The sequence below is a fragment of the Anopheles coluzzii genome, chromosome 2 (genome assembly GCF_943734685.1).
Source record: "Anopheles coluzzii chromosome 2, AcolN3, whole genome shotgun sequence".
NCBI classification, from domain to species: Eukaryota; Metazoa; Arthropoda; class Insecta; order Diptera; family Culicidae; genus Anopheles; species Anopheles coluzzii.
The window spans coordinates 71,599,436-71,666,511 of NC_064670.1; the positions used below are offsets into that span (position 1 = coordinate 71,599,436).

Consider the following 67,076-nt stretch of genomic DNA (forward strand, 5'->3'; position numbering starts at 1 on the left):
TGTATACGAGCCAAGCTCCGGTGGGCTGGTCATGTTATATGCATGGGACTGGACGGCTCAGCCCTTTAAGTCCTTTTGGGCCGTCCGCAAGGAAAGCGGGGGCATTATAGGCCCAATTTTAGTTGACAAGATGGCGTGGAAGGTTCCACCATTAAAACTGGGATAACGGATTGGCAGACGAAGGTGCGAAATTGTGAGCGGTTTCGGACTCTTCTGTAGCAGGCCAAGGTAATTTGTGAACCACTGCTTAACAACATACCCTTCGCGTGTTCAACACCTAAATGGACCGTGCCCCCCATGCGAAGGACTGAATATCCGGCTGCTTGATACCTAAAATAAGTCCCGAAAGCCTGTATAGGCGGCATGACCGTGTAGGTTGTTACGCCCAGAAGGGGAAGAACGATTAGATTGTAATGCTACACATGTTACGGCTACTGTATAATTAAGTATAATATTTATTATGGAAATTTCACGAATTGATTCCGTCATTGAGACATATTTTGGCATACACACGACTAGATAAGCATTCTATTTCCCACAAATACTGCAAAGGTTACTACTACTGTGCCTTGGCCCGTCGATTACGATACATGCTTATGTACACCGTGCTCAGCAGATTAAACACATTCATGCCAAACAATCCTCCTATTGAACCAACCACATTGGGGATGGGATAAACTTGCCATGGTCGATCCCAATCCAACGGGGCGACCACTGATGCTCCCCAGGCCCCCAGAATCACTCCGATGCAGTTGTTTTTGAGTAGATTCAGATAGCTATTTGTTAGCGGGCTTTTCAGCTCGAGTGTTTCTGATAGCAGCAGCTGGTAGGTGTGTGATTGACCGATGAGGAGGATGATCGGGAATATGGTAACCGTGGTCAGTGTTAATGCCAGCGATGATGTTTCTTCGTACTGATCCAACGGTGCTCCAAGCACGACGCATATGAATGCATAAAACAGTGTCGCCAAGGTAAACAGCACTGCAGCACCAAACCATTCTCTCCAACGTGTTCGGCCGGCCCTCGCGTTCGCTGCACCAGCGCTCCTTCCCGACGATGATGATGATGATGATGATGACGGTGGGCCACTTTTCAGTCCAGTTTCGAGTTGAAACATTTGTTTTACATAGAAATGTTTAAGTACTTCCGAAAGCGGTAAAATAAGCAGAACAGCTGACGAACAGCACTTTCCTAGATCGTAAAGCCGGTTACTGTACAGCAGATACACAAAAAACGAAGAGTTTAGCGCAATCGAAAGAACGCTAATGTTGATAAACAACTTGGTCGCGATGGCGCTTTGTGCCTGTACGTCCATTCTTCAACCGTCTGCGGCCTGCAAATATGACGAGCATAATCAAAATTATGCCAAGGCGTTTACTATATTTCACAATTTCATACTCACTTTAGCCAACCAGCTTAAAAGTTTAGATTTTGATGAGCATCAGAGCTCGGGATATTATTCGAAACATTTGTTGATTTTCCATTCGCATCCCGCAAAACAGCCCATTCCAGTCGAGCTGTCAAATAGAGTTCCCGCAGAACAAAGCGTGCCTATCGGTGCAGACAAGTCTACCTGCACCAGGGGTCGGCAAACTTTACCAGTAACGGGGCGCATTGAAGAAAATCACACGTACCCTGTGGGTTAGTTTTTAGGCCGAAAACATCAATAACATTCAAAACTGTGTTATTATTGGCTACGTTAATGCTTTTATCAGCCACCTATGATTAACGACGCTAAATATTTTGGCACCTATAGCTTTTTGCCGGCAGATTAATTTAATATACTTTCCTCATTGATTCGTTGTTAGGTATTCATCATCTCTCAAAAATATTCTTACCTGAAATAGCTATACTAATCCCTATCAGCTAGTCGCCGGCGATTATAAGGCGATTAGCAATACTATTAACAATAATTAAATGCTTTTGTGTTACATTTCAGCGAAATATTTCGTTCGTAACTTTTCATGAAATTTCACAAAACATTCTTCAAATTTGATTTTGAAACTGACAAAAGCATATTTTACAATCGTCTAAAGAAACTACTTATAGTGATTCCCAGTGATGTGTGTGAGAATCGATAGCATTGTTTATGGAACATATGTTGCCAAATCGTAAAAACGAGGTGTCTAACTTGTGTTTGTAATAAAAAGGATCCAGAAATCCAGAAATGTTGCCGTAACATGTTCCTGGCCTTTCTAAGAACTGAGCTATTTGATTTAATTTTCGATAAATCACTAAGCCTTACTTATAACTTACACAATACAAGAAAGCTTCACCTGATCCAGCCGTAGAGCTCACTGTGCTCCCTAGGGGTTAGTGCCAAAATAGGAGTCGCTGTTGAACAGCTTCTTGGATGAGCTCGGATCAACATAACATGTCCCAGCAATCCAAATTTCGTTTACCATCAAATCGTTCCGCCAAGCTCGTTTACGCGCTAGGATAGATGCCCGAAATAGAGGATCGCTGTATTCACTTTGGCGGTTGTGATCCTTCTCTATGGCTGTTGTGCTGAACGTGTGATGTGAATACAACCCGCATAGCATAGCATGTCGCGTTTTTTTAACAGTATTAATGTTGTGGGACCTACTTCAGATTAACTTATTCCATCTACGTTTATGTTCGTGTAGTTTTTACTTGTGGTAGAATCCCGCTTTGAAGGGGCCGGCTACACGCGGTCCATTTAATTAGAAAATAAATAAATACTTACCCGCCGCTACAACCGCTTTGCGGTTTTGGCCTGCTGCCTGTCCGACGCCAGGTGTCCGAAACCCAGAATAAGTAGTTTCTCGAACAGATAGGGATCATCATACACAACAACGACTGAATGAACATTCGGATTAAACGTGTATGACAACCGCATAGAAACTTCTGTGAGCTGTATGTTTGTACCAGTAGTGCATTAGTTCCTTGGAAGCGTTAAGATATCATGCCACCCTCAGCCATATTCTGCACGTCAATGTTTAACAACCAAGTAACAACTAAGGGAACTTCGCAATATTAGAAAAAGTGATATCTTTCACAAAGTAGTCGGTGGACTTATGGGTCGGACGGCGTTACAGGGTTTTGTTTTTCCTATTCAACTTAAGTCCACGGGACAATTTTGCGACTGATTCAAGCATCGACAGTCATGGCATTGACTCACGACGAATCGCAAGTGTTTCTCGTGGTCTTGAATTGAATCGCAAAACCTTGTAATACAGTGCAAAAACAAAAACACAAAAACGCCATTGCATAGATTTCATGGATTCAGTCTGTATTGTAGCGCCAATTTCATGTTTGATTCGTCATTATTCTATCATTAGTCATTCAGATTATACGACATTCCTCATTCCAACATAGTAAAAAGATGGATAGTGTGTAGCATTCGATTCGATTCGCTCCAATTACAGTAATTCCAGAGATCATGTAGAATGTTGCGCAATCGCGAAAATCGCTTGAACCAAATCAATGTTTTGTTTTTTCTTGAATGTGTGCATTCGCCATTGTCATGTATGCATGAATTAGGCATGAATTGCATTTTCCCAATTCACTCCATGCATTAAAGTGTAATAGGTTATAATGCGAGACCGTTCTTTATCATGAATTTCACTTCTTTCCGGAAAAGTTATGCAAGTTATTCTATCAAAGGGGAATCAAAGGTACACACCACTGTGCCCAACACGTACACGGCGCACGCACATACCATAGATACAGAGCAAAAAAGAGAGCAACACTCTTCTCCTGATGGCATTCAGACGTATTATTCATCAACTACTATATTCCATCTTAAAACATGTGCGTTTTATGGACCATTTGTCAGATCTCAGCACGAAGAAGGCAGCAGAGTATTGTGTACACCCCACTGCTCTGCCGAAGGTTCATTCTACGTTTGTTCATCGCAACAAGACTCATCCAAAGACTATCCGTCCAAAACGATACCAAAAACCAATACGACACATTACATGATCGGATCGATCGTTAGCCTCATGATCGGATCCCTGTGCTATGGTGGGGTTACACAGGGATGGGATGGGAAGGAAAGCATCGATTGTACTGAAAACACTCTCATTCCGACCCTTTGCCATTCTCGCTCGATGCCTGATCAACTCTCAATAAACAAACTAAACATATTCATATTGCTCCTTTGCGTTTGAATTAATTAATTTAATTTTGTATTTGTTTGCTTCTTCGCTTGTCTTTATGTATGAAAAATGTGTTTATTTTTTATGTACGATACTATCTCGAGTTTATGTATCATGCATATATGCGTATGGTATGGTATGCGCGAGTTATAAAACGTAAAATGGAAACATTCCTTCCTTATAGAGATCAAGGGACACCACCAGTTGATCAGCGCTGACACTAAATATATGCCCTCTATGCCCCCCCCCCCCCCCCCCCCCCCCCCGCACCATCGCACTTCCTTCGCTTCTCTACATCCCTGCTCTTACATACTGTTGTTTTTAATCGCATCGATCTTCTGCGTTTGCCTTATCCTCTTTGTTGTCCTTTCCATCGTTACGTTTGTGTGTGTGTTTTCTTTTGTTTTGGATGTATGTGGGTGGGTGTGTATTTGTGTGTATGTATGTGTAATTTGTTTATGTTGTTACAGTTTTGTTAATTATTGGAAAGAATCTATCGAAAACACACTACCACATGTTGTTTTTTACATTATAGCGCTCTCTCTCTCTCTCTCTCTCTCTCTCTCTCTCTCTCTCTCTCTCTCTCTCTCTCTCTCTCTCTCTCTCTCTGCTAGCTCTCTTGCTATGTCCCCCTTCCTTAAGACTTTAGTTCGGCCCAGTCCAATAAGTAGACGCAGAATAGCCTTGCTGCTTGCTTGCAGTCTTTCCCTGGTTATTATTTTGCGGTCTTTGACCGCTACTGTTGGAATCCTTCAATTGGAAAGCGATAAAAAATGGTATTGATTTAGGGAGAGTTCTTCACACAACACAGTCCATAATATGACGTCATTTTACCTGGTGCATGTTTTGATGCATATTGATATTGTGATGCGTAGCCATCGTTGGTATATATGCCAGATGCTGCCCGTAGGGTTGTGCGGAAGTAGTTCCAGCCGTCTGTGTTCCGGCAATGTTGTACGGCGGCGGCGTTCCCGAATGGAACGATTGTTTGTCATACTAAGGAAGAACGTAATCGTCGTGGAAAGGGACAGGAATAAATTTCGAAATTAATAATGAATTTTTGATTTGCAAATCATTCATCTATACTGTAACCCACTTACATTGACTTTGTTGATAGCAACATGGTTTTTACCATACATGGATGGTGCCATGTCGGATCCGCTGCCAGAGCCAGATTGCTGATTGGCAACGGTTTGACCCTTCGATTGCTGCTGTCCCACGATGGACGCTTGATAAGCATTCTTGTTGTAGTCCTGTCCTGATTGCCCAAGCGTATCATACCCGGTCGCTGAACCATATCCTCCTGTGTTATAAGCAGGCTTCTGGAACTGACCGCCGGATGTTGCCGCATTTGTGGGCATCTGTTGCTGTTGGTGAGGAGGATGATGTGTATGGGTGATGGATGGTAATTTCGATTTGTTTGAAAGTTGATAATTTTGAATTGGTGAATAATTTTGATCGAATCGTTTTGTTATATTCAGGATTTAAAAGGAGCGGAGGCGAAGGGTCACGGGTCACGGATCATGTAGGAAAAAGGGGAGGGGGGGGGGTAAAAAGATTAACGGAACACAATTGAATCATAGGAAGGGTTATATTTCAGGGACAGAGCAGTACGGTCCCAATTCCGGATTGATGATGGATGGCGGGCATCACATTCGTTGATTTAAGGAGTTGCGGTTCCGTTGGCGATTGTGTAGTAGAGATGATTTGTGGTAAGAAGTTGTGGTGGATGATGGAGAACATGCAAAAAAGATACAAAACGGTCAACATTTCTACATTCATATATGCTAGTATACGTTACTATAACTAAATACTACTAACAGGATAGACAGGTGTGCCATATTGGAAGCCGCTGGCCGGCATCATATTGCCGCCGTAAAAATAAGCGTATGGCAGGTTCAACATAGGACCACCAGACCCTGTTTGTTGGGACAAGGAACTGGGAACATTACTAACAGGTGACGAGTTGTTGTCGGTTCGCGTGAACCGACCATCGGACATGGTCGAGTACGCGACGGAACCAAGGTTCGCATCGCGTACACCGGCCGCGCCGAGACTCGTAGGCGTCTGGTAGTTGATGTCGTAAAAACCAGGCACATGCGGCATACGCTGTTGCATTAGCTGCAGATCTTCGTACGAATACACTGCAGCTTGCTGATAGAATGGCAATCCTGGTGCCTGTATGTACGGATTAACCATCGGCAGATTAGTGACTACACTCGTTCCGCTAGTGGTGCTGCTGCTTTTCGCTGCAAAATATAGAATAATACACAGAAGAAGAAGAACAAAAACATTATGTAGTATAAGATTGCGAGTTTCAACGGTTTTGCTAGCTAGGTAGGTGTACTTACTTGTCGTGGATACCACGGAACTGATTGGCAGCGATGACGAACTGGTTACATTATTGTTGGAATTGTTCGTGCTACTGTTCGAAACCGTACTAGAAGCCACACTGCAAAATGAAAGAAAATCGAACATATTGATAAACATTCGTTTTACTTTTACGCAGGAAAAATCGCAGGAGAATTGCTATAAAACCCCCCGTAAACTCAAAGGGCGTCACTCCTTTAAACAAACTTTAACATAATATAATAGTGTACAACAGCGTAAAATTTGTAAAGTGAGAATTCAAACAGTGATCAACAGCCACCCTCTTCCTGCTGCTGTTCGTGCACATTGTACAACATTGCTATGTGTCACGAATTATAGTAGCAATTCATTTATTTACCCTTTGCATTTACACCTATAACGTGAGGAAGACATTGAATAAATGTCAACGAAAAAAAGTCAACAATACGATGTTTTTTTTTACTTTACAATACAATAAAAACGAATAATTATATACTTAATAACGCAAAAAAATAAAGCTAAAACATACAGTAAAACAGCATAATTGACGATGTCGAATGTACAGAGTAGTGAAAGTAATGAAGTACATTTGTTATAAGAAAACGTTGTGATAAGCAGAAAATCAAACACGAGAAAACAAAACAATAGCACGCATGGGTGTGAAAAATGGGTGTTTAAAATATAAATCAATTTTAACGAGAACAATACAAAACAAAACCTACCTTTCAAATGGCGTTGAAACCACCGGCGTGTCCTTCAGTTTTGACGAACTAAAATTACTACCATACTGGCCGGATGTAGTGTTTGTGCTTCCAGAATACCTAATGGGGGGAGGGGTTCGAGTGGGTTGTAGTGAAGGAGGCGGTTATGTTTTTGTAGGAATTCATATTTTTCGAAAAGATGTATGCATGCATTATTTGTATGAATGTTTTATAGGGTAAAATAGTAGAACGACATTATTTGGATTCTCCCGAAAAAAAAAAGTTTTCTTATTGTTCTGAACTTTAAACTAATAAGCAATGAAGGTATGTTTAAGCAAGGATTCTTAGATTAATTTGATGATCAACCAAATCAACTTAAAACTTAATTCAACAGTACGACAGCAGTATGAAGTTAAATAATATGACGGAAAGAATTACTTGTTCAGCGTTCCTTTAGCATCGATTCCCAAAAATAGAGATAAGGCCATAAACGAACATTCAAAATAAAATTTAAACTTTAGTCGATTAATTCTAACCAACTAGAACACAAAACCGGCCACGGTTACAGTCTTCAACTCGTACGATCTAAGAACATACCCGTCATGGGTTCATGCCCGAATAGACCGTGCCCCCATACGTAGGACTGACTATCCTGTAATCAATAAGTGACTGAAAGGCCAAGCCCCACTACTAGTGGTACTGGGCAGCCCTTGACCGACAACGGTTGTTGTGCCAAAGAAAAGCAAAAAAAAAGAAGAAGAAGAAACATATAATGATATGCAGTAATGACTATTTAACGGTATAGTATAGTGCATTATTTAAATTGTTCAACAATTTATCAATCAGCTAATAATAAATTCACCAGAAAACGGGTAAAATGCGGGTACTTTAGTTCAGCGAGCTTTCAAGATGAAGCTGACCTTAACTATTATTGAAACAATTACAACAATTATTAAAAATTCTGTACGGTGTAACGAAAGCTTTCGTATACACACACACAAAAACCCAAACACATTAAAGAATCAAATGTATTTTTGAAAGTTAGCGAAATGGTGCTTACGAAACACTATAAGCTATATACATGCACACGCACACATACCATTACCGTTGAGGAAGAACCTTTTTGCAGAAAGGAAATTATAATACGTGATTTTGATAACGTAGGATTTAAGAGTATATCACGAAGCGACAAAACAAACAAAACCGCGCGTAGCTTTCAGTCATTTCTAACAGCTCAATAATATGTGACGCTTCACTTACCCTGTATTACTATTCAGTCCCGTATTTCCGTACACGTTCTGTGAACTGTTCTGATAGTTCTGCTGTGACGGGAATGCAGACGACGTCTGGCTGACCGGATATTGGCTGGACAGATAGCCACCAGCGTTATTGTTCGAGCTGCAGGCGCATCAGTCAACGCACGCACGTAGTAGTACACGAATGACATTCAGTAAAGATAATGTTGTTTTGTTAGATCCAGCAAAGGATTTTTCGTTTCAATAAATAATATATTAAAAATCGCAAAAATCAAATTCAAAATCAACGGGATAGGTTTTAGACACCGGGGGACACAATGCCAAACAGAAGACACGCAAATTGCACTTACCTGCTATTTACGGCATTATTGTTCACCGGCAGATTCGATTGATTTGATACGCCTCCGACCGAGTTGCCCGTGTTGTTGTTCGGTACAACGTTGTTTGTCACGCTACTGCTTGGCGGCTGGTAGGCATTCACATTTCCTTGGTTGTAGGAGCTATAGTTATTCGTCGATGGAGGATAGGCGTTCGTCACCTGTAATTAAAAGCAAGCAAACAAACGTCAATACTTTGTAGTGATGTCCTCTGTGATGGATGTTTTGCTCCGGTAACTGATAGAATCTTCTTATTTGGCTAGCAACGAGCTAATAAAAGATTAATAAACATAATTTGTCGTAATAAACGAAGATAAATGAAGCTCCATTCGAAACAGACTGCATTGGATGGTACAATACGATGAATGTTCTTACCTGGTTGTTAGAATAACTCATGTTGTTGTACCCTTGGGGAGCACCGGTAGGAGGATACGACGCAGTTTTGTTCGCCTGCGTTGATGAGTACGGAGCATTCTGATAGCCACCGGTCAGAGCAGTATTTGTACTTGCCGACTGACCGTAAGGATCCGATTTCGTCAGCTGATCCAACGCTAGCAAAATAAAGCCAATTAAACAATTTTAATATTTCAACATTTCAGTTCAGATCATTCACACTAAACGCATGCCATACATTTACGCATAGCGGAATTTGGGGCAAGTGTGCCACCTTAAGTATTTCAAGTTATAACTCACTAAAACGTGTTTATCAAAAGCCGATTTAAATCGCATAACCATTTTACATCTATTTCCTCACTTATAAATGAGTTTCGCTTGAAAAAAGTGCAAACAAAACTGTTTTTGAAGCGTTTTAAAAAGGGTCTAAATGACCTTGTTTTTTGGGCTATGGGGCAAGACGGCCACCTGGTTAAAATAAACGTATTTCTTAGATAATTGGAAATTGTTACGTTTGTAGCACTAGTTTATGTATTCCTACATGTCTTGAGTCACCAATGAACCCTTTTTGACCACCAACTGTACCACAATATGGTTTGTTACTGTTCTGTTTTTCTGGCGTGGAATCCGCTCACAATAGCGCACCATTCCGCAGCACGCTACAACAATGTTTACATTTTTGACAGCTCGCGCCTATGAAAGATGGCCTTGGATGGATTTACCCCAAAAGTTGTAACTTTTTTTAAATCAGTGACAAAAAGAAAGTTTTTTTCAACTAACTCCGCCAAAAAATTCACGTTTTCTCAGCTTTACGGTGGTGTAAATATTTTCTCGGTTGATTGCTCCCAGGATTGTTCAGAGCTTATTTTGAAACTCAACATAAATTAGTTCAAAACAATGGGAAATATCGATTGATCTATATGAAATTCGGCTCCGTATACCTAGACATTGGAATGCATCCAACTGTATATACAATTGATCATTAAACTAAAGTTTTTAAGGAAAAATACTTGGTGGCACTCTTGCCCCGTATGGCACACTTGCCCCAAATTCCGCTACATATATACTATTCTACACTTACCAGCCGCTGCATTGCTCATGGAATTCACACCAGCACTAACAGACGTGGATACCGAACCCGATGCATTGGTGCGCGAGTAGCTGTTGGCAAGCCCATCGTTTTGAGAGGAAAGTGCCTCCGTCGTCCCTTGGCCCGGCATAATCTGGGATGATGCTAAACCAGGTGCGCCAGGCAGATTGGACGGTTTTGGCTGCAAATTGTTAGGAACAACGCTACCCGCCACAACGCCACCACCAACCTTCGATTGATAATCGTTCACATCCGGTTGCACGGTTTGCTGCGGTGCTTGCGAAACGACCTGTTGCTGCTGTTGCTGCAACTGACTCTGAGCTGCCGGCGGCTGAACTCCAACCGTAGCTGGCGGAACCTGCGCTCCCTGTTGCTGCTGTTGCACCGTCTGCGTTTGAGACGCCTGTGGCTGACCGACCGCCTGTGTCGCTTGGGATACCACCGACGTTTGCACGGTAGATGGGGTTGAATCCATCACGCTACTGCCAGCGGTTCCTGTAGTCGAATTGAACTTATCCGATACTACAGCATCAAACGAATCGTCCGCACCGAAGTCCAGTCCACCAAACTGCACGTCCAGGTAGCCAATGTTGTTCATATTATCACCCGGCATTTCGACGGCACTGGATGGGATCTTCGATGGTGGCGGAACGCGGGCTCGTTGCCGCCGTACTGGTGGCTGTTGCGTCGCCGCAGCCGCATAGCTCGTCGGAGCACCAGCAGCAGCAGCAGCAGCAGTAGCGTCACTAGTTGCCCCAACGAAAGCAGTTGGATATTGCACGGAATTCGGTTGAGGCGGCTGCTGCTGCTGCTGAACTGCCGGAACAACTGTCGTGGGCGGTTGGGATGCCACCACGCCTGCAGGTGGCTGCTGCTGGAAGCCGACGGCACTTGGCGTTGGCTGGAGATTGGAATTCTGAGACGATAGAGTACTAAAATACTGACTTTGTTCTGCCGAAAGGGACGAGGACGTGTTCATAGGCGGCATATCAAGCGCCTGCCGCAAATGCTGTGCTGCAGTCGTAGCATTCGGACTGCCGGCATGCAGGTCCGAATACTGTGGTACGACGCTCGCGACACCAGTTGCACCACCGGCCGCAACCGCAGCAGTAGCCGTACTCGAAACGACAGTTGTACTGTACTGCTGCACCAGCTCGGTATCTTTTGGCGGTGGTGGATTCAGTACCTGCTGCTCCAACCCCGGGGGCGCTGCGAGTTCCGTGACGTCTATAAGTAGGTACAAAAAAAGAACAGGCAATATGTTACTAGTAAGAACGTGTAACTAGATATAATTAGGAATAGTCTGGCGTTTTCAAACATTCGCCACTCACTGGATGCCGCCGGTGGCACGCCTGTCTGCGTTGACTGTTGCGATTGCTGCTGCTGAGCACCAGCGCCAGCAGATGGGGCCGTCGTCGAAGCGACAGCGCCGGCATATCCTTTGGTATCCGCCAACGTTCCCGTGTACTCCTCGTTGTCCCAATCGCCCCAAGTATCGGTGAAGGCCGTACAATCTTCGGGCTTGAGGTCGTTCGCGTTTGCCGGCGTCGTGACTGGATCCCACGAATCGATCTCTTGATGATCGTTGTTCATCATTCGCGAACCTCGGTTCTGATCGCGCGAACCTGGCCCACGAGTGCCTAGACGCGGGCCACCACCACGACCTCCTCGCGAACCATAGTTTCCACGGCCTGGACCTCCCGGACCATCGCGTCCGCCTCGCATGCGACCGCCATCGCCTCCCGCTCGGTTACGATAGCCACCGCCCTCTCCACCCTTATCGTAGCCGTTACGGTCGCGATCTCGGTCACGATCGCCGCCACCATCGCGATAGCCACCGGCACGGCCACCACGGCCCGGTCCTCCAGAACGTTGGTTGCCCGAACCGCCACGGTTGCCACCACGGCGCTGCTGCTCCTTCAGATCCACATTAATGCCGCCCAGCTGAACACTGGCTCCACCAACGGTGGTCGGGCCCGTTGTCTCCCAATCACCGCCGTCTTCCCCGTCCTTCTGAGCCGCCGCCTGAGATTTGCTTTTCTTCTTCTTGGACGTCGTCGCAAAAGCCCCGACCGGGAGCGTCTCGAGTAGAAAGATCACCGCTCGATCGAGATCGCTGTCGCACTCCTGCAATGCGCAGCACACCTCTTCCTCGGAGCGTTGCGTGGTTTCCATCAAGCTTTGGATTTTCTCCTGAATCTTGGGATCATCCATGCCGCTCTTGATGTCTGTTATTTGGGCAATGCGAATCTGTTCGGCCGTCGGTTGCTTGGCCTTAACCACGGTGTGAGTGGCAGAGGCACCGCCAGCACCAGCCCCAGAAGCAGCTCCCGTAGATCCGCCGGACTTCTCGTTGTTGCCGCCTGCAGCACCACCGCCGCTACCACCACCGGCCTCCCTCTGCTGCTTCTCCTTCACGTCAACAACCTTCGGAGCAGCATTATCTGTGCCCTTGTGGCCTCCGCTGCCCTTCTGTTTTTGATGGTCGCCTCCTCTACCACCACCAACAGAGCCGGTAGTTGCAGCCGAACCATCATTTCCGCTGGCGTTGTTGGGACCGGAACCTCCTTTCGGATACTGCTGTGACTGATTCTGTCCGTCCTCCTTAGCCAAATTCTCCTTGTTTTCATGGTGTTTGGCCTTGGACTTGTTACGGCCTCCGCCACCACCACCACCTCCGGAACGGGTTTGTGTACTCATCTCGCTATATATACAGTATGTATTTACAAAGTAGCTGAAAAATGGAAACAGAAAATGGTAAGTATTATATTACATTACATTGGGTGAATTTTTTTCTTCCTTTGTCAACAACATGTTTGTTGATCCGAAAATTTGCTGAGGTGTTGGTTAACGGGATTTAATCTTTGGTGAAAAGCGCTCGAACGAACACAACGATAAGTCTTGTTCGCGTTTCCTGGTTATAAGTACCAGTAAAAAAACACACACACCTGATGAATTCCCCCTATGGCCCTGTACGATGCGATTGTTTCGATTTTATGATCAAGTTGTTCGTCAACGTACAACGCCTTTGTCTACGATCTCGTATGCGTCAAATCAAACCTCAAACTTATAAGCCTGGTTTAAGATTGCAACAAAGTGCAGCAATTTGTGCACACTCTCGCAAAACATCCAATGCACACAACACAACCGCGCTCTCGCCATCATGTCTTCCGCTAATACTAAACCAATTTGCTCCATACTTTCCTTTCCGTTACTCTCCATTCTCTCTCTCTCTCTCTCGCTCTCTCCCTCTCATTTCGACTTGTGTAAAAACACAACATAGCCGTTTCTCTGCGATTATTATGGAATTGCATTTCCAATTCCCACACTCAACCTCTGAGAGCTTCAAGTTTCAACACAATTTCTTATTTTCGCCGCCCAACTAGCAGGAATTGTAAAATCAGTATGAAAGATAAGCAAGAGTGAGATAACGAAAAGTGAAGTTTTTAATTAATTTGTTCTGATTTGTTACTCCATGAAAACGCATTACAATATCCGTATACAGAACCTTCAGCAACATGAGAAAGGGAACATGCTATAAGGTAACGGAACGCATACTGTACTGTGAAGTTGAACGCAGAAATTGCGCACACACACACACACGCGCGCATTTACTGTAGACTATACGAAGCACCAAAAGCGGATTTTGCGAGAAAGAGAGTAAATCGCCGGCCTAAGTAAAGTAATACAGTATATTAAACGCGGAGAGCCCAAAAGGCGGAGATGTGAACTGCGAATAGCTCACAGCAACTTTTAGAGTTGCTTCCGGCGTATATTATTGTTTCATGCGAATGAGCAAAGTTTTTTAACTCCCCCATCAGTGCCCTAACTCCACATACAATATTTACTTTGTGCAATAGGGCAGGGTAACGTCAAAATGTTCACTCTTCGTCTTCAATATTATACACTCTTCTGTATTGCCTTTTTCCAGCTGTGTCTGGATGTTTTATCAACGATATTGGATGGGTAGAAGTAGATTCATTGGCGTTAGAGTTAAGCCGTTTCCTTGGTGACACAAAACTGCTTGAATTAAAGAGAGAATAAAAAAAATAAAATTGAGTATTTTACATTCGCCTCGTGGCCACTTTTAATTCTTAAACACGTTGCATGAATATCGATTGGGACAGGAACGAAATTACTTCAATGGAGTCGCCGGATAACGGATACAAGTCGGAACCAACGAGGCCAAAGAAATCGAACGCATCAACACGTCTCTCCATTGTTGCGCTTCATCACTGACAATCATCATCATCTCGACACGCACACTCGTTCACTCGCGTATTCATAGCGTAATTCACACTCTCCCATGTCCATCCTTGCCGAACAATCGGAACGGTAATAATTGCACGACGAAACAATGTTCCTGCCTTTTAATATGCTTTGAATATTGCACGGGGAAGCAAAATGTCCATGTTTACGCCAATTCACACACTAACGGATCTAGTGCTCCATCATTTTTGAAGCAGCTTGTGTCGAGTCTAGCAGTATGGCATGGAAGGGATCTCTTAATTTTCCTGCATTTTTCCGGCCACACTAAATACCGTATAACTTTAGACAAAGATTTTAAACACATTTGCACACTCCTACACGAACACCGGAACATCTGAAGCACCAGAGCACGTTCATTTTGGACAGGAAGTGAATGGAGCAATACATAACCGGACTCACTTCCGCATTCGGCAATTATATTGTTAAAAAAGACTATCTTTTGTCAAAAATACGTCTTGAAGATACATATACATGAACTACCATCCTTTTTTCCCAGCACTGAACCTCGTTCGAAGCGACCGGAACACGGCTGGTTGCTCCAAGAAGGGAGTGTGAAAAGGGAAGAGGAAGGAGGTGGCGAAATGGTGGAAGGTAAAGCAGTGGACCGGGAAGAAAAGGCACGACGTGATTCACTCATTTTATCACGGCTTCGCCATTTGCCAACCACCAAAATCCATTGATATCGCTTTTCTCCGTCCTTTAAACAGTCTAATTTACTATACATTACGCCAGCACAAAGCACGAACAAAATGAACAACCATGTGCCAAATTTTGCTTACTGCTGCCTGCTTGCTGCTGCTTTTGCTGCTCACCACTTATGCGTATGCTCTGCTGCTTCGGCCGCCTGCTTCTGCGAACTAAAACTATCCTTGTCGTTGTACAGCTCAACGTCGCTCAAAACCAGACGCCATTTGTAGAAATCCGAGTACGTGAAATACTTCACCCAATCTGTCGGTGTGTGCGTGAGTTTTGCTCCCGCTTGGCTGTGTGCGAGTGAGTTATATGAGTGTGAGTATTGGGCGAAACTATCTTTCTACGCCGCTCTCGCTTCACTCTTCTATACCGCATGCCACAAATCTTTAATTTGCCGGATTTGCCGGACAAAGCTTTACAACACCCATATTTTACTAAAAAATATCCAGCAGTTTTCATTACTTGCCAGGTTGTTCGTTACAGTCGGCCTCTGAAAAAAGGCATATTGGTTTACCGTTAAAAATCATTCAACCATTTGAAAGAACCGCTTTTCTCTGAAATCCGCAGTAATATCTTGTCCCTTCGATATACTTCCGATCCAGCGCGTTGGCTGCGTACGCGCACACACACACACGCAAACACACACGCAACACACACGACACACACTCACACATCCAACACCCGGCAGACGACGCGCAGCCTTTATGCGTTCACTCACACTAACGCTTGGTGGGTCGAACAGATATGGTTCTACGCACACTAATAACGGCTAGCGCGCGCACATCACGACGCAAGCAGAGCGATAGAGACAGTGCAATTGAGAACGAAAGAGCTAGCTAAATCGGCTAGAGCGAAAATTATTCTCTCGCAAAAAGCAGAAACAAGAAGCAAAGAAGACCTCCGAATGGAAGCAGTCAGACGATCTAAATCTAGACGACGGCGCTCTGAATGGCGTTGCGAAAGCCGGGAAAGATAAGTGTTCGAACATTTTTCACATCTAGTTTCGTTAACCAATCCTACAGGCTATACTTCCGTTCTAAAACCAATTTTTCTCACCGTTCACGCGCACTTGCTCTTTTGCTTAGGTAGGGATCAAACCTGAAAATGCTGAATGGTTGGAAAACTTGTGGCCGTCAAAGTGACAGTTCTACGAAAAATGAAACTCAAAACCAAGAGGTTGTACCATGTCGGTGTCTGTGAAGCCATGTTGGAAGCCTCTACCGGTATCAATATGATGGTGCTTGTACATTGCACGAGAACGCAGGATGCGTTGGCGTTGCATTTGCCGACTGAAATCTTTGGCCGTACTTAACGCAACATAAAATATTTTATATTTAATATCGCTTCATTAGCAACAGAAAACAAGGTACAAGCGCTTACAAACGAAAAAAGCCTCCTCACAAAGATTTCTTTATCATTAACTTATCCATAATGAGCTTCTGAATGTTTGAATACGATCGGTTTCCGTCGATATGAATCACGGCGCAACTCTGTTGCTTCTGCAGCGCAACAAGTGTTCGGGGATGAGAAATATTGAAAAAATGTAACTAAAAATATGCAAAGAAATCTGAATTTAGTATAAAATTCGAGACGCATGCGCGTCCGCGAAATGGAAAGTTGCTTACCTCTGTTTCGAACATCATTCTTTGCCAACAATCAGCCTTCACCTGGCCACATTTTCTGCGGGACAATTTTCTACGCCGACATACTGATTCATCGGCGTCAATCACCAACACTCTGCCAATCATAATCCATGATCAAAATAAATATGAAATCATTTTTACTCTTTCCGTTTAAGCTAAAACCTTTTTGTACATACATTTTTGGAACTGCCATCGTCTGGAACATGTTAGTGACGTCGTCAGCAGTGTTTGGGAAATCAAGTAAAATCCATCCACTTTGAATGCAGTCTGGTTGCAAGAGTCGATGTTGCACAATGGACGTTATTAATTCGGACGTGTGTACGTTTTCCAGTGATCCGCAATCGAGAGCCTTTCCGAAGCAGTCATAATTACGCTCATGTTGTGCTACCAAATCAGCAGCAGAAACTATAACAACGATAGATTAAAAATGGCGAATTTTGCAGTACAATCAAACCCTACCTAAACAAATGTTCAACTTTTCTGCCAACCATTTTCCAACCCGATGTTTACCACAACCAGGACGCCCAAGCAACACAATACGTTGGCCGTATGTGATAGCAGAATGATGTGGATCAATTTGGAGTAATTTAATGCGCTCTGTCACAAATGAATATGTCTTTTGAAGCGATTTTTCATTTTTGACGTACAGCGTTTGGTGGAAGTGGAAGTGCTTTTTTGCCAAGGTTAGTGTTTTTCGATCACCCAACATTATTATATGTTTATCTTGAAGCTTTAAATATCGTAGTTTATCATTAAGCGCTTCAAGAAACGTGGTTGTTAACGAATCTTGTAATTCGATAACGGGATAGTATTGATTGCTGCGTTGGAATGTTTGAAGCAAACGTTCGGTTTCTGCGAAAAAAACATGTGTTTGTTAAATAAAGATGTGTATGGAAGCATGTTATTCAAATCACGCGTTACTTTCGTTATCGTCAAGGCTAAGAAACGTATTAATTTGATTGTACTTTTTCGAAATTTCTACAATATGTTCTGCAATGTATTGTTCAGTATTGAGCGGGCGATCTTTTTGTAACATTATCATCAAATCCTGTAATATGGGGAGCTTTAAAAATGTATCTGTTTTTCCTTTGTTTTATTTCAAGATAATTGACTTAAAAAATACTTACAAAAATTATTTCAAATATATGATGCTTTTCAAAATACAGCATTAAATCCGTGGGGTAATATACCGTTCGATACGAATAGCGAGTTTCATTGAGAAATTTATCTAATAAAATGTCCATTTTGTAACCACCTCCAAGAACAAGAAAGGTAAAACTAAAATACTATTTGATGTGCTACCGAAAATCAAAGCTATCTTGGTTGATTTCAACGATGAGAAAGCGTTTGGCACTGTTCTTTTTCTGTTCAGCGCATTAACATGAGCACGAGGTTAGATTGCTGCAAAGAAGAATGCACAGTGAATTAAAGGTATTTAGTGTAAATAGGATAATAAAGCCGTAAAAACCAAAAAATTTTGATGAGATGTTTTCATATGCTTTCCATTTTCATTACCTTCGTCAACACCCCATTTGTGTAAACCGAAATACCGATATGGCACAGCTTTTTTAGTTAATCGTATTTTTATATGTATTGTACATCGGATTTATGAATATGACTACCAACACTTAAAAAACAAGAACGCTAACGAGACGTTCGGGGTAGTGTGTAAGATGATTCAGGTTTTTATTCACTCTTTATTTAATTTGGCCCTGCTCGCTGTACCGCTATTCCATTCTACGAAATTGCAAAATGGTTAACTAATCCGCTTTTGTAGTTCATCGTTAAACATATCCAACATAATTTTAGTTTTTGTTTCGCCAACAGTCCACCAATGATTGCTTCGTGGCTACTCTTTGTCGGAGGTCGGCATTCTTTATTTCTATAATGTCTTTTTCTTGCGTTTTTATGCCTCTAGTGCTCCTTTTGCCGTCCCCATTCAGTTTCTTCGAAACACGTTCTTCAATGGCTCGCGAATCCATCTTGATTTTCTGAGATAGCACTTCACTCGAAATTGCAGAGCAAACCAGATCTATAGAATTACCCTTGTCCGACTAGCACTTTCCTATGAAGCATCGATTTCTTACGGAAAAACACCGTTTGCTTTGATCAGGTTAAATGTAAATTTGCATAAAATGTCATCCACGCGATTCACTGTAGTCGTTGATTCCGTACGCACGGTTGACATCGTTCAGCGCATGACAACCCGCTGAGTTGTTTTCATTAGCGGCACGCGATTGATTGCAAAACAGCACAGGCATATTTTGGAAAAGCGGAAATTTTACAGCAATTTAAAATGTCGCTTGCTGCTGCGAGTGGTACGGGAAGATTTTGGGCACGGTCAGCGAAAACAATTCGCTTTGTGCGACAAGGATGTACAAATCGACCCTTTTTCCACATTGTAGTAATGGAGGTATGTTTTGGTATCGTTCGGCTGTGTACACGAAACGGCAATTGATAACAATTTTTACTTACAGCGCCGCAAAGATCAATACCAACCAGTCATTGAACAAGTGGGAACGTATGATCCAATTCCAAACGAGCACAATGAACAGCTGGTATCGTTTAACTATGAACGCATCCGTCATTGGATTGGTAGCGGAGCCCATATATCGAAGCCGGTGGCGGAGTTATTAGGTAACCAACCTCATATACACTCCGTAGCCATTTTGGACATAATAATACGTTCTCTTTTGCATAGGTATTGCCGGCTTGCTTCCAGTCCATCCGCGGACCTACATGACCGCCTGGCGAAATAGACAAATGGCTGAGAAGCTTGCACAGATCAATGCGGTAAAAAATTCGGATAATGTCGATAGTACAACAAGCAACAGTTAAAGAAACAGCAATTGGTCTTTTCATAGATTTTACTGTACAATAAAGCGTGGAATGGATATTCCCTTCCAATTAGTCGAAAAAAAGACTAACGTTTAATTCGACGTAAATTTGCAAAGAAAACAAATGATACATAAGTATTAAACAATAGCACATCCGGCTACTGAACAATTACTCACAGTCCAATTAAAACAGTCCCACGATTTTTAGAAAATGCACAAACCCATAATGAAATGGCAAAAAGTTACTAAAAGAAAATAATTTTGGCCCGTTCTGCAAGCCGTTTTGCTTTTCACAAAATATGTCATTATCATTGTTTTGTCCCGACGCGAAGTTTAAATCGACCCAACGGAGAAAAAAAGCCCGAATCTCTGTGGGTAAATCTCTATATGGGTTAACGAATACCACCTCAAAAGTCCTAACAAAGATCATATATTTACTTCGATCGATCGATCGATTTTGGTATACTACACTGCACTTTAAATTTTCGGATTAGTGAATTATGTTTGATCATATTATGAGATAACAAGAATTAAATTCAGATTCGTAACACGTACGATATTTCTGAGATGGACGACGGTCAAAAAAACGAATTCAAGAACAGTTAATTACTTTATACGGCGCTACAACCGCTTTGCGGTCTTGGCCAGTGGCGGATTAAGGGTATCGGGAGCCCTAGGCGGAAAGACGAGTTGAGGCCACCTGTAAATGGGAAATGTTGTTGTATCGGGGGGGGGGGGGGGGGGGGGGGGGGTAGCGGCACTAAACTTGCTGTTGCGAGATTGAATAGTCGGGGGCCCCTTCGATCATCAGTCACAGACTCTAAAATTTTTGCCGCCGGGGGGGGGGGGGGGGTCAAATTATTCGCCAGCCTTGGGGCCCCAACGGCCATCCTTCCGGGGCCCTTGTCGCTAGTACTATGTCCATACGGCATACTATAGAATGGCGATCTACGGGGCCCCTAAATCGGCGGGGCCCCAGGCTACCGCCTAGTCCGCCTACCGTTAGATCCGCCACTGGTCTTAGCCTAATGCTGGAGTATCGTCTACCAATCCGTTATCCCGGCATGCACAGCAGACGACCTCTTGCTTCCTCAACAGACCCAAGCCCAAGTACGTCTTCTTGATTCTTGTGAGTCTTGGTGCCATATATGCAACATTGTAGCCCAGTCCTTAAGGCCGGGCTACATTGATCGTACTCGCACGCGTAATTTTGATTTTCACTAGCGCATCTGGCGGCGGCTGACCGAAGCATTTTGCCAAACAATTTGGAACCGCTCCAGAAAATACGTTAATTTTCCATGTTTTTTACTTAAATCGGAGGAGAAAAGTTTTGTAAAACGTAGATACACATGTCTTGCACGCATTGCATCCATTTTTGCAATGGAAAACGATGGAAAAACTACTTAATTTTGAGATCCGGCATGACCATTCCCTCGATGAATAAAAAAAGCTTCCACCAGCCGCCGCCAGATGCGCTAGTGAAAATCAAAATTACGCTTGCGAGTACGATCAATGTAGCCCGGCCTTTAGCCAGGTTAGCTGCACGACAGTGAGAGATCGCCATTCAATGTACGTCTCAGATACACTTATCAGATCCACCGCAGATGCGTTTCATTTAAGCAGTGCATAGTTAGATAGCTTCTTCAATAAAACTTCTCTTCAAAAATGCATACACTCATTGTTGGTCGATGATAGAATTTTGTTATTTGTTTTTTGTTTTCTCAATTTGTGTTATTTGTGCCGCTACTATCTTAGAGTTACTATATTTCGCTATTCTTTTTACTCACAACGACTTCACCATTCAAACAAAGTCGTCACAATAAGCCTGCAAAGGGTCAACGACTTCGACGTTTGGAGTGAGACAATAGTTGAACATAAAAAGGCAATTACAATTTTAAAAATAATGCACAAGCATGCTCGCACTCAAGCGTTTTCGGAGGTACGGTGACATAGCGGCCATCAGTAAACAGCAGCACAATTTTCGTTCTCGAGGAGACACAAATGAAACTACAACGGGTATACTTATTCACGATGGCGAATGACTTATATAATTTTTCGTCTTGCTCATTCCCTCTGCTACGTCCATTTGCTAACAGTTGTTTTTCTAATGTCGCAAACTTCGATCGTCCGTCATCGAAAGGGTTTAGAGGTCGGGAGGGTCCTTTATAGCTATGTGTATGTGTGTTGTGAGTGTTGGGAGAAGTGCAGCAGGATGTGCGAGTTAGGTTGATTTGACTTTCGAGATCATTTCTCCAGCCGTCTGCTTCAGCTTATCCGTGGTGTCGCTAATGAAGCTGTCCGCAACTAAAATATAATAATAGGAAAAATATGCACATTATTCAAATGCTCTTATTGCACATTGCAAAAGCACTTAACCTTTTTCGTATTTCACACACCTTTTTCGTATTTCTTGAAGTATGGCTGAATAACCTTGTGGTACATGATCGTGGAACCATTGTTTTCCATCGGTACCATACACCATATGTGGAATAAGCACTATAGATAGAGAAATTGAGAATGTGAGTTGAAATTTTTATAACCTAATATAGATGGGTTTTATTTTCCAACTATACCTTCAGCAACCAGTAGAACGGGATGATCTGAACCAGGAAGAAGGAGAAGTGCTCAAACACCGACAGCACGCCAAACGTTACCCAGTACGTTAACCATTTAGTGTCATCCTCTTTCGTGCGGGTTTCGATGGCTTTCATCGAGATGTAAGCGGGATACGCCACTCCAATCACGTTGCAGAGGATCTGAGCTCCATAGCCGAAGGCAAGGTACAGAATAACGACGGCCACGCCACCTTAAAAGAAAATAAATGAAACACACATTTTTTTATATTAAATCGTCTGCTAATTTGATAAATTGTTATTTAAAATAGGCCGAACAATAAAGCGGCTTAGACAAAATATAAAAACTTTTTGTAATTTAGTTATTAATGGATGAATCTCATATATAGTGTTGCATTAACTCCCAATTTTAAATGTCCAGCACATGTCCCATCGCTTATCTATGCTCTATTACACAATTACTGCACGTTATTCAGTCAACATTCAACTGCTCTTAAAGCAAAATAAGCCTTACACGTAGGGAAAGATCATATTTCGCATAACATAAGATCAGTTTCTTTGCTCAGGAAATGAAATCAAATAGTCTATAGTTTCAATCAAGCGCGTCCAACTAAGCTTGAGTAAGTGTTGTATGGCTTCATACTTGTTACGTCAACCGTATTAGCACGCTATTCTTGTCTTACGATGACATTTGTAATGGTCGTGTAAATCTGTGTGCGTTCGCGGCAATTTTGCCAAATATTTTATAGCCAATACTCACATTATTGCTAAACATGCAGTACATGCAGTGCATTACCGCAATGCATCTAATTTCTTTGCAATAACCGTAGTAGTGTGTACAGCTGAATCAGATTGAACAGCAATACTACCAACAACTTGCTAGGATAAACGGGACTCAGCGTGACCGGCTCGATCTTCTTCACTCCATCTGACCGGTCTCGTGTGAAGCTAACCAGATGTCTATTAATAGTATATCCTAGGGACCTAGCGGCACATAATAAAGGCACGCTAGTAGCTGATTGAATGCTGTCTGCAAACTCAGACTCGCAATGGACGGTCAGCGTTGAGAGATGAGTGTAGAAATAATATACGACCGTCGCGACAACCCACGTTTGATCTCGATCATGTGGCTTCAATTGTTCGATGGCAGTTAATATAGGTGAAAAAAAAGTATGAATAAGATGTTCATTACCTAGCGCAATGTAGCCTGAATTATCCTTCGGCGCTCCTGCCTCTGCTCCATCTTGGCGTGGCATTTTCACTTCTTTTAATTAAAACTCTTCGCGTTAATGAGATCAACGTTTACAAACTATACGCTGTAATTGCTCGAATTGTGCTGAACAATAACACTGCACTTATCCTGCCTGGTTTATAAATTACATAAATTTCGAATTAAATAAAACATCACATTGCTTCTTAGACGTGTTCGCACTCTGCCGCTACGATTGTCTAGATCACTCCCGATCACTAAATACTTTTTCGCTCGATCAACCCTAGAAGCTACTTTTAAATGCTGCTTTTGTTACTGGCCCAAAGCCGTGATTTTCGACGACTTTCCCACGACATGCGCACGATACGATTCAACTCGCACACAATATATATATTAGCTAGGCTAAGTACATCAGACTGTTCTTTTCGACAATGCTTCATGTCGAATGTGTGCCGCCTTAACTTTAAATATTTGTTGTTGCTTTTTGTACAGTTGCTTCGTGTTTTGCTGCATTTCAAAATTACGCTTGGCAACAAACGACGCCGGCCAAAAAGACCGGTCAAAGAAAGGAATAACTCTTGTCATTTGTCGCATAGTATACGATCGTCAGCAGTGTGTGCTAGTAGTGTAAAACAGAATGATATGCGTCGAGTCGGTCTATGTGTCAAAAGACAAGCATTTTCTGATCATTAAAGCCAGTTGACCAGTTCCTCTTTCCTTACTTTATAACGGGTAGCGACCGTCCACGATCTTTGATACGTGATGAGATTCCTACGGCAGGTGTTGTTAAGCCATTAGAAAAATGAAACCAGTACGTAACCATTGCGAGAGAAAAATGGTTAGTAAGGCACCCAGACACGACATAGCCGCCATTCTAATAATACAGTGACCTATGGCCATAGGACAAAAATCCGCCTAAAGAGTACATTATTATACGTAGGAAAATAAAACGAAAAAAAATACCGGCATTGAAACCGTCTATAAACGGAATGGTTATACTATAAGGTCGGTTTTCAAAGGTAGCATTCAGATAGCGGGATACACATAATCGAATAGCGATCATCGAAATGATAAAATTAAGTAACCTAATTAATAGATTGAAGAAGAAAAAAATAACACAAGCTAAAGGTAATTATCATGAAAATTTAATCATGAAGCCACATTACTAGCTAAACAAAAACTTTCACTATAAAAATTATACAATAATCGTGGGACATTTTCATACCCAAACGCATGGACGAATAGGGAAAGGAAGCATTACAGCTTCGACTTGAGATCAAATTTCGCTTTTCATTCGATCCAGGCATTACGAGTTTATTGTTTACACCTGAGTGATTTTACATTGTTCCAACACAGTGGCTTTGTAGGTCGGTGAGTGAGTTTTCCTCTGTTTTACACCAACAGACAAGACTATTTTCACTACAAAACTATGAAAAGCTACAGGAAAGATTTGCCGTTGAGAGCCGTTATACAAAATGTAAACATGTAAGTTGCATAAATAAGTTGCACTAAATCTTAGCTTGTTTTAATGCGCATTTACAAAGTGAAAAGGTAAGATATACGCGCATTTTAATTGCATTAACACGACGATGGCTAGCGATGGAAGAATGCAGCCGTCCGATTTTCACTTGTTTCAATACGTTTTATTGGCCACGACAACTGCACTGTGGCCTTATATTTAAGCGATATGTACTGCTTAAAACCCATGATTTCTAAATATAGCCTCCATCATAAATCACCGTTGAACGATCGCAGCAAAATATGCATCTCTTGCTCGAGAATTTTGTGAACCATTTTCCCTTGCAAGACAACGGTGTGCAAATTTTGCAACGGTTTCACTTCACAGCTACTACAGAGTCTATGTTCAAGATTGCATGCTTACAGTCGCTATCAAACACACAATCGTTCCTTACTTTCTAACACTTGCGCATGGTCCCCGTAAACTTGAACTTGAAAGCAATCCAGGCAGGCTTCCCTTTCCCTATCACCAGCACCACGAGCATTCGTTCAACCTCCTCACACATCAAACATCAAAGGTGAATTGCAGCAATGCAACTGAATGCATATAGTATGTTGGGGTTCAGCCCACTAATCTCACAGCTGATTGTGTGCTCTATCGGCGAACTATTGCCAGCGTGATCGCTCTCTCAATTTAATATTTCACGCGATAAGCCAAGCGCGATAGAAAACACATTGGATGAGATGAATATGCGCTGCTTCTCTACTGCTGCATGGACACATTTCACTTTTAATTGCACAAGCAAAGCTCAACACACGCTTAATGTGAAATAATTAATCTTTGCCCTCTTCTGTTCGGTAGCTTTACACGTGTAGCATTTTTTAATCAACGTTTTTGGGGCCAAATGTATTACGTGGCAATAATAGGCTACCACGTAAGTTTTTCCTTCACGTTTAAACTTCATCATGAAGTGCAGGTTATTCGTGTACACGTAACGTGTGTGTGTGTGTGTGTGTGTGTGAAAAGGAAAAGGTATTCCAAAGAAACTGGACCGAATTTCATCCTTCGGTTCACATGCAGCTTTCGCTTAAATTCCACTAGTAAAAGTAAAAGTGATGCTTTTAATCCTTAAACAGCATCAGTTGTGTGCAATACAACTCTACACAGCTAATAAAATAATGCTTAAATGCTTTTTCAATACGATCGCATCTTTAATATCACTATCACTTTAACATTTTCTATAGCAAATCACAAATCAATTCGTGCCTGCAGTGGATTGGGTTTTCATGAACTACACGTTTGCTGTACACGGGCGATTTTTTGCGTACTTCATACAGAACTGAACCTGAAGCTCAGTCAGACCTGCACGGACCTACAAGAAACCGTTTACACACACGGCGAAGCAGCCTCGCGATTGTTTTTGAGTGTCGATTTGCCCTGCTTGCTTCGTGCAGAAAGACCTTTGCTGCTTGACTAAGCACAAAATGCTAGAGCTTGTTCGATGGTAATTGTGACGGATGCTATGGACAAAGCTTAAACCGGTCCACAATATCAGTCCACTGAGGAGACTGGCTGAGAACGTTTCCTTTGCCGCGTTTGTTGCCCTTTACACATTTACACACGCAGACAAAGCTAAGGGAGTTTGGATTGGCCCCCGCTTTGAGGGTACAAGCGCGGAGCACAATATTTGAATTCCATGTATCAGAGTGTAATCATTCATGATTCATGTGTTAACATATTTATTTGGTAGATATGAACCGCAAGCTTATCAACAAGTTAAAACTAATACACAAAAATTTACCGTATTAACCCTTGATAACAAAAACCAACTTTTGCTCAGGTTATCATACCGCTCGCTATCGGTAAATAGTTGTAAATTTAAAACGCAAAAATGTCAAACATATCACCCAGTATCATATAAAATTGATGTGATTTTTCCGTTCGTTATTGAACAAAAAGAAGGATAAAACGTGAAGTGTTGAAGAAATAAACCAAATCACATTTACAGCACATGTTCTCAAGATAGACTACTCCCTTAAAAACGAAACACGTTTCTTACTTGCATAATGAACACGCGTTTTGTGAGAGTTCTATTAGGTGCCGTTTTTCGATGAGAAGATTATCTTCCACACTAATACTCTCAGAATTATAGCTTAGGGAACTTTGTTTCACGTGAGCTATTATCAAGCTTCGGTGCATTGTTTGTAAGTTGCGCGAAGCATTGTTAGGCTGGCTAATGGTGATGGATGCATTAATACTACCACACAGTGTGTGTGTGCCGCCGTAGCGGTGATACGAGTTCAAAGTTCTACTCTAAACTGCTGTACGCAAATCAAATGCATCTGTTTTACCTAAACTCGCGGATCCGCTGTTGTCAAGAGCAAAGCAATGGTCGATTCGTTGCTACAGCGCGGCCCCAAAGTAAGCGTGAGACACTTTGACGTGTACGGCGAAAAATAAGAAGCTTGCAAACCACTGAAAAGAGTTGGTTCAGCTTTCCCGGCTTCGTGGCGACTATACCACCGGCAACGCAACGATCGATTGATGATTTGGCAAGGCAGGTATTCTTCGTCTTCGTCATCGTCGTTGTCACCATGGTCGCCGCCACGCATATCAACTTCGGCTGGCGCCCGCGAGTTCCGTCTCGTGGCACGAAGGGAACGCTTACTATCTCGTTATCAAATGTTGTTTTATGCAGTGTGCTGCTGGCGGCTCGCTACACGTCACAACAGCCGTGCTCCATTAAAACGCCATGTGGAATCTACAGGCAAACATGGAGCGGGCGCACTGGATGAAGAAGGAGCGACAACTGTGGTTAGTTCCATTGAGGCCTAACACGAGACTCGCACCCACCTTGTAACAATTCCGTACATACTGAAACGGAAAAATCAATTCCTAAAATGATTACACGCGATTCAGCATGGATGCGAATCACACATCGCTGCAGGGTCAAGCCTTCAAGTCTTAATTTGCTACACGGACAAAGCCCCTCCATAATGAAAACAGTAGGTAAATCGGTGAAGGTAACCCACTGTTAACAGTAATTTTATTTATTTATAACATATTTATAACATTTATTTCTTTGGGTCATTGAATGATGTTTCGTAATTGAATATTGTTATATTTATATTTTGATAAAACACAGTAGTTATTGTAAAATTACTAATAACTTTCAAATTGTCTTTTTTCTTTAGACGTTTTGTGATCACTCATCAATGCAAAAAAACACTGCAAGTGTGCAGTATAGTAAAATTGGTAGCAAATTAATGTACTTAATCAAACTATTACGCAAAAAATATCGACTCCGAGCGCAGTTTCTTACAACTAAACTACGCCATTCTAAGCTTTATAGGGGAACCGATCGATTTAAAGGTGCCTTCCTCCTCCGTTACGACGGTACCTGACGCGACGGTAGACAGCAAGTCGCCTACAGACGTATTTAAAAATGTATCAAATTGTTGCCTGCCAATTTCGACGACTGAATGTAAAAATCGAACACCCCGTTGAGATCGTTGCATGCAGGTACACTCGAACAGCTTTTGTTTGCATCTAAATTATCATGCATACTCTTTAGTTGCGCATTAAAATGTTCGTTATTGAGCCGAGGTGATACAATACCGATACCGTGATACCGAATACAATTTCAGCTAAACAATAAAGCGTTAATACAAGTGTTGTATGTTTGTACTACATTTACAAGGGTGTAGAATATTAGTATTAGACAAAACAACAACACATAATAATTAAAGACACAGGAATGCCAAACTCAATCAGTTATGCTTCAATCATTATACCAATTATAGTACTTGCAGGATTGTTGATGATCACAAATTTCAGTAAAGTGATTCATTCAAATGACTACTAAAAGAGACAAAAAAAGCTATTTCTACCCGTGAAACCGATGACAGCATCTGCTGATTGAGCAAAGTTACTTCTTTTGCAAGTCCAAATACATTTTTGTCGGTACGCTTTCTGCTACTTTGATAAGAACAACGATGAGATAAGAACGAAGATTTAACTCGGCGCTCGAAATTCTAGAAGAATAATCTTATCACTGTTCAGAAGATAAGATAATGCAAAAAGTTGCAGTGACAAATACATTTGAATCCGGAGTGCAACAAAGCACATGGTGGAAAGATTCTCTACTGTAAATAGGGCTGATATCAGGATGTAAAGATCGAGATAAGAAGACTGGACAAGAGAGGGTAAACTTTTAACACGTCCCAACATTCCCATTCTATGGTTTAAAATAAAAGCAACATTATTAAAGGGTATTAAACTATACCTTTGTCCTGTTTTGTCTAAAAACGGAAATGACCCTTCAATTTCGAATTGCTCGATACTACAAATTCAATCAACACTACAAATGGAATCGTTCGTTTGAAAAACAACGTTAACGCATTTAAGGTAGAAACAACATCTACTTGTGGAAAATATCAATATTTTTCGTCCCACAGCATCAACAACACCTTCTACCATACTTGTGCGCATTTTGTGATCGACGCGACAAAAATCATTAATATGATTTGCACGAGAGGGGCGTTTTTTTATAGAATATATACCGCTGATTGTCCATCGTATGTGGGCATGGGGAGGGTCGTGATGATGGTAGCAGCGTTTGGATGCATGTGAGCGTTACTGGGCAATTTTCATCGGTTGTGTAACACAATCCGGATGCATGCACCCTCGCCGTACGTACAGCAGTGTTTGGTATTGTCCCAGCCCATGTGTGACTACAGTAATGATTATCATGTCAAACAGGTACTGCTTAACACAATGCAGCTTCAAGCACGACACAGCAAAGAGGTAGAGATATAGAAGTAGCTACTGCCTGTACCAGGTCTATATGAACTTCTGGATTGATTTTTTCTATTTCTATTTCTATTACACTAAAGAGCACACTAATGCTGCAATCATTTGCATGGTGGAAAACAGATCGCTTTGCCACGCTTCTTCATTATATCCCCGGAAAAATGCCAAGCTAAGCACTTTTGTTTTCCGGTTAGCTTGTTCACGAGCGGTGTGCTGGCTCGTGTCCTAAAAATATCTTCAGAGAATGCTGTTCCACCACCTCTCAAGTACGTCATTCGGGAAGGGCGACGCCATCCATCTCGTCCCGTTGTTCAAGTGTTAGTTTGAAACGGGGTTCCCCCGGCATGTTTAGCCGGGCCACGGACACCGAGCATTTTCTTGCGAATCGACTTAATTATGGTTTCTACTCACCCAGAAATATGTATAGCCGCGGCACGTTCGTTTTCTCCTCTGCAAGCTTGAAGAATTGTGTCCACGGTTTCGATTCGTCCTTCAGCGACGACTCGATCGATCCTCGAATTTCTTCCACTTTGTTAGCCATGGCGATGTTTTATGTGCTGTTGCTTCTTCTTTCAGCCTAATGTTTGGCCGGTGATTCCCCGCAAGATGATGTAATGACAATTTATCGTAATCACCAGGCGTATGGATTGGACCACCGGCGAAGCATCGTTGTCATCGTTACACGGGTGGCAGGCCGGCAATACGATAGCATTGGAAAGGAAATAAAAATAAGGGCAGAAAAGAATTTTACTTTAACGCAGCGTGTCTTGCATTCGAAAAACGGCACCGTAACGTAAGGGGTCACGGCCCTGTCTGGGTTGTTTAACAAAAGGACATATTTTCAGATCAGTTGTGCATTGTTGAATTTGCATTAACACTTCGTACACGATGCTCGGGGCCAAACAGTTCCAAGCGAAAGGATTCAAACGTGTCTAACAAATCGAACACGACGCGCAACAGAACTTAGAACAAGATGGGAGGCGGCCTCAAGGTGCGTGCCATATATCCGCAAGAATGTTCTTTCAAGGACACACATTTGATAAAGAAAAAATTAACACTGACGCACTATGCACAGAAGGATACACGATATAGGGAGGGGACAAGCAACTAAATTTAGAAAGCAAGCAGCATAATTAATTCACGCAGCTGAGGGTACGTTTTGTTACGTGTACCAAAATTAAACACAATTCAATAATCAGAATCTAATATTACGCACTTGAGAGATTTCCCGCCGGCAAGCCCAACAGAATTTGACTACTGGCGCGCACGAACGAAAATGCAACCTCGACGAGTGAAGCACAGGCTGACGAAAATGGCGAATTTGTTGCCGACCGATTTTGACAGCAGCCTAGCGTGACAGATCTGCAATGCATCAGATTGGACAACACAGTAGGTGGGGTGTGAATACCCAAGTAGCAAAATAAAACGACAACAGTTGTTTCGTTGTACAGATTTGAATAAATTTTTTAGATTTGTTTGGGATTATTATCTGTAATTACAGTGAGATATGCTATTATCAGAGTAAATGTGCAAATAGGTTTTTTCGATTTTCGGAGTAAATAAAGTGTTTCTATTCTTCGATCTCAACTGTCAATTGATGGCACATTCCTGCTATCCACGACTGCAGTCCAATCGAAGACTGCGACCGCAGCTTAACTATGCGGTAGAGGGCTTTTAATATGTTTTCATTTTATTTCATGAAAATGTGTGTACATTTTTAAACTTTACGAAGTCGGATATATAAGCTACGTAATTTTTTATTTGCAAAATAATCTGTTCCAAGAAATGTCTTGACGATGGTCCGTTCTTCAATGTGTGCAGCTGCAACAAATATCTTTGTTATTGTTGTGACAGGTTATCAAGTGCTCTGTGCAGCGAAGCAATTTTAGCACCTAGAATTTAGCTGAAACCATTGGACAGAATGGCGGATACCCATCTATTTGAAATAGATGGCAGTGTCTTGGAAGGAGTAAGTTTCCTTGTTTCTGTTTTAGATGTTCGCTAAATTTGCCTGTGCACTCCATTACTCTACAGGGAGGACAGATCCTACGGATGGCATTGTGCTTTAGCGTGCTTACCAAGACGCCGGTACGCATCCGTAACATTCGCCAAGGGCGCAAGAAACCGGGACTGGCAGCGCAACATCTAGCTGGGGTAGAGCTGATGCGAGATATTTGTCAAGGCAGGCTATACAAAGCGTGTCTCGGATCGACCGAGATTGAGTTTTACCCTGGACATATTGAGCACGGGCGATTCGTCGGTCACATTCAAACTGCAGGGTAAGCTTCTCGTAGGGTAGAGGAAGATCTAAATGCAAACTTTTTTGGTTTGATTTTGGAACATTTCAGAAGCATTACCTTGCTCCTTCAAGCTACACTACCCGTTGCCATCTTCAGCTCCGGTCCAGTCACGCTAGATTTGCGTGGAGGTACAAACACGGATCTTGCTCCGCAGGTGGATTTCTTGACGGAAATATTTCGGCCCAATATGGAACGATTCGGTGCCAGCTTCGATTTCGACTTGATTCGGCGGGGCTATTTTCCGAAAGGCGGTGGACAATGTGTGATAGAAGTAAGACCAGTACAATCATTAAGGCCCGTCACTATGGTTGATGTGGGCTCTGTTACCAGGTTCTTTGGATGGAGCTATGTCGCCGGTGTGCTTCCGTTGAAGGTAATTCTAATTCTCGTTTTTAATTAGCTAAAGTGTAACAAACTGAAGCATTACCAACATTTTAGATTGCACACGAAATGTCTAGCGGTGCTAAATCGATCCTCAACCAAATTGCCAACAGTAGGGCAGATATAGAAGTCTACAAAGAAAGTATGGACATGGCACCGGAAGGCAATTGCTCCGGTATCATGTAAGTTCAAAAGCAAAAGTACTGCTAACATCTGCCAACAATGTTGCTAAACATTCTTTCATTCTTGCAGTATTGGCTGTGAAACGAGTACTGGAGCCATTCTTGGCGGTTCGGCACTTGGAGAAGCCAGGAAGAAAGGTTTCCAGAGCGGGGAGGAAGCCGCTCACGAGATCCAAAGCGCCATCTCCGTTGGTGCCTGTATAGATCGACACGTGCAAGATATGATGATCATTTTGATGGCATTGGCTGACGGGACGAGCCGCATCCGGACGGAACCGTTGACCATGCATACCAAAACGGCAATCTATGTGACGGAGCTGATGACAAAGGTTGGTGGCAAAATTGGATGCCGAAGCCAAGGTTTGGCGAAAGGTTTAATCTTGTTTTCAACTACTTTTAGGCCAAATTTAACATCATAGAAGGAAATGGCAGTGCTATCATCGAATGTGTTGGCATTGGACTGCGTAATATAAATCTTCCAAAAAATACCACGTCATACTGAGGATCGGAGCGCATTGGAGTGAATTCTTAGGTATGAAAATGTTAATAATTCAAAGGGCTTTATAATAGTTTTAAATTGATGGTTGTCACGCTAGGAGAAAGCTTGAGCATCGAGGCTAACGCGCATTGGTAGGATTGTTTCTTTCATTGATAATATAAAGCATCTTTGGAATAATGATTATGGAATGGACAATTATAATATATATATAGCCATTTCGGATCAGTCTTGACTCTTTTAACTTGTGCATATTTTAATACATGCAAAAACACGTTTTTACGTATTTTTCTTGTTTAAAAAAGGATATTTTAAATTTCATCCAGAGTAATTGTGAAACGAAGTAGATAATTGAACAAGAAAATAAACAAAACAAAGCGTTTAATGACATCAAAAAGAAAGAAATGAGATTCCACTCCTAATCCATTCAATCGCTTTAAAAAATGCATCATTTTTTCTAAATTTTCAGGTTCAAAATGTATTTGCTTTGCATTACATAAATAACAAACATCTACTTGCAATAATAGAAAATAACTTCCACTTTAGACGGAACGACACGTATGCTATTGAATAAATAATGTATTCATTGGAATATATTCACTATTTAATTAATCACTGTTTGCTTAGTATGAACTAATATGAACTTTAAAATATATCACTTTTATCTTAATTAAGCTCGAAAGTGTAGCCAATAATGCATGAGTCTTCTGATGGACAAAATTAATGCGTAAAACGTAACGCCATCTGAGCAGTACCGGTATATTAACTTTAACTAAACTCGTCCACGGTCACGTCTATCAACCATGGGCGTGCATTTTTATTTTTTTATTTTAAGTTCACTCCAAATTTTTGCCATATTACGTAAATATTTAAAATTTCTAGAACAAAAATCAATATTTTGATACCGGCTCGTGACTAATACGGAATTCTCGCGAACGTTTGTTGCGCCAGGAATGGTGTGTTTTGTTTGCTTGTTTTGGGGGTTTTACATTACGTTACAACAAGTAAAAAACAAGTAAACTTCACTGTAATAAAATGTGAACGCGTAATGCGTCCTGCCATGTGTTATGCTAATTTTCTTTCAATTCATTTCTTTTTTTTCTTCACGTTAGACATAGTTTGAGCATAAATAGAATTTAAGTTATAGATTAGAAATAGTCATTCATAGCAATTTGATCCCAATGGTATGATACGTCCATGAGATGATCGTCACATGTCCTATTGCTCTCTTCACTTACAAGCGCACCTTCTTTATCGCTACTGTCAGTTGGACCATATGAGCCATAATTACGACTCCCAGAAAGTGGTTCTTGATCGAATATGAGCAAATTCTTTGACCAAAAAAGGATGTTGCTATATGCGCGAAATAGGGATGACTTAGCAGATAAACATTTTATTTAAATCTTATCATAACGTAGCGGATAGGGTGTAAACTTGAGCGCATCGCACTTTATAAGACCCATGAGCCCATGAGGTCATCAATGAATATCGTTTTCTGTAACGACTTTGCTAACCGATCAAAGATCTTCCCACTTGAGCTCATAACACAAGTATAAACTGTCATCTAGCAGTGAGAGGGGGCATCCCGGGAGGGGGCTGGGTGCTACTGTCCTGTCCTGTTCCAAACCAAATCCGGTCGTCCCGGCCTCTGAAGACGATCGGCAAGCGTCAACATGTCGCTCAGTCCCACACTCCTCGCACCGAATCGGCTTCGTTGGCCGAATCGAACGAATAATACCCGCCTCGTCCAGCGCCGTCGCCATGCCCCCGCCGGGACTGTGTGGGACTGTTCGCATCCGTCAAGCAGCCACTTAAGCTGCCCTTAGATTTCACGCCCGCTGGGTGTAGTAGGTGCGGGCAGGAAATACTCCCCACCCTGGTGGGCGAACGGTGCGCGTGCGCATCGGGCGGTGGCCACGCTGGCCTCCTCCTGGATGGTAATGTTGGTTTTGACTGTAACCGTGCCATCTGTGTCTGTGTGTCTGTGTGGTTTTACGAACCCGTCCATAAGTATGCGAACCCGAACACTTACGTAGGTGGATTCTCCAAGACAGCGGCGGTTCGGCGTTGCTCGGGCCTTCGCACAACGCGTTGGATACTAATAATAAAACATCGCGCGCCTCGTTCGTCCAGAGGCGGCATTTGCCGGCTGTTTCGTTTCCTCTGCTCGTGCGTGTGGGCTTTGGCTTGTCATGCATCCGTTTTGCCGACCCGCACGGTACTCCACGTTCCGGGCCGTCTTCATCCGGCAGTTCTTATTTCCTGTCGCCCACGAGCCGGCATGGTTCGCCCGTCCGTCCGTCCGTTCGTTCGTTCGTTCGTTTATCCATTTGTACCGGATGGTTCGGAGCGTCCTTTCCCGGCATTCTACACTCACCGCACTCGGAAGTGAAGGTGTTTTCTTTATTCCGTTCAATAACATTCACCACCGGCCCACACGCGACCATAGCCGCAGCGTCTGTTAATCGCCCTCTATGTCGCCCGCCATCGTCTTACCTGCCTTAGCCCGTCGCGTCGTCGGTTTGGGCGAATTTTCGTTTCCATCAATGAATCGGTGATATTTTTAGCGTTCGGAAAACAGACATTTTTACTATAACACCTACGGACCTGCCATCGATGAAAGGGCCGGTGCAATGGTCACACATTTTGGCGTAGCTGGCTGAACCACAGCCAGTGCGGCAATGGGTACGATAAACACGACATCGATTTGTCCTATTATTTACAGCACCAGCACGATCATTTTTCCAGCACCAATCAAACTGATCTAGCTCCAAATGTTTCTAAATCTAATTTTAAAACCAATCGGAAATACCGCTTCCGTGCAACCCCTTTTTTCCTTTTAAGGCTGTTGTAATTTGTAGCTATGATGCTAATTTTTGGAATTAATATAAGCTATCGTTTTTGTAGTAAACCATACCATAGACTTAAAAGTTACTTCAGGCATGACGACGATCAGTTTTATGGTAGAGATATGATATGATGATAGGTTTTATCGTTATAAGCTAAACACATCGCTCGAGATATTATGATGATATTATTAGTTTCTTTCACAGTACGAAGTATAATACATTCATACATCGGAATCGATTTAAATGAGTAACAATATTACGAGTAAAAAGGAGTAGGTAGTAGAATAATTACAGAGGAACAAATATGTGAGCTTGTTGTATACTGGTATTAAATGGTGCTTGTTTGGTTGATCCACTCCGTATGAGATGTTTGGGTGGAAGGCGTAACATTTGCCATTGGGACGCGTTTTTTTAGATACACAACACGAGTTATTTATAAATATCGATGCATGGAAAACTTGGTTGGTGTCTGTGGAAGTGGAAAATGTGGCCGCGGGTGCGGATGGTTAGTGGTAGTGAGGCGCATTTCCCCATTCGAAGACGAAAGAAGCGCAAGACCGGAAAAAGCAATTCGAACGGTGCAGACGAATTCGGCTTGAAATGTTCCAAAAGGAGTGCGATGAAATATGGGACTAACAGAACGATGTTTGCATGCCCACAGGAGCCACGATGATCGTTATCGTATGTGCGATCGATTTACTGCACGGAAGAAATGAATGAAACATTGAAACTACAGTTCAGCTTCATGAATCTTTCGTTGAGATTCATTAACATGAATCTTCAGCGATGTGTGATTCTACTCTCAAATTCTAATCTCCAAAGATTTGTGAATCTTCAAGTATTCATGAATCATGAAAGATTAATGAACCTTCAAAGATTCATGAATACTTTAAAATTCATAAATCTCCAGGGAAATTTTAGCATCTTTAGAGATGTATGATTTTCAAAATATTGAATTTGGGCGATACCCCCAGTGATTGATTCGCACTACTTAACAACATGTCGGTCGTGGGTTCAAGCCTCGCATGAACCGCTTCCGCGTAACATAGCAAACTTGCCGTGGTAGTACTTGCCAAGAGGCCTCGAAAGCATGTATAGGCTGGCATGCCTAGGTTGTTACGCCAAATAGAAAAATGACTAACAAAAAAAGCTCTATGGATCTTTTGAAATTCATGAATCTAGCCAACCGACATTCAGATTCATTGAATCATTTCAATGATTCAGATTCATGAATCTGAATCAGATATACCCACCTTTAATTAAAACGACAAAATCAATGAAGATATCCAAATGAAACAACAAGTACAATGAATTTATTAACACACATTCGCTTAATTTAAGTGCATTACCAAATTCTATAATTTTTGTTTAAAATCTCAAGAAGATTAGAAAAAGATGTCTCCATTATTCCGTCGCCCAACGTGGGGCTCGAACCCACGACCCTGAGATTAAGAGTCTCATGCTCTACCGACTGAGCTAGCCGGGCACTTGTGGCGGTGTGAGTGATGTTTGAAGTGCATATTTTTATCTTTTCTATTGAAATTCTTCCACATCAGAATGCAAGAAGAAAATCACGATCGTACGAGGTTAGGCATTCACAGTAGCCATCGCCGGGATCACCTAGTAGGACCCGCTGTTAGGTTTGCTGACCCGCGCCCTCGGCATGTTAACCAATTGGGCACACTCGATTTCAACCTGTGCAACGTGTTAAATATTTCATTGAACTCCTACAACAACATCCTACCACATCCTGTTTCGGATTTCGAGAAACATCGGACGGGCCGAAACTTCATTCACTTTTCACGCGCTGCCTGGTAAACAGCGTCCGGTAAACATTCATAATGGGCTGCAGTAGTATTAGGCCAGCGGAAGAAGGGGCGGCGAACGGGGCGGGATACGTGGAGAACGCGAGGTGGATCGGCAACATTCAGCTCATACGCGTTCAGACCTGAGAGGTGTACGTAAGTCGTTCAAACAAACGACCACAACCCACACTAACGCACACACATGCTCACACATGTACATACACACGTACACACTAAAACTTGTACACATACACAGGCGTGTGCGCGCGTGTGCTCGTGTCTCCCCCATTCATCTCGCGTTTCTGACCATACGCGTTCCATACCTCTCCCAGCAGCCACCATTCGTCCACCACACACTGTCATCCGTTTCAATTGAGAAGATGTAAATTTCAATGAAGCACACCGCCACTATCCACTCCTGTCTCTCTATCTCTCTCTCTCTCTCTCTCTCTCTCTCTCTCTCTCTCTCTCTCTCTCCATCCCCCTCCTACTCCTCCACTTTTCCCTTGCGTGCCGTACACATTCGTTGCTAGCAAAGGGGGGGGCCTAGTAACACTTTGTTCGCGTAGAAAAGACGTCTTCGACCGCCCTTGTGCTGATTTCTGCCATTCTCTCGCTGTATTCTCTTTCTCGCTCTCTCTCTCGCTCTTTCTCTCTCTCGTTCTATCCCACTGTGGCTGGTTTGCCGTTTGAAACATTCGTTTATTTCATCTTGCACGATGTCACTTGGGCCTACGGCCTACTCTGATAAATACGTTTGAATAGGCGTTTGGGTGCCGTTTGTGTGTACTTTTTTTGTTGTTTTTTTTTGCTTAGCTTTCTTCTTTTGCCTCACGAGAAACAAATGTCGCCTAACCTTATCCGGCGAAACGGCAGCAAGCAGTACCAGGGGTGGTGTGCCATGGTTTGGTAGGGGGAGCTATGGCGAAAAGCGCGGCAAGACAGGTCGCGCACTCGGTTTGCGTAGTTGCGTCGACGTAATCATGAATGAATCGAGCATACTACCGAACGACACGATCAACCAACAGCACAGGCAACAGAGCAAGCACTGCGAACGTTGTAAATGGGAACAGTTGCATGTGTGTATGTGTATGTGTATGTGTGTGCTGCTGCGTGCTATGTGCGTGTTTGTGTGTGTGTGTGTGTATGCAAAGATGGTTGGGACAAGTCATGATGGAAGGGGGATGATGGGGATACTCATCGCATTACCACACCGCGGTCTCGATTTCTGGTTCTGGGGCCTTCCGGTTGATTTATTTATTTATTTTTTTGCCACGTTTCCATGCTTCGGATGGTGCGATTGTGCGCACGCACGCTGTTGTTGCTGCTGCTTTTGACTCCGGACACCCCAACGCACACCTACACGCTCGTCGCGACAAAGCAGGCGACACATACGCACCCATCAGCTTACGCCAGTGCGTCCCACGCAGCCGGATCGCTTGCCTACGCTCCGGTCTCTGCTCCATTCAACCGCCTACGCGCATTCATTCCTCCACCCAAACACCCCAAAGGAGCCCTGCTGGGGAGAGGGCTTTGATTATACGCTGTGGGCCAACACGACGACCCATACTAGTACACCGGTTAGTGGTGGAACGGGAAAATATGGGCATGAAAAAGAAACCCCTTTTTCCGGGGCAGACCACAAGCCGACGACGAGTGGGACGCGCGCGAACGGAAATGCGAACTCTAGCATGGGGCAGGGCAGAGCAATAGACGGAAACAGCTAGTAAGAAAACGGAGGCAAGGAACACAACAACAACCTCGAAAACGAAAAGAAAGCAAGCGACAAAAATTTCGAAAGCACCATATTCCGATGTGTATGGATTCTCTTTTTCTTTTGCCTCCATCCAGGGTGTGGAGCTGTGTCGTGTCGATTGATAAGTGTTGGCAATGAAAGCTTTGCAATGGTGCATACATGTCGATGAAACCAGAAGCAATTGGTCGACCAAGTGTAGCAATCAGCTTGCCAAGTGTAGATTGGGGTTTGGCGGATTGACTTTGTAAATGATTCCCACGATTGTCCTGTGGGGTGTGGTGTAGGGTTCGTCAAAGGGTTGATTTTGCATAAATTGTGCAGAGTTTGAAGGTACCACAGTTCACGCTCCTCGTAATCCGCACCTCGATATTCCGCACTTTTGACAACCAAATTCATGGCATTCATGATACCAAATTCATGAAACAGTGTTTGGTCAAAAACAGTGGAATTTGATTAAAAATATAAATACTTTGTATTGTTGAAAATATCAGCTTGCTTTGTACAACATGAAAATGTATGATATCTAATAATAATTAACTTATGGATTGAGACAAAAATAAGAAGCTTTTAAAAAAACACGTAAATACGTGGTTCGATAATCCGAATTTGACCAAGTAAATAAATGAATAAATCAATGTAATATGGAGTGAGTGATAAACTCATATCTTTGCCATATAGTACATCCATTCATTTAACAGATTACGACATAACATCACAAAGTGTCCAGAATCCTTAGGGATTCATAAGTCTTTCGAGATTCATGGATCTTTGCAACCGATATTCAGATTCTTTCAGATTCATGAAGCTGAATCAAATTTACCCAACACAATACCGTACATGTTCCAACTGGATATGAGAAGCCCTATTAACTTTCCATTAACCACTGAGAGTAAATTGAAACATCGAATCGGCACACACAGGTATAATACGCATACCTTCCTTTGCTTATAACCCGGCGACGAAGGATAAATGAGATCCTTGGATTGTATCAGCCATGTAACATTCTAATTGCTCTAATCAGTAATAGAAAATGAGTGCAAAATGCTGAACAAAACTCTGATTCACTCCATAGCAACGTCTCTCACAAAACATAAACAATGTTCAATATAACTGTAAACATTTTCCTATGGCTTTCTGTCAATTTACTCGAGACGCATCGACCTGTTCTCTTTCAAAGGCCTTGCTTGATCGTTTCGATCGAGTTTGGGAAAGTGTCTATTATATCTTTTAGTTATGTCGCACATCATACCCGTTACAGCTATAGACAGAGCTTTCCATACGTTTGATGGACTATTCAACCATATGTACACCAATCAGTCACATCAGGTGACTTAAGCATACCTTATGGTTAATTATTAAACTATAAATGATTTTCAGGTGATTTCAAGTCAGTTTGCATCTGAAAGCAGTATCTTATGCCATTAAAATCACAAAATAACGTAAGTGTATACTAAAAAGGAGTATTGATGAAACAGTTAAATTAACGGTACAAAATGCGCCCCTCAAGAGCTTTTAATGCGGCCCACGATGACTTTGCCAGTGTTAATATAAATATTACGTTATTATGAATTTTTAAAATTAAAATGTATTTTTTACTTTTCTTAGATAAAAATCAAGCTTTAGTAACACGAAACTGTACAAGTATCGTTGGTATTTATAAAAACGAAATTTAAACGTGCACTCATCAGTTAAAGGTAGCGTCAAATGGCCCTCAAGTTATTTTTGAAGCAATGCGGCCCGCGAGCTGAAAAGTTTGGAGGCCCCTGTTCTAGAACATTAAATAACGTTTGCTTGGAAGATTCTCTTCCAGAAACGTTTCAATTCATCCAGTAACCGTAACCAGTGGCGGTAAGATTTTGTCCTCCCCGGTTGACACGATCGAACGTAGGAGCGAGCGAGCGAGCGAGCAAGCGAACGAACGCAAGTGATGGGATGGGACGGATGATCGGTGCGGAGTGCGTTTATGCAAAATACAAATTGTGTATGCATGTATGCGTAGGTAAGCGTCCCCCCGGGCCCAGGCCCGGGCCCGAGCCCTCGCATCTTCAATCTCGCACGATTCCTTCCTCAATTGCGCGCGTCTCTCCGTTCCATCTTCCACCAACTCACGCTACCCTCCTTCCCCCCCTCCCCTCACTCTCTTGCTTTCCATTTCGTGCGTGCGTATTCATTCGCCCTGTGCGCATGAGGGAGAGAGCCGACGATGGTGACGACGTTTCCAGCTTATGGGCAGCTCTCCCTTCTTCTCCTTTGCCTGCTCCCTCACTCCACGTCCGTCCCTGCTTCAGACCTTGTTCTCCTCTCCTGTCTTCTACCCCATACCTGTACCCGTACAACACAATGCTCCCCAAACCAGTCGCTCACTTCCTGTCGACGTTCGATAGCCGATAGTCGACGCGCTGCGCGCACTCTTAAATATACACCCATTAAAATATACGCGCATGACCGTATGTACTTTCCGGCTTTAGTTAGCAAGTTCCCCGCACACTTATCGTCTCCCTTCATCGTTCCCCCCTTTTTCCTGTGCTCCGTCACTCCTCTTGCGTATGGTGGCGCGCGCGCGCGCGCTCACTCGCGCGCTTGCGTCCTCACCGACCGCACGCTGTTTTCGATCTCTTTAGTATGATTGCGGTTTTGGAGCACACACCCAGTCCACGAACTGTTTACCCAGCAGAATTAAATAGTCAAATTGTTATAAAATAAACATCTGAATGATATCCTATGTCTACACAGACACACACACAAGATCATGTTTATCGGGATACAAATGTTGCTTATGGAATGCATGTTGCCCTTATATTGTTCGTCTTTACAAAGCTTTATTGCATTGGAATTATTTACCATTTTAATACGCATCGCACATAATCTCCTGGAATCTGCCATATGTTTTGAGAAAACCCCAAAATAAATTATCCATAAGCATTGTGCGAGTATGGATTGAGAGTGAAATAAGAACAAACTAAAGATTGGTGACTTACTTTTGAGTCTCTTTGATTTTAAATCAACGCACAACTAAACCTACCTCGAATGTGCGATGGGCATTGGGCGTGGGGAGATTGAACTGCCCCATATCGGCATCAAACACAGTGCTAATACAATCAGCGTGTTAATATAAGTTATGTTTTACACATGCTATGTTGTAAAGTGTGTATTGCAACCAAAATATTGGAAGAATACATTTATTGATTGTTTTTTATGTTGCACATGTTGGCACAACTATTGGTCTAGAATGTGTTCAACAGACTGCCAATGCCTACTACCATTTACTGTGCTCATCGCCAAGGGAATGCCCGTTCGCCCGTTTGAATGGAACGGTCAAACGGGATGAGTGAGTGAGTTTAGCCAACTTGATGATCGTTTACGCGTAGTGCGCGAATAGAGGGAAGTGTTTTTTCTCTCTTTCTCTCACTCCCTCTCTCTCTGTCTCTCTCTCTCTCTCTCTCGTGTTTGCTTTCGTTCTCTCTCGCCCTTTTCCACCGTTTTTTTGTGTTACAATATTTTCTTCCAAACCTTTAATCTTGCTTGCTGTTAGAACAAACACGCAACTTTTCGACGTCATTGTGCGTACACAAGACGACGGTGTGCGATGGAGTAAATGATAGTCGAAAGCTCACTAAAATGTTCGCCTGTTTGTCACTAGAATAGAAAGGGGAAGATAATCTAAACAGAGAAAAGAACACACTCACTCGCTCACTCATCAACCTAAGCGAATCTTTCTCCTCGAAGAACAAAGTGAAGCAGTAGAAAACTAAGTGGAATGAAACAAAACAAAAAAGTAGGCAAAACATGGAAATACTACACAGGGTATGTACGTACGTTCTCTCGGAACCGGCTTAGCACACGTTTAAATCAAACACCCCTCACTCACTCTACCAATGTAGCGAGCGCATGGGGGGGGGGGGGGGGGGGGGGGTGGGTCGGTAAGATTAGCATAGTCCAGCGGAAACGGAAACGGGATACATACAAAAAAACCCCGATGTGTGCACTTCAATGAAAGAAATGAAAGGAGAAAAAATTGAATAATGCGAAGGGAATGAGGCAGGATTTTACAGAAACAATATTTTGTTCAAAACATTTGTTGATTATAGTTTTTTTTCATTGTTTTCTTGTATAACCATATTTAAGATCTATTTTATTATATTTTATAACTTTGGAACCAACTACGTAAGTGTTTTTATCAGAAAAAAACATTAAAAATGTAAACTGCTATCGTTATAACTTAGGTAAACAGAAACCATTATATTCGAACGGTCATGATATGAAGCGGCGGTTAGAATGGCTAGAAGCTTCTTTTACTGATAAAAAAGTGGTAATCGACACAAGCATTTGAAGCAGCAGATGTAGTTTTTAATGGGAAAGAACAGGAAACGGTATCGAAAAAGAAGCACACACCACAGTGAACGGGAGAACTAACGCAGTTTGTGGTGGTGCGGTGGAGCTGCGATAAGCAAGATGCTTGATGGGTCCGGTCTGTGATAAAAAAGTGGCTAACCAGGGTGACTATATCCACGTAAGCAAAGCCTGTGGCGATGCCTTTCCTATATGGACGATCGCACCCAAAACAAGATCGAAGAAGGCTTGTGCAGCGCGAGACAAACCGATGCGTTACTGTACACGTACACGTATGTGAGCGAAGAAGAGACGGCGCTCCGTGAGTGAGGTAGAGAGGGGTAAAAAGAGAGAGAGAGAGAGAAAGAGAGAGAGAGAGGGAGAGAGAGAGAGAGAAATAAAGAGAGAAAGCGAGAAGAAAAAAACGAACGGTTGGCCTGGTTGTCGCTATCACCACCGGAAGTGGCCAGTTTACCGAATGATTGCGCATCGCATTGTATAACGGCATCGTGGCGGGTTTTCGTAGAGCATCGAAGGGCTAGTACGCGCGGTGTTCGCGGAAGGAGCTAGCAAATAAATAAATAGAATCGGTTAAGCCGATTCGAGAAGTGGAGTCGAGTTTGGCATTGCTGAGAAGTTTACATGTTTTTTCTTTGGGACATGCTTGGAATCAACCATTTTAAGAACGGTTACACAGTTTCACATATCACACTACGGTACAATGCTACTCGTACATCATAGATTGATTATTTATGAACGATGTACTGAAGCGTTTTCGTAGGAAAGGTGTGCGATTCTTGCAGATGCACACGGGTGCAGGAAGTTTTTTGCTATTTCCGGCGTGAAGCACCCACCCACCAGTACTCAACACGCAAACGATGACGTCCATCCGCCAGATGCGCATGCCCAAAAAGGGTGCGTAACGTACGTATCGGCAATCCAGTAGACGATCATCAGACGTTCCCACGCTTCTTTTTTTCGCTCTCTTTCTCTCTCTCTCTTTCTCTGTCTCTCTGTCTCTCCCGATGCGTCCTTACAATAGTGATCCGCAGGATCAAAGTAGCAGTGACAGCAACACCACCACTACAGGAACGACAGTGCAGGATGCAGCCAATTGCGCAGCTGAAACTGAAGGGTGTTAAGTGGAGTGGTACCGGAAAGAGAGATCGAGAGCGACAGCATTGCAAGAGAGAGAGAGAGAGAGAGAGAGAGAGAGAGAGAGAGAGAGAGAGCGAGAGAGAGAGAGAGAAAGAGAGGGGAAGAAAGAGCGAGTGTGTGGGTATGAGTTCAATGGAAGGACAACGACGACGCAGCAAAAAAAAAACAACAAAGTTTGTTGAATAATAAATGAGGGTGAAGCGCGTAATGTTTCCATTCAAGGCTTGCTGTGATACGCGCAGCAATTGTAGGCAGGCTGGTGTGGGCCCTTCTCCATTCATGATCCTTTCTGGTCCCTGGATGTTTATCGCACCACATTAATGGTATATGCTGGTAGAGTTTTAAAAGGCTGAGCATTAAATAGGAATAAAGCAGGAAGAAGGGTGCAGGATTCATCCTTTTCTCTGCACTAAGTGCTTTGGCATCTTTTCGGTATGGTGTTTTTTATTGTTTGTTGTACGAGTGGTAGACATAAATCGATATTTGTACGATCGTAAAAAGCTAAATCATAGCCTAAGTGATTGTTTTATGGGCCTTGTTTGTTCACTATTGCCCATTTAGGTGCGGTTCTATTCTTGATGAACTCATTGGCTATAGATAATAATATTCATTTATTTATTATATGATCGTGAACAATCTATCTGAGAGCTTTTTATCCGTGTCTGAATTATTGGAATGAAGTGCAAGACGTGCATGGTTGAATTGTATAACAATTTACTAGCTACTGCGGTGCCTTGGATATGTTCTTTTTTTTTTGGCTACGGATTAGTTATCCCTTCCGCCTAGATCAAATGCGTTACCTCACTAATGAAGCACAACGACGTGCTGCTGTAGAACATATCCGCCTGTTCGTACGATCAACACAAACGAACACACGCACACACGCCACATCCGATTTCGGGATGGTGGTAGAAGAAAATAAATAGAAATAAAATAATTGTTCACGTGGCACGATCGTCGGACGCGCCGGTCGGTCGAAATGGCGCGCTAGAGACTTGCGTCTCGCATCCGAAATGGGTAAAAAAAAAAACAACTACCACCCGATAAACGTGGCGTGGCGAGGAAACGACGTGAACAAATCCACCGAAAGTCTACACGATGGGGAGGAAAAAGAAAACCGAGGAAAACAGAGACCCATTTCTATCAATGTATAAATTTAATTAATATCTACTCCGGGAGGAAGAATTTCATGAATATTAAATACATTTCAAGCTATCGAATTGAATATTAATTCGATATGTTTTGTTTCCTTCTTCGCCATTGATCTCTCCCTTTCGATGCGTCTTTCTTGGCTTGTTGTACCGATACATCGCTTCCTACACACGCACTCACTCACACACACACACCACATCTTGGTCTGTGCCTTGGTTTGGAAGGTTTTGGACACGATGAAGGTGTCGCCCAAAAAAAAAAAAGGAGGAAAGAAAACACCAGCCCGAATGGATGGTATCGCGGTGTGTTCGGTGCCGGAGAGACGCGCTACAGGTGCCATAACCGTGCGCCTTCGATCTCCGGTTCCCGATTGGTGACAGATAGAAAGGAAGGTAGAGGCAGGAGGCTATTCCCTCATTTCCTTTCCAGACAACCACGTAAAAGAAATTTCAAACCCAAAATCTGTTGGCCCCGCTTGCCCACAGCGCTACAAACTAGCCGCCGCCGCCGCCGTCGGCTACCCTTCCTGGGACGCTACGACGTTAGCTAAGTGCGGATGCGTTAATCGCTTCTCGATTTCGTCGTTCTACAACAGCCCAGATTGGGATAGATTACGAACGGTTCAGGTTTTATGGTCCTTGGTTTCCTGGTGTGTTTTCACTTTATTTTTACATTCCATTTATAAATCAGACCACATGCACCGAGGGACGATCGCTGGAGGACAATCGAATATTTAAATGACGGCCCACGATCACGCGTCGTTCTTCCGGCCGGCAATCATCGAAATTATAGAGGGAGTCTTTTGTAACCTCTACTCTGGTTCGCACTCCAGCCATCTATGCCCATCTATGTGGCTGATTAGCAAAGAATTGGGTGCTAATTGCGGGTACATTATCCATCGTCGATCGTGCTGGATAATGCGCATCGTGCGCAATGAGTCGCCTAAGACTAAGCAAACAGTAGCGCTAATAAAATAAGGGCAACACGTGGCCTGAGCAAGAATGGCTTCAACTTCAAGTGCTAAACGGTGGCTCCTCCGATTCGCCACGAATCAATTTCCCCTAACGGGAAATCCTTCTGAACGACCCTTCCCGTCCGCGCGCCCGCCCTCGGCCACCGTTCTGCGTGCAAGCGTTCTCACGGTTGGTTCGTACGCTTCCGGTCGGTCGTACACGCTTTTTGCTATCGAACGGTGAAATATGATGTCACAAAATTGCGCTTCTTCCAAAAGTGCTGAGAAACCAATAAACCGGCACAGAACGGCTAAGCGAGCGACAAAACAAAATAAGAAACCGACAACAACCGACCGGGTGCCTCCGGAACTGCTGCCCGATTCACTTGTCCCGCTGCGGTTGTTGCGGTGATGTTTTCCATCCGTTCGGGGCCCGGTTTCGGTTTGCTTCCTTCCCCGTGTTCCTTTGTCCCTGTCCCTCGTATGTACCTGTACCTGCCTGCCTGCACGCACCTGCGGCACCGGTCGACCCAACCGAACACCACCACGTCCATTTTGCGTTCCATCCTGCGACACCGGTCGACCGGCCGAAGGGTACCAATTGGTGACATCCGGTTGCGCGCTAGAGCACTTCTCGACGCTCGATGGGTTGGTTAGCACGCTCTGTCTTCAGAGCGGTCTCTGTGTTTTCACCTTTCTTTTCCCATTGCCACCGCCGCCACCACGATCACCACCACCATTACTTTGCACCCTGTGCAACAACCGGTGTGTGGCTTCCGGTTTCCGGCCGTACACCGATCGACCCGACCCGACCCGCCAAACTGTGTAGTGCGCATACCGGAGCGGAAGTCACATCTATGGCCGATGCATCGGGCAAGATAGCGGCCACGGCACGGCACGGCACGGCACAGCAGGCAAATGGTGTCGCGTACCTACCACACACACACACACACACACATACACACACATACACACCCATACACTCCACGGCCACGGCATACTGGGGAACGGTAGAAAGCGTACAACATCCGCCGCGCGACGGATGTCGACCCAATTTGTCGCTCGCTAGCGTTAGCAAATGGTGGAAAAAATTGAATCAAATTCAATCTACTCGCTGCACAACGAACGAACGAACCACCACGGTGCAATCAAATGCAAAACTACACACTTTCTCGACGCTTGTCGACGGAGTGCAATGCACGTTGGTGTATGCTTACAAAGCGGCCACGCAAAGGATATTTCAATGTTGTTCTAAAGCTTTTTGTTTCCGAATGTGTAAGCTAAATTTTGATACATTATAACACACACACACACTCTGTGCATTGGAACCAAAGTCTGTATAATACAGAGGTCAATGCATAGCTCGATTTTGGTCCTTCATTTTCATAGGTGGTTTGTACAAGCAACATGCATTTTCTGCATAAACCCTAGTGTAGTTTTTTCACTTAAAAACAACCACAATCTGGAGACTAGCCACTTAGCTTTGGTCCTCTTGAGCTGCTCATGATTTCGTTCTAATTTTGGGCACTGATCTTGTTATAATCGATAATTGCACTATAATTCCATCTATAATTCTATGTTCATATTTGAAATAAAAAAAATCCACCCATTATGTCAAAACGCCAATTGACTGTTTTAGAGCGAAAATAGTGTTCGTTATGGTCATAATTGGTGGTATAGCCACAATTGATACACTTACTCTACATATCGCTGCCAAACGATTGTAATATGTAACACATAACGTGCAAGGCACACGAAGAAAAGGTACTAAATGTGTTTGGTACAAATCTAATCATTACCAATCCGATCCTGGCATGCATATTGTGGACATGAACCCTTGATCGTTACAATGATATCCAGTACAGATTCTGACAAGATTAGCTATAGAGATTTGAATCTTGAACTCATTCTTTAAACATTTGTACATTTAACAAACAAATCCTATCCGTTTACGTTTACCAATACTCACTGTTCCGACTAGTGTTTTACTCCGTACGGATTCAATCCACTCACTAGTAATAGGCTAGTTTTATAGGCGGCACACTAGTAAGCGTGAGTGAGATGAAAAAAAGTTCACTTCCAGTAGAGTGAGTAAGTGAGTGAGTAAAATCCTTACTCAGTGTGGACATCTGTAGTGTGCAGTATGAAACTTACATTTCCGAATTATTTGTTGAATCTACCTTAATCTTAGTAAGTTGGAGTTTGGACGGATGATAGTCAGTCCTTGTTACGGGCGAAACGACGGTCCATCTGTAAGATTGAACCCGCGACGAGCATATTGTTAAATCGTCAGAATGGACGACTGTACCACGGGAACGCCCCAAAATCACCCAGATCGTAAAGAATGTTTAATCCCATCACTGCCATTAGCTTTAAAAATGCGTGTCATTATATGCTTTTCCCTTTTGATGCAACTCGTTTCAAATTCTAAATTTTGCTGTAGGATAATTGGCTGAATGTTAATGCATAATATAAGTTACAGCCGTTGCCGTCAAAGTTTGGCCGACAGCACAGATCAAATCATTCTATTGACTCAGATTGATATTACGTGTTTAAATTTTTCAAAAAATTCATTTAAAAACAATATACGCAAATTAGTTATTATATGCAATAAGGGACAAATTTCACTCAACTCCTGGGATATTCCTTTGAGTGCGTTTTTATAGTGATATCGGTTGCTACCGTGATAATTGTATGCGGATCTTCAAACGAGTCTATCGATCCATCTCATTAACGTTTCAGAAGACGAACCTTAGCACAATATTAAAGGCACAAAACAAAAAAAAACAAAATACTTATCCCCATTTTAGCTGGTATCGTTCTCCTTACGTGCGTGTAATTTGTATTTGTCATCATTCTCACATTTTACTCGTGCGCGTTCGATTGCGCGATCGCTGATCGCGGTTGCGCACTTGGTAACGTTCCTTTGTTCCATTCAGTCTCGGCTGCGGCCACTTCTGCAACCGTTCGCACAAAGGTGCGTTGCGCACAGGCTGCGGCAAGGCGCAGGCAAGTGAAGCAGCCGTCATCGCTGGCTCCATCCATCGCTCATGGCACGTCCGCGCTCCGCGGTGGATATAAATTACGAGCCATTCAATAGAACAGAAGTGGTGGTCGTCGGCTAGAAATTGGAGAAATCAGTCAATCACGGCTTCACGTTGCTGCTTGCTTGTGTGTGTTTGTGTGTGTTTGCTTGCGTGTCTGTTGGGTGCGCTTTCAAGTGCATATGACACGCACGGACTACGAAGGAAGAATTATAATCAAAGTAGCTAGGCAAAGCCGCAAAACAGCAACTGCCCTAACGGGAATGGTGTAGTAGTATTGTTTTCCTTGCTCTGACCGGTGGCAGCAGGCCGTGGCGGGGAGTTTGTTCACATTTCGCTGTCATCGCACATCGGGGCGGTGCCGATTTCTCTGTCAACTCGTGTCCAAGGAGTGCCGAAGCCCGAAGGTGTCCCGTCCATCGCCCCCCTCTGTCTCTCTCCCTCTCTTTCTTTCTCTCTCTCCCTCTCTCTTTCTCTCGTGGGACTTCCGGTTAGAGCAGCGAGCTGACCGAAACGAGCGTTACTTTTGTGGTGTCGGCAAAATTGGCCTTACCAACATACAACTGAAGCTGAAGCTAATGAAACGTGGGCGAGTAAGTAAGCTAACCTGAAATGTGAGCTTGCGGCACAGAGGTTGACCGTTGGTGCGTTAAAACCCCGCAGGTTGACAATTAATCCAGTGACGAACTAGCGGATGATAATACAAATGTTCAAATACCAATGAAGACGACTGTGTACGGGTGTGTACGAGGGGATGCTTAACGAATTCCTCCCGCAGAATGAATTTTGCCATCACACGCCAATGCCATTCAACGCGATGCGAAAACGCTTGTGCGCGCTAAGCGGAAACCTGTCGATCTTAAGAATGGATCCCAAATTCCTGAGATGAAATGAAATCAGCCTTATTGGTTCTGGATCTGGCGCACGGAGAGCGCCGCCAAAGCGAAGGACGTGGAAAAAAGCAGGATGCAAAAATGCGTTATTATTCCTGTGTGTGTGTGTGTATGTGTTTTTTTTTTGCTGCTGCTCACGCCAACTCACGCCGAGACAGAATAATTCAAAAAGCCTTGAACGCCACTACGTCGAGACCTCGACCTGGAAAGATTGGAGCGCAGTAGAATCGATAAAAACCGTTCTTGCTTGAACTGAGCAGAAAAATGGAGAAAACCACACGCAACAACAACAGAAAAAAGACGCAATGAGCTTAAAAACAAGACACACACACACGCCATCCGCCCGTCAACCATCATGATCATCATCCGTTCCAGCCATTGCGATTCCCCACCACCGACCATGCTGCCGAAGGTACACACACACAAATTTTGAGGAATTTATTTCGCATCGAGCAGCAGCCTCCAAAATGTCCCCCTCCCCTTCTCCCCGCTCCCCTCGTAACTTCCATTCTGAGCTGTGTGGGATAAATCGAGCCACCCATCTCTCTCTTTCTCTCTCCCTCTCTCTCTTTCTCTCTCTCTCGTCTCGCTGGAACGATTGCCCCCGGGGGTGGAATTCTCGCAGCAGCGCGAGAAAGATCGTAGCAGGCCAGGCAAAGACTTGCTTCAGTAATTTATGTCGAATTCGTTGCATTCCAACGCGATGAATCATGCTGAGCGCAAAAGCCTAAAGTTTGGACGCTCCGAGCATCGGAAAGAACGTGCGCCGAAGATACGGCGAATGCGTCGCGTCCCCGTAGCGGAGGAGCTTTCTCGCTGGGGTTGAAGGTTCTCGAAACAGCGTGGCATGGAGCGAGGCTCAACTCCTTCTACTAAGGCCGCTCCAGGTCGGTGTGATGGTTCTCTTCTTCTTCTGACGATGATGGCGATGGGAGGAATATTTGCGCCCACGGACGGCGATCGCAAATGATCGCGTGGAAGCGGGCTGGCTGGCTGCTTGGTTGGTTGGTTGGATGGCGGATGGACAGAAAATGGAAAGATTTTTGGCAATTACTGCCAGTTTGATCATTAACTTTTTCCGGATATCTCCCCCGGCTCTACGTGCCTCTTTCACTCTCAATCATTCTTTCGCGCGTTTTGCTCGGCCACAGGGCTTCAGGTTGCGCAAACGATTCAGCAGCTAAAGTACGCAGGTGTTTGCTGTGTTGTATAGGCGATGGCACAGACTCCATTCACATCGCGCTGCTAGTGCACCTATCCGTACATCCTATCCGACCAGACCAGGCTAATGTAGATCGTCGATCCAATTGACCGTTTTGCGTGGCGATCATCATCTGCCCGACCCGCCACTACTATCTTGATCTTGCGATGAATCGTCCGGGTCCGGACGAAGCGCGCTCAAACAAAGGAAATTCACGACAAGCAGCAGGGTGATGGGGTGGGGTATGGTGAAGCCCACGAGCTAACAAACGATGGCTCGACCTAACGGTGAATGTGTGCGGTACTACCACGAGCGTGCTTGCGAGGCTGCGTAGGCCCCTTAGCTGTACCGTGCGAGAGTGAGTGAGTGGGCAGAAGACAGTGGAAAGCAGCCGCGCAGAAAGACACACATTGTAGCAGCAGTGGCTTTACCTTGTGCACCAAACTCCCCCTTTCTCAGCATCGGAGCAGCGAGGGCAGAAGAAAGCGGAGAAAGCTCTATGGCAGCGACCACAAAGCCACAATACCGGAGACGGACGGACCAACCGACTGACCGGACCGGAGCGTTCTGACCATCCGAAGAAGAAGGGGCGAGGGGGAAGGGAAGATAAAGGGAGGAGGTCCCAGTACAATGGTACAATGGAGTTATGGCTACAGATAGAAGCGATTAGAGGGCCGATAAATACGGAGGTGCTGTAAACGGAAAGTCGACCACCGTCTTTTGAGAATCGCAACACCAGTTTCATCGCACCGGGTCTTCTCCGAGTGACCCAATGTCTCAAAACTTGCCTCCATTTGTTAGCCCGTAGCCCGTAGACTGTTCGCCCGCAGTACGTGGGTTTTGCCCACGTCACACCCCCGGCTTCACACTCGGCTTAGGTGTACGAGTCGTCAGACGACCTTCTCTTGGCCAGGTTTTTTTTTTTGCGCTGCCTTTAACACCCCTTCCTCGACGATGGACGATGGGCTGTGAGGCGTGTGAGAGGCGGGAGGTACGAGGCCTCTGTGGCCCTTGCTCTGCAGCTGTCCATCTGGTTGTAAGGTGTCGCTCGATTGTCCTCATTCAAAGCCAAGGAAGGAAGGGGTGCACCACGCCGACCACGAACCGCATGGAATGGGACGGTGGGATGCGTTGGTTTGGGTTGGGTTAGGTTTAGAGGCTTGAAAAGTCGCCCCACATTAACCATTGCGCCCTCCTTTCGCGTTGGTCGCGTTGAACGTTGGTTGCATCGAAAACTGACACCGATGTGCTTATCACATTTCTGAAAGGGGAAAAATCTCTCTCTTTCTCCCATTCTCTCTCACTGTTTGTCACTCTAGTAGATACGTCATCACCCGTGAAGGGATCGTGTCGTTTGATGCACCTATACACGCTCGTGTAGGGAGCCGCTCGGGCGAATGCTGGAGCCCAAAGGAAGCCCCGAAAGCTCCAAATCTCTTGCCTTTCCGCGCACCTATGCCTTTTGATGCCATTCCTCCGGACTCCGGCCAACTGCTCCTGGCCGTGCTGTATTCTGACAGCGATTTTTTTAATGGCATGACTCCCCATCGTCTTTCTTCTTCTTCATGTTCTTCTCCCGGTTGCTTTCTTTGGTCGTGCTCTTTCGTGATTCTCTTCCTCTCGATCTTGAAACATCTCTCCTGTTCCAACCATCCCCTTCCAACGGGTGCGCGATCGTACGCGGTGATCTTACTCTCTCTCTCTCTCTCTCTCTCTCTCTTTCGCTGTTAGTCTTGGACGCGTTCGGTAACTGCGCAACCATCATCCACTTGTCGAAAACTCTCCGCAGCGAAGCAGCAGCAGCAGTGTACGAGAGTGCGCCGCGCGCAGATGGAAGCAGTACGCACCGACTAGACTGGATGGTGGATGGTGTAAGAAGGGAGCCGCCGGTGGACGGAATTCGGCGTGCGGCGCGCGCATCCGTCGGCCGAAGAGCGCGCAGCAGCCAACAGTACACAGTGCCTGGCTCATGGCTTTGAGAAAACATCAAATACACAGGCTACCGGCGTTACGCGTTTTGTTTTCGGCCTGCGGTACAACAACGGGCAAAACCGGCACTGCTGGACCCAGCGGCCGCGTACGGTGCCAGTGAATGGACGCGAACCGCGTGAAGAGGGTCGGGCGGGGAGATGGGGATGGGAGGAGGTTTGGGAGTTAGCGTGCGCGGGATGGTGGTGTTTTGTGGCTGGGTGGGTGGACGTGAGTGGGGTTCCTAACCGTTCCATTCCGTTCCGTTCGTTCGTTCGTTCGTTCTGTCTTTCGTACGCTTCTCTTGCCAAGCTCTCGCTGCCATGGCAATAAGCCATGAGCCAGAGCGAGTTTTCGCTGCGTGTATGTGTGGGGAGGAGGCCGTCTTGGATGTACACGAAACGTACACAGAATCGGAACGAGGAAACCCTCGTCTGGATGGATGCACAAGCGATCGTGCGCTCGAGCGAGATCGGGATGCTGCTGGAGAGTAATGTGTTGGCGTTGTTGGGAGCGGTGGATGGGGGACGAACCAAGCAGAAATGAATACCAAAATACTCAACCAGGCAGCATACACACACAGAAAAAAAGAAGAAAAAAACACACACACATAACGCAGATACACACACCCAAATGGGGAGGAACACACATAAATGGGGTTGTTTAACATAAGGCCATGAAGAGAAGCCTTGCTTCATCGCTTCGATCGAGTGGAAGGCGACGATTTTGTTTTGTTGAAGGTGTTTAGCTGCATGGATGGGAAGGTGGCGGAGCATCCATCTATCGGGTTCGGATGGAAATTAGGCTTTTTTTTGCTTCTCTCTCTCTCTCTCTCTCCGCTTAGGATTACCAGTCCACCGGAGTGGAAGGGTGTATTCCGTAATCGTGCGTAGTTTATTTAAGACATCTGAAGCCGATTTGAAATTGGTTTAGAAAGCAGTATTATGTAGCATTATGGAAAAAATGGCTGTTATGGATATACAACCTACGATACAGCACTCAAGTCTGTTGGAGTGATTTTGATTTTTTTTCAATGGAATAGTCACAGCAATCGGTTGATGGGGTATATTGTTATGCACTTGGTAAAAGTAGTAACAAACTAGTATGCAAGCCATAATGGAAAACCCAGCAACTCAGTGTCGAGGTAGAACGCACCCTTACGACAAACAGATCACAGATTGCCAGTGTACCTGACAGGCGTGCTGGGATCGTACACGGGAAGAGAGAAATAAAAAGATTATCAACGAAGCGCGGCACTCTCGGGGAGCACGCGTGCACGATCGTGGCAAGCAACAACAGCGAGCGAGCGAGCAAGCGAGCAAGCAGGACGATCACGGGCGGTGCCGAGATTATTGGCGTGCTCGGACGGCCAACAACCGTTTGCCAACGGCAGCAGCAGCAGCCACAGCAGGAGCCAAAGTAGTAGCGAAAACAACCAGCGCGCACACACATTCATCGGCCATCATAATTTTGTGCGCGTCGTTCCGCCCCGCTCGTTGTCATCGCGGCCCTATCCTACCGATCTTGAAAGCAGCATCGGGTGCGTGGATGGGCGCGGGGACAGGCTGGGGTTGGGGGAGGGTGGGAGGAAGCGTTGCGAGGGAAAGAGTCCCGGAGATTGGCGCGCGACGCATGCTCGGCGCAACCGCAGTCGATCGCCGCCGTCACACTCTGGGGGGAAGCGGGTTTTTCGAAGCCCGGTAGCACTGTACTGTGATCCGACTGCGTCAGAGGTCGGTCTGCTCGATCGCTACCAAATCCTCCTTCACTACGCGTGGATCCACACTACGCTTCCTCACACACACACACACACATTCGTCTCGTCTGTACGGGTCCCAAGATTTCGAAGGCAACGCCGATTCCGAGCAATCGTCGGAAGTGGAAACGTGCATCCCGTCGTTCTCCCGTCGTCGCATCCCCCGATTCCCCCTCCCTCCTCGTACCCCGTAAGCCAAAACTTGTCCGAGGGCTCTCTTTCTCTCTCTCCCTTTTTTCGTTCTCTCTCCCCCTCTCTCAGTCGCTCTCTCTCTCTCTCTCTCTCTGTGTATCTCGTGTGTTGTGAAGTTCGAACTAATTCTTTCTTTGCCCCTTCTTCAAGTCGACCGCTCCACCACGCCACGCGTACGTACATATCCCGCCAAGCTGCATACGTGTCAGTGCAAGCCGCGCGCCACTGCTACCGCCACAGCCGGGGCCCTTTTGGGCGTCGATTGTTGACTTTTCGAGACACAATCGACGATTCTGTTCTATTGCAACTGCTACCGAATCTGATTGTATCCGGGTGCGTGTGCGTGTGCATAGTGCTGACCACGAACAAGCCCCGAACGAACCACACCAACCAAAGCTCGGTTAATCAACCCGTTGCCGGGAAATGACACGTTCACACTTCAGGAGAATGATTATGAGCGCTGCACTAGAAACATGATTGATTGGAGAGTTGGACCACTTAAGTATTCCCAACGTGCGCGGCCCCTCGGAGGAAACACGCGGCCTTACCAATTTGACTGATCGTTCGGGCAATAGGTGCTGATTTTTCCCCCTTCATTTGGAATTAAATTTGTTTTTCAACTAACTTGCACACTTGCAACTTAAAAAGTTGTTTTAATTTGCTTTAGCAACCCTATCCCCGCGAATGATCACACCACTCCGCGGATATCCTCGGGATACGTTTACTGCATATTTCGGAAATAAATTACAAATATTAAAAAAAAAACATATATTTATGCGTTTTTTTAACAAAAATAAGAAACAAGAAACTTAAATTACAATTGCCATCATATGCAAAAGGTGAATTTTAGTCTTAAATTTAGAAAGTATCAAATAGGGAAAAAATAACATGTATTCTAACAGCAACAATAAATAGTCGATTTGAAAATAGTCAATTGTACAAAAATGATAAAGTAATAAATAACATACTTTTCGTTCTAACAAGATCGTTACAACGTTATAACGTTACGTTGCGTTACAAGTTATCAGTTTGCGTTACAGTTAAAAAAGAAACATGAACTATATGCTAGAAAGTGTAGTATTACGCCAAAGAAAGTTGAGTTTAGATGAGAAAATGAAAATTTGTTTTATTTACCTTCATCATTTAGTGCTTTATTTCATTGGGTGGATCATTTAGAGATTGAGTGGAAATGGATATGAACTATTGTTTTATGATGATAGTGCGCACACAATATTCATTAAATTTTAAAGTTTGAAGATATGGTAGAAACATTTGTTCAAACTATTTAAACATTTTCGTATTTTAACGTAGTACCTATATTTGTCCAAATGTTGAATCCAAATGTTATTGTAAATGTATGTTTAAAAAAATATGATGAATAAAACAAAAAAAGGTAATTATAAAAGGAATTGATTGTAACTGTAGGGTGAACAGTTGAGCACCGCAGTGTTCATTGTTTTGATAAAGTAAACAAAAAAGACTAATAGGTAATATGTGAAATCTTATTTAAAAAAAGAATACTTTAGATCCTACTTTCTACTACTATTTCTGTTACTGATTCTATTACTAAATTTAATATCATCTAGGAATTGAAAGTACTCTATCCATCCTATGTTAGGTAGCACAGTTTAGGTGGTTTTGCTCGAACAATACTATTTATTAATATTTCTAACTTTTCGTAATATTCTAAAAAAATCCTAAACAAATAAATAATAGAAAGAGCATTCAATTAGTTATAGCAGTAAACATAGTGTTAGAAAAAAAACGGAAACGTTTAAAATGGATGAACAAGATTGTCTACTTCAATACATAAATGTAATAAGTACAGCGCGAATGGTACAATCAATAGCTGTAGCCTGAATGGTCTGTAGGTAAGCCAACATGAACTCTTCAGTGATGGTGAGTGAAACAAAAATGCATCAATTTCGTTTGCATTACTTCCGTACATACGAATCTATCCGTTTTCTGCAACATCTACTACGCATCAGCACCCATTTCCACCGGGTTGTCGTGCTGTGGCCACCTTCTCTCTCTCACTTGCTCACACACACACACACACACACACACACACACACACACACACACACACACACACACTTTCCTCTTTCGCTTAGGATACACAAGATGCGCAGAGGGACAACGTACGCACAGTTTAAATTTAAACTTTCGAGAAAATGGCAGGTGCCAGCTCGGTAGTTCTTCCCATCGTGCGTGTGTGTTTTTATGTGTGCATGCATACATACATATATATATATGTTTGCGTGTGTGTATGCGTTTATAAGATTTTAATAGGGCATTTTGTGAATGCGTGCGAAGTGTTTCGGCTGGAACGGCGGAAAAGGAAATGTCTCGAAGGAAGTGACCACGTAGGAACAGCAAGTGTGTTGGTAAAGGGAAGCGGGCTAAGGCACTTGCTAAAATGATGTCTCCTGGTAGTCGAAATGGCTATGGAGATGCTTCCTGTAATAGAAAGATGATAGAGATGATGCGTTGGAAAATCATTGGCCTGTGATCAATATTAAATTCGCAACGCTGCAATGATCATATTCATGGTTGCTAAACGCTGTTTCTAAATTACTCCTGTTCTTTTCGTTATGGTTTTGTTTTTTTTCTTCTAGTTTGTAATAAAATGTAAATAAAGCGCAGCAGCAGCAGAGCAAATCGACCTTGGGGAGGTCCTATTTTTATATTTCATTGGAAGAGTGTGCTCGAGAATCAATTATGCTTCCGCCTATTTTTCGATCGATTTTCTTAATTCATTCAACTGTCCAAGGAAACAGTTAAAAAAAAGCATGAAAACAAATATACGACTACCCAGCATACCCAAAACATCAGCGACACTAACCGTCCTTATCAATTGGTTAGGAAAAAAATATGTACCAAATAGACAAAAAAACTGTTCATACTCATCCCTCTTTAAAAGGGGAAGGGAGTTATGGTACTTTTTAATCAAATCAAATTCAAAAATCTTGCGAACCTTGCACGAAACTCCATTGCACCAAGTGCGCCCCATAGATGGCTGGACAGGAATTGCTCTTAAGCTGATCACTCCGCCTCCGAAATCACCTCAAATCATCACGACCAAGCGATGATTAACGCGCACTGAGAAATGTCCAACGCTTGGGAGAATAACGGGAGGGTGGTGCCATCAAAAATTGACCAAAAAGTGTGCGCTTAGAGTATACGCTGTGCACTGTTGTGCTGATAACCTACGGCGGAAACTGAAATGATTAACCCGTTAATCCAGTTTACCAAAACGGCGGGGCCAATAATGGCAGTTTAAATACACATTCACAAACCCGTCACTGACATGGGGCACGGGGCACTAGACACAGACCACAATGACGAGGACAACGACGATCGCTAAACGACAGATGGGCGTTCACTTTCGAGCGTATGAGAGACGAGTGACGGAGATTTTTTTGTTTTTCCTACCCATTGCCGTTTGCTCAATTCGGTGGCTCAGCTCGTTATTGTAACGTAAAGGTTTGATTCAAAACATTGTTCACATGAAGTGTGGGTAGTGCTTCAGCATGTAATAAATGCTCATTTGATACTATCGACATTCGGTAGTTTATTGTCCCATATTTAGTAAGTGGTGTCAGAGCCAGGTGTCGGGATCTGGCTTAATTCAAGCGGTAAAAGGAGTTGAAGCTGCCCCTATGCGTGTTGAGCAGGGGCAATAGAGAGGGTTCAATTGCTGCTTCCGACTCCGATCGGCTACGGAAGGCTCCGGATGGTTCCGACTCCGGGCGGAACTAGTGGTTCCGATTTTGCCGGAATCGGATCGGAGCGGTGGGTGAGCTCTAGACAGTACAAATTACTAAATTTCACCTTTAAACATCTAGCAAAAGCAGAAACACTGTCAAACTTCTTCAATTTCATTTAATTATCGCAAATGATTCTTGTCGTGTAAATCCACAATATATAATTGGTTAATGTATACTTAGGAGAAGGTAGGTAAAGACGGACACTGCGGGTAAGATGGACACTTCTCATAAATGCATGGAAAAATTATTTTTCGAATAATTCAACAATGATCTGTAACTTGCAGTTACATTGCATGTAACTGTGCAAAAACCTGGCGAAAGAACGAGAATGAAAGCAATAAAAAATCCTGTTTTATTAAATGTAAAATTTATTTTACTTCCTATATCAATTGGTGATGAATATATTTCATCAAACACCTTAACAAGGGTATTTCAAAAATATAAACCTTTTAGGGTTTATATATTTTTTTTTGACTACTTCCCTGGGAAGTTGATCCGGCTGTTAGAGGCCACCATGAACGGGGTGCAGTGCAAGGTGAGAGTGTCGAACTTGACGTTGGAATCGTTCGAATCTCACAGGAGTCTGAGGCAAGGTGACGGACTCTAATGCCTGCTCTACAACATCGCCCTGGAAGGTGTCATTCGAAGCGCGGGGCTAGAAAACGACATCCTTGGAACGATCCTCTACCGGTCTGTCCAGTTTCTTGGCTTCGCGGATGACATCGACATCATCGGCAGGACAACAGCGAAGGTGTGTGAGGCGTACACCCGACTCAAACGCGAAGCAGCAAGAATTGGATTGAGAATCTATACGACGAAGACGAAGTACCTGCTTGCCGGTGACTCAGACCATCAGGGAAGCAGTGTATTAGTTGACTGCGACAGTCTCGAGGTAGTAAAGGAGTTTTGCTATCTCGGAACGGTTGTTACTTTGGACAACGACATCAGCAGCGAAATCCGGAGATGCATTGTCCAGAGGAATCGTGCATACTATGGGCTTCACCGACTGTTGAGTTCCAGAAGACTTCAAGCCCGCACGAAATGTGATATATATTGCACTTTGAATCGCCCGGTGGTCCTCTACGGACACGAGTCCTGAACTATCCGAGCAGAGGATGCAAACGCTCTGGGCGTGTTTGAGCCACGTATCCTCCGGATCATCTTTGGCGGTGCGTTCGAGCATGGAGCGTGGAGGAGAAGGATGAACCACGAGCTTGCTGAACTGTACGGCGAATCGAGCATCCTGACGGTGGCGAAGGCTGGCAGGATACGATGGCTGGGGCATGCGCAGGGCGCAGGGGAGCACAGCGAACTCGATGGCAGGTGAAGCGACACCTGTCGGAGATCGGGTGTCTACATGGATGGGAGGCTGCAGCCAGGGACCGAGCATCCTGGAGAATTGTTGTGGACCGGGCCTTGTCACACCGACGTGCTCTATCGTGAGCAGGCCAACAAAAGAGAGAGAGAAAGAGAGAGAGAAACACCGGTCAAAATAGCAGTTATGTGTTATGCTATTACTCGCTCGACGCTGATGAGACACTTCGCGAAACCCAATATCTTGCCAAGAGTTGGACAACTTTAATCAACAAAAAGAGGGATAACTGATATGAAATCGTTCAGGAATAGATGAGAGATACTATGGGATTAGATATATCAAAAAGTTCAATCTTCAAGAGGCGCTTACAATTCCTAAATGAACGGCTGAATGAAACGCCGTTGCATTTGGCATACAATTGGTTTATGTACGTACCAGGGCATGGTAATCAATGGAATAAACACTGTCCAAATCTAACGAAACCCTCTTAGTTGCGTTCGAGAGGAAGTTGCTCCGAAGGATACTTGGCCCCGTATGTATGGAAGGACAATGGAGAAGCCGCTATAATGATGAGCTATACGAGATGTACGGCTCTGTCGTACAGCGTATCAGCTCGCCAGGCTCCGGTGGGCTGGCCATGTTATACGTATCGAAACACCAAGGACAGAGGAGGCGTGCTAGACCTAAATTGAGTTGGCAACATGGCTTGGAGGCGTCCGCCATTAAGGCCGGGATAACGGATTGACAGACGAAGGCGCGAGACCGGGAGCGGTTTCGTACAGTCCTGAGGCAGGCCAAGAACGCAAAACGGCTGTAGCGTCGGATAAGTAAGTAAGTATCTTCTCGTTAGATGTTAAACACGATTGAAATCCTTCAATATCCTTACATCGATCGTTATACAGTAAATACATAGATACTTTGTACGGTTGGTTAATACAGATTTGATCCTTGAATGGCTATGTTTATTCTATAAGTTTATTTTTTATAACCTACTAAGCTATAATTATTAATGTTTGAATACAAAATAATGTTAAGCTTAGCATGGTAGATGGAAGTTGATGAATTGTATTCACGCAACACATTTACGTTTAGTTTATTTTCGATAATGTCCACCACTAAAGCGCATCTTTTTTCTTCGTTTTATTGCGTTTTTAGATAAGGCGTACATTGGTGCGATGCAAAAAGGATTAAAGAAAAAAAAACATCGAAAAAAAGAGAAACCGTCCACTTACCACCATACAGGTAGTCTAGCCCCAGGCCGGCCAATCCTCAGTTTGTTTAGCAAACGAGCGAGCTAGAGCATAATGGAATGGCATGGCATGGCATTGGTTTCTCATGCCGCCATCGTGGTCGATCGACGCTGGCTGCCGCTGTCGCTGCCGTTGCTGATGGACGCTGGAAGGTTCTTCGTTTACTCACGGCAAACAGTTTGCATTTACGACGCCGTAATGCCGTGAATGGGTTCTTTTTCCTCCGTTTGGTCCGCGTGGCCAACCGTCTGTGACAAATGGTACACGCGCACGCTTGCGCGCGCGCAAAAAAATGAGGTAGGATGGAAATAAATAAATAAATAAATAAACAGCATTACGGCGAGCAACGATTTTTGAAGCAAAAAAAAAAAGAAGAAGCAAAAAATACCGAAAGAAAGCAAATAGGCTCGTGTTCTTACCCTGCGCTATTGCACGCTTTTCCTACTACCGCGCGAAGATTCGACGTTCCCACCCCGACGAGACACCCGGTTCTAAGCAGGAAGAAGAAGAAGAATAAAAACACACACAGGCAATCCTGGCTGGCCTGTTTAGTGGAAAGACCAACTACCCCCCCCCCTCCTTCCCTTCCACTCCGTCAGCAGCTTGTTGACACGTTCGAGTTCGAACATGCGCAGCCACAGGAATCAATGGAACGATTATTCAGTGGATCGTGAGCGGGGCGGTCCGGACACAGACCCCTCGGCTGTGGGACACAATATGTGTGTGGATTGGATGCAGATGGCGATAGGCAAGCAGAACGACCCCGAACACATCCCCCTATCGGCTGATAACAGGACCGTAGTGCGAGTGAAGCGATCGATTCAACAAATTTGGACGAGCTCCAGAATTCCACCCCTCCCCCCCTCCTCCCCCTCCCTCCCTTCGCATCCCTTTTCGTAGTGCGCTGGTAGTGGTGAGCAATGCAGTGCGCCGTGCTGAGATGTGGGTTAGTGGAGATTGATCGATCGATTGATGCTGGAAGGACGGGTGCTCCCACCAACGGACTCTGATACCTTTTTCCAGAAGGCAGGATCGACCGGGGGCCGGATTGCTTACATTTGCGTAAATGAGTGTATATGTGTGTGTGTGTGTGTGTGTGTATGTTGTGTGCGCGTGATCGTTAAATGTCTACCTTTTTCACTCCACTCCGTGGATGGGAGTTGGTGGGACGGTTCATTGCAGCAAAGCCGGATGATATTTGCACGTTCGCATCGCCAAAAAGAGCAAACATACCGTGGTGGAATATTTATAGAATTTCTCGAACCGACACCGATGACGGGTACACGGCAGCAGTCGCGCTTCCGCACCGACAGCTCATTTGCGGCGCATGGCGAGGCGAGGCGTTGTATAACGCGTGTAGGTGATGTTTCCAGTCTAAGAAGCTCCCGATGCGCGATAAGTTCGCGGGGTTGGTTGTGTGCCTGCTCTCGCTAATTGCTGGTGACGCCGTGCTTCCGGTGTGCTCCGGTAAGCCCGTCCGAGCGTCCAACGGTCCGGGAGAGCAATTGGCTTTACGTAATACGGGGAACACATGAGTGCCGACCGCAGTCGTCGCTTATCGCTTTTCCGTTTTTGCTTTTTGCTACTGCTGCTGCCACCATCACACCACACCACGTCGTTGCACACCATCGCATTCCATCCGCCCCCTCCCGTCCCACGGTCGGCTCCAAACCGGCATGGAGATGGGCCGCGTCCGCGCAGTCTATCAATGAGCTGTCAGGTTGGCATATTGACCCGCGGCATCAAGTGCCGCGCTGGCTGGCTGTGCGCTTCTATCCATTCCATTCCACAGGGCCATGCTGGTTTGTCAACGCGCAATCCTCCAATGCCACATTATCCGCACCGCCCGACGACGCCCACCACCGTGCGGCTCGACAGGCACGGCAGAATGAGCGGCGTCAGCGTTGCGCATTGGTACTACCACCACAAACAAAGCACGGGGCGCGTTCCCGGCGCGTACTTCTTCTATCAAATCGATCGATTGCTGGGCGTGCAATTGGCAGTAGCAACACCACAATCGCATTAAATGTGCGCGCGTCGCCTACTTGGATTCGTAGGACTAGAGAGAGCGAGAGCGAGAGAGCGTGCAATGGTGTACGAAAATAGCACCTACTTCGATATTGTTTTTCCTGCCAGGTTTGTTTGCCAAACTCGAGGCACGTTGACACGACACCCCCTTCCTAGCCAGGCAAATCGTCGTTCTCCTGGAGGCCAAGGTACCTGTCCTGCGCCAGGGAGTTTGAGAAGAGCAATGAAAATAATAATATCTTTCACGAATCCCGGACACTCGGATAGATTCTTGTGCAGCAGCATGATGATGATGACACACGGCGAACGGCGAACTTCTCGACTGTTCTTCCGGTTTTGCAGCCAACCAAAATTGTCGCGCTCTGCCGGACGTAGGGAAAATATCTTATCAAATGCTTGCAGTAAACCAAGCGTTCGCGACGCAATTTTGAGACAGCGAAAAATAGTGCCCCGAATGTTTACCAACGCTTTCGATCGCTCGCTTCCTCCCCAACCCCTCGTTCTTCTCGTCACCGATTACTACGATGGACGATCCACTGCCATCTCCTTTCCATCCACATACCCAGGGCGCAGACTTGCAAGACTTGCAAGTAAAGTGTGTTTGCGTATTTGTGCTGTACGACTAGAGTCGATCTCTTGGCCCCTTGCCGGTAGATGTTAGTGTGTGTGTGTCAGTGAATGTTGGGGAAAAAATGTTAATGAAATTGAGTAATTTCTATTTATAGATTACTCCCACTCTTACCTGCTCCCCATCCCTCGATCGGCCACTTTTCCCGGCCTAGTCTACTCTAAATATACAAACCACTACCGCACTGCTGCCGCCAGGACGGGATTTCCTCCGCACGCCAGTATTGGCTGGTACGGCATGGCCGTTTGGTTATTAGCTGCTGTTGCTATTGTTGTTGTTGTTGTTAGCTTCTGCTACTGCATTGCTGACGTCGGATGGGCAATGAAGCTGTGAAAAATGGTTGACACCGCATCTTTCTCTCTCTCTCTCTCTCTGTCTCTGCAACGATTGTAACGGGATGGCTGTAAGCTATTAGGCACCCTACCACTACCACGTTGACGCACGTTGTTCTACCCACCTATATGTGAGCAACCTCATCGGCCATTCACAGCTTTCACACTGGACTGGTGTGACCTGGTGTGATTTGCCCATCGCACACTGCTACTAGCTAGACTGCTGCCGCATACTGCGTTCTAGATACATCTCATGATGGCATTTTGATGCTGGCTCATTAGCTGAAAAGGGGAATGTGCATCTCAGTGCACAGTGCACGCGAGCGCCTGCGCCCATTTGTACGCGCCCCATAAGGCGTGCCCAGGCTGTGGTCGCCCGCTCTAGATATCTATCATCAATTACGCTCCCGCCGTGCAATGGCCCAACGCAAGCTAACCAGACGCCAGATTGGAGGCGCCATGAAAGAAGCTACCATCGCGGCTCGCTTCAGCTCGCTCGCTACTTGGCAGTATGGGGAGCGGGGAGTTTTATCTGTGTACGCCTAACGATCGCCGTACGCGGTTCGAATTTTGGACTATTTATGTCATTCGTTACGTTGGCGGCGCGAAGCAGCATACGGCAAAATTCCAAAACACGTCCTCGATAGGTCGATGCGAGTTCAACTTGGCACTTGGCAGTCAGTGTATTAAACATTTCCCTGCGGAATGTCATCTGGATTAGTGGAGACTACGTACTGAAAAAAAAAAATCATCCGTCAATACGATTTAGCCAGGCGGCATCGAACCCGCGTCCGGTAGAAACATGCCACCGAGCACCGAGCTGGGCACGATGATCTTGTGCTGTACGATTTTGCGCGCTGGAGAGTGGCGGACTAGCATCGCGTGCCGCAGACACACAGACACATGCACCGCGGCGGATGTTGCGGTTTTGCACCATTTGCAAAATTGCACTCTAGCGCGTTACGCGTTACGCTTCGTGTGCAGCAGGGTTGAAGGCTGACGATGATGATGATGGTGGTGATGTTGGTGATATTCTGAGTGTGTACATCCATTTGCGACCGGAAGTGAGTGATCGTCATCCAAGTGAGCTAGTCGACGACGACTAGTCGTGTCTTGCAGATGGTAAATGGAACGATGAAACTTGTATGATTTAACTAGTTTTATATGTTTGCAGTTTGTTTTACATAGTACAAAAACACACGATACCTGGTAAAAGTTCAACAAGAATAGGTGACCAGTATACTTGGTACGGCATTTGGCGCCATTTCTCGAATACCTGCTGGGAATCCTACGACGAAATATTAGTAAAACCGTGTCAGGTCGCCGTACTAGCAGTATTGGTTAATTATAAATAGTTGGTGCAAAAGTCCGCTACCTTGCCGTAGCTGTACTGCTTCTCCTCTCTGCAGTTGCAAACACATGTCTTATTTCAAGCACGTTTATCAAAACCTACTACGATACCCGATAGGACAAGGAAACACTATTGTTAGTAGAGATGGACTCCGGATGGATTGGGAATAACTTAGGACGACACCATTCTGCCTTATTTTGACTCC

The 67,076-nt window shown here is 44.3% G+C and overlaps 6 protein-coding genes and 1 non-coding gene across 12 annotated transcripts; 2 read left to right on the top strand and 5 right to left on the bottom strand.

The window, feature by feature from the left end:
- Nucleotides 1–432: 432 nt before the first annotated feature.
- On the bottom strand, nucleotides 433–1,537 carry LOC120951959 (phosphatidylinositol-glycan biosynthesis class F protein). Its single transcript, XM_040370984.2, has 2 exons — nucleotides 1,403–1,537; nucleotides 433–1,333 (listed from the first exon to the last, which is right to left on the bottom strand). Exon 2 carries the CDS (start codon nucleotides 1,313–1,315, stop codon nucleotides 560–562), a length of 756 nt encoding a protein of 251 aa, XP_040226918.2. The 5' UTR covers nucleotides 1,316–1,333; nucleotides 1,403–1,537; the 3' UTR covers nucleotides 433–559.
- A 1,695-nt stretch (nucleotides 1,538–3,232) lies between these two features.
- On the bottom strand, nucleotides 3,233–15,452 carry LOC120953837 (protein lingerer). Of its 2 annotated transcripts, XM_049607949.1 has the most exons (12): nucleotides 15,336–15,452; nucleotides 11,619–13,021; nucleotides 10,279–11,514; nucleotides 9,180–9,355; nucleotides 8,778–8,965; nucleotides 8,432–8,569; nucleotides 7,193–7,291; nucleotides 6,473–6,573; nucleotides 5,943–6,370; nucleotides 5,222–5,488; nucleotides 4,956–5,117; nucleotides 3,233–4,871 (listed from the first exon to the last, which is right to left on the bottom strand). In XM_049607949.1, exons 2-12 carry the CDS (start codon nucleotides 12,985–12,987, stop codon nucleotides 4,767–4,769), a joined length of 4,269 nt encoding a protein of 1,422 aa, XP_049463906.1. In that variant the 5' UTR covers nucleotides 12,988–13,021; nucleotides 15,336–15,452; the 3' UTR covers nucleotides 3,233–4,766. The 2 variants fall into 2 exon arrangements, with proteins under 2 accessions (XP_049463906.1, XP_049463907.1); XM_049607950.1 differs by lacking the exon at nucleotides 7,193–7,291.
- Nucleotides 15,453–16,796: 1,344 nt separating this feature from the next.
- LOC120953838 (uncharacterized) lies at nucleotides 16,797–18,994 on the bottom strand. Its single transcript, XM_049611057.1, has 5 exons — nucleotides 18,020–18,994; nucleotides 17,814–17,940; nucleotides 17,352–17,744; nucleotides 17,069–17,297; nucleotides 16,797–16,986 (listed from the first exon to the last, which is right to left on the bottom strand). Exons 1-5 carry the CDS (start codon nucleotides 18,134–18,136, stop codon nucleotides 16,797–16,799), a joined length of 1,056 nt encoding a protein of 351 aa, XP_049467014.1. The 5' UTR covers nucleotides 18,137–18,994.
- Nucleotides 18,995–19,098: 104 nt separating this feature from the next.
- Nucleotides 19,099–19,827, top strand: LOC120953839 (probable 28S ribosomal protein S16, mitochondrial). The gene is made up of 3 exons (XM_040374137.2): nucleotides 19,099–19,305; nucleotides 19,370–19,529; nucleotides 19,594–19,827. Exons 1-3 carry the CDS (start codon nucleotides 19,189–19,191, stop codon nucleotides 19,728–19,730), a joined length of 414 nt encoding a protein of 137 aa, XP_040230071.2. The 5' UTR covers nucleotides 19,099–19,188; the 3' UTR covers nucleotides 19,731–19,827.
- Nucleotides 19,828–21,746: 1,919 nt separating this feature from the next.
- Nucleotides 21,747–31,121, bottom strand: LOC120950064 (receptor expression-enhancing protein 5). Of its 3 annotated transcripts, none has more exons than XM_040367802.2 (5): nucleotides 31,000–31,121; nucleotides 30,195–30,360; nucleotides 22,303–22,535; nucleotides 22,126–22,225; nucleotides 21,747–22,033 (listed from the first exon to the last, which is right to left on the bottom strand). In XM_040367802.2, the coding sequence occupies exons 2-5, from the start codon at nucleotides 30,322–30,324 to the stop codon at nucleotides 21,951–21,953; spliced, it is 546 nt and encodes a 181-aa protein (XP_040223736.1). In that variant the 5' UTR covers nucleotides 30,325–30,360; nucleotides 31,000–31,121; the 3' UTR covers nucleotides 21,747–21,950. The 3 variants fall into 3 exon arrangements, with proteins under 3 accessions (XP_040223736.1, XP_049463915.1, XP_040223737.1); XM_049607958.1 differs by having other exon boundaries at nucleotides 22,106–22,225; XM_040367803.2 differs by lacking the exons at nucleotides 30,195–30,360; nucleotides 31,000–31,121 and adding an exon at nucleotides 23,495–23,783.
- Nucleotides 31,122–31,457: 336 nt separating this feature from the next.
- LOC120950522 (RNA 3'-terminal phosphate cyclase) lies at nucleotides 31,458–34,217 on the top strand. Of its 3 annotated transcripts, none has more exons than XM_040368632.2 (7): nucleotides 31,458–31,752; nucleotides 31,818–32,062; nucleotides 32,132–32,456; nucleotides 32,522–32,646; nucleotides 32,717–32,975; nucleotides 33,047–33,178; nucleotides 33,612–34,217. In XM_040368632.2, the coding sequence occupies exons 1-6, from the start codon at nucleotides 31,705–31,707 to the stop codon at nucleotides 33,146–33,148; spliced, it is 1,104 nt and encodes a 367-aa protein (XP_040224566.2). In that variant the 5' UTR covers nucleotides 31,458–31,704; the 3' UTR covers nucleotides 33,149–33,178; nucleotides 33,612–34,217. The 3 variants fall into 3 exon arrangements, with proteins under 3 accessions (XP_040224566.2, XP_040224565.2, XP_040224564.2); XM_040368631.2 differs by lacking the exon at nucleotides 33,612–34,217 and adding an exon at nucleotides 33,243–33,346; XM_040368630.2 differs by lacking the exon at nucleotides 33,612–34,217 and having other exon boundaries at nucleotides 31,459–31,752; nucleotides 33,047–33,346.
- A 3,187-nt stretch (nucleotides 34,218–37,404) lies between these two features.
- Trnak-cuu (transfer RNA lysine (anticodon CUU)) lies at nucleotides 37,405–37,477 on the bottom strand. Its single transcript has one exon. It is a non-coding gene; the product is annotated as a tRNA-Lys (tRNA).
- Between the last annotated feature and the right edge of the window lie 29,599 nt (nucleotides 37,478–67,076).

What these genes read in the sequence shown, in the direction of transcription:
- LOC120950064 (XM_040367802.2), bottom strand. Translation starts at nt 30,324, where the DNA reads ATGGCTAACAAAGTGGAAGAAATTCGAGGATCGATCGAGTCGTCGCTG. An exon ending in CGTTCTACTGGTTGCTGAAG is followed by an intron (nt 22,226 to 22,302) that starts GTATAGTTGGAA and finishes CTCTATCTATAG; the next exon opens with TGCTTATTCCACATATGGTG. An exon ending in CTTCAAGAAATACGAAAAAG is followed by an intron (nt 22,034 to 22,125) that starts GTGTGTGAAATA and finishes ATTATATTTTAG; the next exon opens with TTGCGGACAGCTTCATTAGC.
- LOC120950522 (XM_040368632.2), top strand. Translation starts at nt 31,705, where the DNA reads ATGGCGGATACCCATCTATTTGAAATAGATGGCAGTGTCTTGGAAGGA. An exon ending in GGTCACATTCAAACTGCAGG is followed by an intron (nt 32,063 to 32,131) that starts GTAAGCTTCTCG and finishes GGAACATTTCAG; the next exon opens with AAGCATTACCTTGCTCCTTC. An exon ending in CCGGTGTGCTTCCGTTGAAG is followed by an intron (nt 32,457 to 32,521) that starts GTAATTCTAATT and finishes CCAACATTTTAG; the next exon opens with ATTGCACACGAAATGTCTAG.
- LOC120951959 (XM_040370984.2), bottom strand. Translation starts at nt 1,315, where the DNA reads ATGGACGTACAGGCACAAAGCGCCATCGCGACCAAGTTGTTTATCAAC.
- LOC120953839 (XM_040374137.2), top strand. Translation starts at nt 19,189, where the DNA reads ATGTCGCTTGCTGCTGCGAGTGGTACGGGAAGATTTTGGGCACGGTCA. An exon ending in TCCACATTGTAGTAATGGAG is followed by an intron (nt 19,306 to 19,369) that starts GTATGTTTTGGT and finishes TTTTACTTACAG; the next exon opens with CGCCGCAAAGATCAATACCA. An exon ending in GCCGGTGGCGGAGTTATTAG is followed by an intron (nt 19,530 to 19,593) that starts GTAACCAACCTC and finishes TCTTTTGCATAG; the next exon opens with GTATTGCCGGCTTGCTTCCA.
- LOC120953838 (XM_049611057.1), bottom strand. Translation starts at nt 18,136, where the DNA reads ATGGACATTTTATTAGATAAATTTCTCAATGAAACTCGCTATTCGTAT. An exon ending in AAAGTTGAACATTTGTTTAG is followed by an intron (nt 17,298 to 17,351) that starts GTAGGGTTTGAT and finishes TCGTTGTTATAG; the next exon opens with TTTCTGCTGCTGATTTGGTA. An exon ending in ACGATGGCAGTTCCAAAAAT is followed by an intron (nt 16,987 to 17,068) that starts GTATGTACAAAA and finishes TATGATTGGCAG; the next exon opens with AGTGTTGGTGATTGACGCCG.
- LOC120953837 (XM_049607949.1), bottom strand. Translation starts at nt 12,987, where the DNA reads ATGAGTACACAAACCCGTTCCGGAGGTGGTGGTGGTGGCGGAGGCCGT. An exon ending in TGAGTTATTCTAACAACCAG is followed by an intron (nt 8,966 to 9,179) that starts GTAAGAACATTC and finishes TTTTAATTACAG; the next exon opens with GTGACGAACGCCTATCCTCC. An exon ending in AATAATGCCGTAAATAGCAG is followed by an intron (nt 8,570 to 8,777) that starts GTAAGTGCAATT and finishes ATGCGCCTGCAG; the next exon opens with CTCGAACAATAACGCTGGTG.